General features: G+C 43.6%; 7 non-coding genes across 7 annotated transcripts; all 7 read left to right on the forward strand.

Annotated features, from left to right (window-relative positions):
* Positions 1–13,503: 13,503 nt before the first annotated feature.
* On the forward strand, positions 13,504–13,576 carry trnav-cac (transfer RNA valine (anticodon CAC)). The gene has a single exon. It is a non-coding gene; the product is annotated as a tRNA-Val (tRNA).
* A 541-nt stretch (positions 13,577–14,117) lies between these two features.
* trnav-aac (transfer RNA valine (anticodon AAC)) lies at positions 14,118–14,190 on the forward strand. Its single transcript has one exon. It is a non-coding gene; the product is annotated as a tRNA-Val (tRNA).
* Positions 14,191–28,039: 13,849 nt separating this feature from the next.
* Positions 28,040–28,113, forward strand: trnav-cac (transfer RNA valine (anticodon CAC)). The gene has a single exon. It is a non-coding gene; the product is annotated as a tRNA-Val (tRNA).
* A 1,572-nt stretch (positions 28,114–29,685) lies between these two features.
* trnav-cac (transfer RNA valine (anticodon CAC)) lies at positions 29,686–29,758 on the forward strand. The gene has a single exon. It is a non-coding gene; the product is annotated as a tRNA-Val (tRNA).
* Positions 29,759–46,905: 17,147 nt separating this feature from the next.
* trnav-cac (transfer RNA valine (anticodon CAC)) lies at positions 46,906–46,978 on the forward strand. The gene has a single exon. It is a non-coding gene; the product is annotated as a tRNA-Val (tRNA).
* Positions 46,979–64,855: 17,877 nt separating this feature from the next.
* On the forward strand, positions 64,856–64,928 carry trnav-cac (transfer RNA valine (anticodon CAC)). Its single transcript has one exon. It is a non-coding gene; the product is annotated as a tRNA-Val (tRNA).
* An 871-nt stretch (positions 64,929–65,799) lies between these two features.
* Positions 65,800–65,872, forward strand: trnav-aac (transfer RNA valine (anticodon AAC)). Its single transcript has one exon. It is a non-coding gene; the product is annotated as a tRNA-Val (tRNA).
* Positions 65,873–72,089: the final 6,217 nt, after the last annotated feature.

Genomic DNA, 72,089 nt, shown 5'->3' on the forward strand with positions numbered 1-72,089 from the left:
TGTTACAAAATCAAAGACTTGTGTTAGTGGGGCAAAACCTGCTGATAGAGAGCCAAAACACCCTTATTAATACCCTTACTAACGAATTGTACCGTATTTAATGTTTTAATAGACACAAAACGCCTTACTATTGTGGGTTGTTGGAAAAATAAAAAATAAATTAAAAAATGTCCTGACTTGGTAAAAGAACTCACAAACTAAAGGATTATGAACAAGCTAGGGCCCCAAAAAGACCTTCCCGAGAGAACATCCCCGGCCCTGTTGTGAACTCCTCTGATGTCCCAATGAACCTGGAACTATTACAAATGATAAATGATTTAAATAACCCCCAATTACCACCGATAGAATGTGAATTAACAGACTTACCGGTGAACCCCGACCTGTTACAGATGGTCAATGATCTAAATAACCACCTCCCACCGGTAGCGCTTATAGAGGTTCACCCCCTAGTTCACCCCGATTTGTTTGAAATGGTGGAGGCTTTGGAGGAGCTACCCCTACCAAATTCTGCCCCTATTATAAATGATTTGAGACAATTAGAACACAGGATGGCGGCAGAAGCAGCCATCACTATAGAGGAGGGTCTTGACATTAACCGGTTGGATATCTTTGAAGGACTTTTACAGGCTTTAAATGAGCCTACTCAAAAAGGGGGTTTTGTAGATGTCAGCAGTGGGGGTGTTCGGAATGTGGAGGGTTCTGAGACTGATAAGGCTGTGGAGGACATGCTCTGTGAGAATGTAGGGGGTGAAGGCTTTGTTCAAAATGATGATGTGTCCAAGAGTACCTGTGATCCCGTGATTATAGATAGACCGGCCTATAACAATTTTGAAATGATTCAGCGTTTTAATTTTGCAGAACTTTTAAATTGTGACAATTATGCAGAAATATTTGTCAACATACACGAGGCCTTGCAGAAAATGCTTGAACAGGTTGCTGAAAGGGTCAGACCTCGAGATGTTGTACAGTTAGAACTCAGAGGGGATGATTTGTTTAGCAACCTATCTGTAATGCTGAGTGGAGATAATTTAGACGTCTGGCTAAAATCGAAGCGTTATTGCAAAGTAACGCAGCCATCATAGCTGATGAAAGTCTGTCTCTGGTAATGAATGTGGTTCGTAACCCTGAGGGTGGGGCGCTTAGAAGACTGTCGAAATGCTTGAAGAACGACATAATTAGGACCAAGCTCAGGCAATTAGTGGTGAGTTCCAGTGGGGACAATAAGCTCTGTTTTGCTTACAGTTTAATAAAACTACTCACCCCCGACATGCCTGAACCCCAAGCTCTGCAAGAGGCTTTAATGCTTCATCAGAGGGCCGGCTTAAACTCTCAACAGATGGTTGCCTTTTCAGACATCACCAAGTTTGAGGAGTTGTTGTCTTTAAAAATTGTTGTGTGGTACCGTTGTGAGGTAAAGGAAGTATTTGTGAAATTTCAGACACATCCTGAAACCCATACACAGACACTGTTTCTCTTCCTAAGTGATAGTCATTACTTTGGAATAAAGAGTTTGACGGCTTTTTTGGGTTGTTCGTATGTTTGTCATTGTTGTTATAAGGCCTTCAATGATAAGCTTAAGCACCGCTGTGACGGTTACTGTAACGTCTGATTCAATCCGCAATGTTGTAAGGGTTTGGCCCCTACCATCCGATGAAAAGATTGCTTAAGGATTTGTCTCTCTGCGTTCTGTTTTTCCGAGCATAAGGTACAGAGGGCCGCTTCTGAGGGGGTTAAAAAACTGAGTTATTGTGATCAAACTAAATATTGCCCGCAGTGTTGCCTCCAGTACCGTTTTCATGAGGTTAAACCACACAAATGTCTGGAGCCGAGATGCAGGATCTGTAATGCTGATTTAACCCCGGGGTCCGAACACCAGTGCTTTATTCAGCCGGTTAAAAAGGAGCCGCCGCACAATTATAATTAATTATATACACTGTATTGACATGTTGGATCGTGAGTGGTCAGCTAGCGGTGAGAGTTGTGTCAGGGATTTCTTTACGCGGTATCGCGGTCCAAAATACCTCAATTACACATTTATTGCCCACAATGCTAAGGGTTATGATTCTTACATTTTGATGAAGTATCTGGTGGAAAATGGGGTGACCCCAAAAATAATAGCTCAGGGTAGCAAGATCATGTGTTTCACCGACGAAGCTTTCAACTAACGTTACATAGACTCGTTAAATTTCCTCCCCATGAAATTGAGCGCTTTGCCTAAGGCTCTGGGTTTTGAGGCTCAGAAGAAAGGTTGGTTCTGCCATTTTTTTAATACTAAGGACACTCAAAATTATCGAGGGTCCTACCCGCCCGCCTCTTATTATGGGGTTGTTACTATGATGTCTCATGAGAGGGAGGAATTCTTTAAATGGTACAATACGGTTAAGGGAGGTGTTTTTGATTTCCGAGAAGAGATGGCCGCTTATTGTAAAAATGATGTGGTGATCCTTAAAGAAGCCTGTGTGCGTTTCTGCGCCGAGGTTATCAACACATCGGGTCTCGACCCTTTGCAAAGTGTGACCATAGCGTCTCTCTGCATGAAAATGTATCGGTCCAATTTCTTGCAGAAAAACACTATAGCGGTCACCACTTCTGACAACTATCGTGCTAGACAAAAGAACTTTTCGACTGTCTCCATACAGTGGCTGGAATACCTGAGTGCCCGGGATAACATCTTCATCAGACATGCTTTAAATCAAGGGGAAGTCAAAATGGGGCCTTACTACTTAGACGGTTTTAGCGACGTGTTCGGGCGGCGTACCGCTTATGAGTTTGCTGGTTGTATTTACCATGGCTGTCCTCAGTGCTTCGACCCAAACACCTTTAACCCCGTAACACAAAAACTCTGCGGTGATATGTACTATGATTTCCAGGAACGAATTGAAACTTTAAAAAACACCTATGGTTTGAACGTGCTGGTGATTTGGGAACACGAGTGGACGACCCTGAAGCAACAGGATGCGGGGGTACAACGGTTTATGGAAACCTTGGACTTTCCTGAACGTCTAGAGCCCCGGGATGCGTTATTTGGGGGTCGTACCAACGCCCTCTGTTTACATTATGAGGTAAAGGAGGGTGAGAGAGTAGATTACTATGATTTCACCAGTCTGTACCCTTATGTCAACAAGACCAAAATGTACCCGGTGGGGCGTCCAACCATTGTTTATCGTGACTTTCTCGAAATCGGACATTACTTTGGTTTGATCAAAGTCACCATGTACCCTCCTCGCGAGCTGTTCTTACACGTGTTGCCTTACAGTTGTTCGGGAAAATTGATGTTCCCTCTGTGTAGAACGTGTGTGGAAACTGAAAATCAAACTACCTCTTGTCTGCACAGTGATGAAGAGAGAGCGCTGACGGGTGTCTGGTGTAGCATTGAGCTTGACAAGGCGGTGGAGAAAGGTTACAGAGTCGGTAAGGTGTATGAGGTTTGGCATTTTTCTGAAAAACCTGATACTCTTTTTGCTGATTACATTATGACCCATCTGAAAGGGAAACAGGAGGCATCGGGCTATCCCTCATGGTGTGTTGACTCCGCGGCCAAAGAGCGATAAGTTCAGCAATATTTTGAAAAGGAAGGGATCCGTCTAGAGCCGGGGAACATAACTGTAAACCCCGCCAAGAGACAAATGTCCAAACTGATTTTAAACAGTCTGTGGGGTAAGTTTGGGGAAAGAAATTACCGTCTAAACACAACCTTGATTAAAACCCCTAAACAGTTTATAGAATTTATGTTTACCAAACAACATGCAGTATCACACTTTCAATTCTTAAATGACCACGTGGCACAGGTCCAGTGGAGGGCCCCTAAAGATTTCCCCACCAAACAGGGGAACGTTAATGTTTTCATAGCGGTTTTTACCACGGCTTACGCCCAGCTTGAACTGTACAACTTAATGGATCAGTTGCAGGAACGCACGCTCTATCAAGATACTGACTCTGTAATCTTTGTCACCAGGCCAGGGGATTGGGTCCCTCCCCTCGGGGACTACCTTGGGGAGTTAACGAGTGAACTAGATCCTCAGGACCACATAGTGGAGTTTGTTTCAGGGGGTCCTAAGACTTACGCATACAGAACGGCTGCGGGTAAGACCTGTATGAAAGTTAAGGGTTTCACTCTGAACCACTGTAACATCAAGCTCATTAACATCAAGTCTCTGACGACCCTGGTAGAAAGTTTTTTAACCGAGAAAGACGTGCCTCCTCGTGAGATTATTACAGCCGGAAATCAGATCTATCGCAATAAAAAGGGGTACACGTTGTAAAATAGATCACTAAACAAATGGTTCAGGGTGGTGTACAATAAAAGAGTGTTGAAGACTGATTATACCACTCTGCCTTATGGATATTAGCGGTGGTTTTGATAACAGACTTCAACACCCTTTCTCCTGTATTATAGCCGGTCCCTCCAATTCGGGGAAGAGCTATCTTATAAAGAACATCATAGAAGATGTGGACGCAACCGTGTCCCAAGCTCTTGACAACATAGTGTGGTGTTACTCTTGCTGGCAACCTCTCTACGATGATTTGGCTTCGAAAAAAAATAATCTGAAATTTGTGCAAGGTCTCCCCGCCTCGTTGTGTGACGATGACTTGTTCCCGCCCGGTCAAACTAATCTAGTGATCCTTGATGACCTGATGGAGCAGGCCGGTGACAACAGTGAAGTGGAAAAAGCTTTCACAAAGTACACTCATCATAGGAATTTAAGTATTATTTATTTAGTTCAAAATCTATTTTTTCAAGGTAAAAAAAGCCGCACTATTAATTTAAATGCCAATGATATAATTCTTTTTAAAAACCCCAGAGATAAACTACAGGTCACCGTCGTGGCTCGTCAAATGTACCCTAACCAGACCAAGTTCTTTTTGGAGGCATTTGAGGATGCCACCAAAAAACCCTACGGGTACTTGATTGCGGACTTAAAAGCACAAACCCCAGAAGACTTTCGCCTCAGAACAGGTTTGTGCCCGCCCGATTGGCCGGCAGTGTATGTGCTAAAGAAAAGGAAATAAATAAGAATGTCTGTTCGGATTAAAAGAAATCTGCCGCTTTTGCAAATGTTATTTGAGGGGAGCCCGCGCCATAGGAAAGCTGTGCTGGCAGGGGCCCCCTCGGATTTGATCGAGACCCTGTGTGAAATAGCTTTTAACATCTTACGCGGTAATATACCCCTAACCCCTTCTCAACATTCTAAACTCAAAAAACAAAAAGCGGTTATCAAGATCATCGCTAATAAGAAGTATTCTATTAAAAGAAAAAGAAAGAAGATTAATCAAACCGGGGGTTTTATAGTACCGCTGTTGAGCATAGCCGTGCCTTTCCTAACCAGTCTTCTAGCTTCCAGAGTGGGTTAATAATGGAATATCCTCAGAAAATGTTTTTGATCCCTCAGGAGCAGCTTGAGAAACTGAGAAAAAATGTTTTCGGGCCAGAGCCCATTAGACAAACGGCCGAAAACAACCTGAACTCTGAAATGAAAGCTATACAGGCCAGGGCCGATTTAAATCAGTATTCCAAAGCCCAGTTGTATACCAACACTTTACAGCGCTACCTCCGTCTGGTTAGACAGGGTGAAAAAGATCAAAACATTTTAACTTTAACCATGGCCTCTCAAGAAAATGGTTCTGGGGCTGATGCGGGAGGTACGGTTGATAAAGATGTTGCGGTGACCGAACCTGTTGAGAGTTCAGAGGGAGGTGTTGTAACGGATGTTTTGAGAAACATGCCGGCCAGAAGCAAAAGACATGCAGAATATATCCTGCACAAAATGGTTCAGAAACCGCGGGTAACGGCTTGGAATGAACAGGGTGAATTTGTTTTTAAAGGACAACTGATCAAAGGTTCACACATGTTTGATTTGTTGAAGAGTGTCACTAGCACTAATAAGGTACCCGATAGTCGCCGACCTGTAGGCTGGAATGCTTTCCTACAGGCGATGGCCTGTCTGAACATGCCCCAATCCACAGTTCCTAACCAGGAAACGCGACAAAAAATCCGTCTGTGTAAAGAGGTGGAGCCTGATCTGACTCCGATATCTCATTACTCTGACCGTGCTGAGCGACCATCCTCAGGATCTATCCATCGTTGGGAAGCTTTTTAATCTCATGTTTTTATTTGTCTCCCCTGTAAATAATGACCCGACAAACAATTTTTTTTTTTATTTATTTATTTTTCAAATGTTGTACATTTATTTATAACATAACCCCTGCTTTGTATAAGAATTGTATTGAATAAAAACAAAAACTAATGATTCAAAGGCTGTTTTCATTATTTTTTCACCTTAACACGCATGACATCTTTTAAAATCCTCACAAGAACACCCCATCTGTATACATGGCTGGCCAGGGTCGTAAGTCATTGTGTTATAAGGGGGGGTCCACAGTGTCCTGACAAACTCTGCCACTTTTTTATCATTTTGGCCTAAATCCTCACTGTACAAGGCCATAATATCGGGGTATGACCTTCCATTAGATCTATGATATAAGAAAAACACACAGTGTTGACCACAAGTGAAGGTCTGAAGACTTTGTACTTGACGACCGCTGTAAATGGTTTCTTGACAGTTGTTGAGCAGAAAGTTATTGATCTTCCGAGGGAAAGGTCGGAAATCCGGGGGGTTTGCATAGGAATCAAAAAATTCACCACGGTGGTCCTCCCTTAGATAAATAGCCAGCCAATGTTCTCCGGGCATGTTTTTAGGGTATGTGTTGATTATGTACATTGCAGGTAAATTCTTGATCTTAAATTTAGGCAGCTGATCGCAGGCGTAGACTCCTTGAAACAGTTTCCGTGAGCCGGCCAGGGCATTCATGATGTGGTTGAGCTCTCTGGTGTTCATTTTAATAATAATCATACCGAACGTTTCTCCTCCGATTCACCTCAATAATGTTGTCAAACACAGCATACACGACCATATTTACAGTGCGTGGTAGAGGCTGCTTGAAACGCATCTCCAAACGCATATTGCCCGTCTTCATCAGTGAAAAATGTTGTCCACACTCTTCGTCAGGGGTCAGGTTGAAACCGTACAAGGTGTAACCGCTGCAGTATTCCCGGCGATCGATCAGTAGAGTTTGATCCTTGAGATGGCGACCCGTGGCCAGTACTAGACTGTAATATTCACGAACCGCATTGCCGTTTTCAAAGTCAGCTTGAAAAGGTCTGGATGGAACCTGCACACCATCGACGTACAACGCTATAAATTCCGCATTATAATCTTTAAAGTTAAAGGGGTTCTTGTTGTAAACCCCGGTAAATGCATCATTATCCACGAGGCCTATAATAACCTGTTTTGGGAGCTGTCCTAGAAACAGATTCTCCTGGTCCATCACCCGTGTCCCTGCGGGGATTCTGTGGACTTTCATATAGACTCTTTCGATCGGGTACTCGGCGTTTGCCGTCATTAACGCCTGCGCGTGTCCTAGTTTAACCGCCGGGGAGACGGACACTTTTTTCACAAACAGCGAGGCCGATAATATGGTCAGTTTATATTTTTCAGTATCAGGGGTCATCAGACAAAAAGCACTTTTACTACGGATCATTTTAATTTTAATGTCTACCCCGTTGAGCATGAGTTTTTCTTGGAAAAATATGTCTGCATGGATATGCCCCATTAGCTCAAAGGTCCTCCCTTCTGTTGAAGAGGCCGTTCTTTTTTGCAAACCCTTATTGAGTCCCTCTGGATCCTTGTCGTCCATAGCTTCCGGGATGTCTTTGAAGAAAAGGCCGGGGCTGAACTGTTTGCTTAGGGTCTCCTCACTATAATTAAGGATACACTCCATCATGGCTCTATAGGGGTAAGTATTGCTGCTTTGACTAATGAGCCGATCTCCCAGGGTCACATCCACCTGTGAAAACATGGTGGCCACCGGGTAATTGAAGACCCCAGCGTTGGCCGTCTTCTCGATTGCATCGCCATCCTCATCAGTCACTTTACAGTTCATTAAAATAAATGTGTTATTCAAATCAATATAATCCTCGCCATTGCCAGCTATAAAAAAACTCTTGAGGGGCCGTGTCTGAAATTGCAGAAAGAGGGGGAATCTCTACATATATGCTCTTATCTATACTCGTTTGAGTGTATGGAACTGTAAACAGATCCAGTTCTGATTTGACGCATTCTTCCGATAGACTGTGGACAAAAGACATGTTTAAAAGATGTATCCTGAGGCTCTATTTTTCTTTCTTTGAGACTTTCTTTTTGCAGGTTTTTTCTTGTGCTGCTTCCTTCTCCGAGTGTTTCCACGATATGTTGGAGAATGAGAGATTCTTCGTTTTTTGTTAGCCACGGATCTTCGTCGCCCCCTGGTGGACACATGCTGATTCTTCTTTTACCCCCCTCCTCGCCATTACCATGAGACCCGAACCCTCCTGATGCTCATGGCTAGCTGCCCGGTTCATAACATTGGTGAACACGTCACTAACAATATTTTTAGCCGCTGATTTCAAGTGGGGTCTGGCTATAGCAAAGCCTCTCTTAAGCAGGGGTACGGCCATTCTAAAGAGACCACGAAAGAGTCCTCCTAGACCGGCGCCATACATTGTGGGGGCTCCTACAATACCGGGCAAGCCGTTCCCGTCTTGCATCTTGTAATAATCCACATAGGCGCTAGGATCTACATAACCCCTCGAGGTAGCCATTTTAATAATGTACACACTGTTTCAGGGGTCTAAAATGTAGTTTGACATTAACTTTACCGAAGCGGAAGGGTACGTTGATATTCTGATCCGATTTTACTTCGATCGTGATGTTGTCAAAGTGGATCTTTGAGACTGCTACGTAGTGTGGTTTGTCATAAGTAATTGTGACCATGTCATTGCTTTTACCTTTAATAAGTACATTTCTCAAAAGGGGGACATAACTATCCCCAACCCTCTGGTGGGTTATGATATCCGTATACACATAAAGAGTGTAAAAGCCGCCCCACCACTTCTGAGAACCTGCTCTCTGTGTCAGAATAGAACCCTAATATACGCCCCAGTTGGCCGCTGGTTTGAATGCTAATACCTGGTTTTGACACCTTGTACACTCTGTTTTTAATAGGGTTGTAATATAGCTTGATGTTGGGGGTGCCTTCTGAGAACTGTTTATGAATCTCATCTAATATTTTATCCACATTGTCATAATAACCTCCTTGTATCGTGAATGTCCATTGATTTTAACATCATCAAAAATGGCGAAGGTGGCATCCTTATCTTGTAAAACAGCCCAAGTGTAAGGATACTGTATTTCCGCCAACCCCACTTCCCACGACCCCCTTAGATCTATAGATTTTCCAAATTGTACCGTGTAACTGGATATTTCATTTTTAGGGTATATATCGAGAGAGGCGTTACTGGGTAGAGTCACGTAGAAGCCTCCTGATTCCATCTTGAGTACCGAAAGTAATGCCCCCATCACACCCGCGGGCACGTTGTTATAAGGATTGAATATCGCAAACCTGTTGTTCCGGGACCCAACTATTGAACTTTTCAGGCCGTCCAAGCCATTTCACCAACACATATTTTTTCCGGTTCTGGGTTTTTTCAGCTAATATCTTTTCAACTCTGTATACACTGTCTTTACCCACAATCATTTTTTGTAACTCGGCTTCGTAAAACGTTCCTTCTATATCCTCCCCGTCATAGTCTTTTAACCGGTACACGGGGGGGTCTCTAGCCAACTGTTCGGTAACTGTAAAATATTCGTCAGAAAATGTTTGTTCATAACCTTTGGCAAAAGTACTCCATAGCTTTGAAACGCGAACCACATCACCGATGTTGAACTTATAAGTAGTTTTTCCCTTCTTAATAAACGGTCCGTATAATTCTATATAGACCTTAAAAGAATTACTTTGATCAACATCTATAGGCTTCATTTTAATACTGGTGTGATACCCTTGGTTGTAAGCATCGATAAAATCCTGAACTTTATCAAAATACTTGAACGTGTTGACCGCTGTAAAATATCTCCAGATTTTGGTCTTTATGGTGCGGTTAAACCTCTCCACTACCGATGCCTTAAGCTCATTACCGGTGGTGAAATGATATATTTTGTGTCTCTTCAGTAGATTCTGAAATTCTCTGTTGAGAAACTCTTTTCCTTTATCAGTCTGCAGTTTTTTAGGACATCGACCCTGGGACAATATATCCTCAAAGGCCCTTGTCACCGCCCGACCTGTTTTATTATGTAGAATGCGAGCCCAGGCATATTTTGATAACACATCGATACACATCAACATCAATTTGTGACCATTATTATGTTTTGATAAATTTGACATATCGACTAGATCCATTTGCCATTGTGAGTCTATGTCAGTTGCATATACGCGGTTTCTTTTAAAGTTAATCCTGAGAGGTTTATGTAAGGTATAGGCGTCTTGTTCCCGTAACCATTCTGAAACAACCACATCATTAACCTTCACTCCGGCCTCAGCGAATCCTCTTTGAAAACCCTTCTTACCCGCCAAACCCCCAATCTTGGCTGGGTTGTAGTATAGTTCCTGCATTTGGGGAGCTTGCCGAGTCATTCTGTCAAATAACCACACAGACCCACACTATGCGCAAAGTTTTTATACAAGGTTTTTTATTCAACTTCAGGAGAGCAGATACCCCTTTTTACACATTTGAGAAAAGTATAACATACACAACAATTTTTTCTACGGTCCAGACAAAAAGAAATCAGATGATTGGTTACTTGATCTATATCAACAAATATACCTGTTTCTTTATCTTGTAGGCACACACCTCAGTTACATATGTAAATAAAACAACAATATGACCTATTTTAAAAGTAAACAGAGGTGTATTAAACATGCTCAGCAAAAGGTCATACAGATGTTGATGAAATGGCCTAATATCATTCTTGGCCCCCTTGAGCGCTTCATCCCAGTGTTCGTACCCTCCGGTCTTTGTTACAGCAGCCATTCACTTTTCCAGGTTTGAAAGTTGATCCTCATCGATGGTTAAATCTGTAGAGAAAAGGCTCGCTATGGCTACTTTTCTGTCAAGCACATGGTGTAATAGCGCTCTCAGGTTAGCTGCATGGTTAGCTGTTGATGACAGAACCAGTTGCAGAAGCAGTCCAGAACATTCCCCATGTTCAAAGTCCCTTAGTTCAGGTCAGAGTCTGAATCAGTGGCGTAGATGTCGAATTCTTCGTCGCTGCCCCCAGCTTTAACTTCTTTACGGAAGAAATAAGCTTTTAGCTTGCCAGCGGTTTTTCTACTCAGCTCATCCAGGTCATTGAGCAGCTGCCCAAGTTTCTCTGTTATAAACGGCTCCTTTTTCAGCTCCAGCAAAATCTCATCTATGATTTTCTGGACTTGTCCCGCAGTGACATGTATGTGGGAGTAAGACAGCGCCTTGATTAGTGCCGGTTTCAGCCACGGTTTGTTCAGTCTTCTGTAAAACACGTTGAAATAGAACAGGAAATAGTAACGGTCTGGTTCAAACAAACAACTGTGTCTCAACTGACTGGGGTGATTCACTTCACACCCCCGACAGACTTCTTTCAGAGCTCGGTCGATGAGAGCACTCAGAATATACACCAGGGTGCTTTTAACTACTCTGCTTACTTGGTCACATACCCCGGGCATAAATCCTGCGTATTCATCACGCCCCCGGGACAGTCCGATGCTCATTGGGTCGCCTGGTGGTTTGTGGGGTGTTTCTACATCCATTGGACTGACCCCCTCCTGAGACGCACAGACGGTAGACAGTTCGGCAAAATCGAGGCCCTCCATGAGCTCCAGAGGCTGGGGATCCCCGAGACTCATTTGGACATCTATCGCACCGCATGTTGTTTCGTCCTGAGGGACCGGGGTCTGAGGTCTTGGAGGGTAACCGCAGTCAGAGGGTTCCGGAGTATATACAAAATCTGGGGAATAGAACCAGGGGTGATCCCGGGTTTGATGAGGCCTGTAGAGCCTGTCGACGTCCGCAGCTTTCGGGTAAGACATTCTCTTTAATTTTAAACCATGAATGAATTGTTGCGCCTTTTATCCTATCTCTTCACTACGTCACGACACACCGCCCTCTTAGAAGAGAGTAGCCCCTGAGCCGTCAGACGGCGTCAAACATAATTTCAGTAACCTGTTTTTCTGGATCCTCCACACCCCCTTCAATAGGGTTTGTAATCAGGGTACTGCTAAACAAAACCTTACGATCTGTAGTTAGAGATAGACTCTTCACCACTCTACCATAGTTCTGCAAGCTTTCCCATTCACCACCTTTCAAAACCCTGAGTCGGAGACTCCATTTTGCATTCTCTTGGACCCTCTTGCAAGCCTTCTAGAGTCTTATCCACAAGCCCCAGATCTCTCCAGGCCATCACCTTCAACCAGTCCTCATAAGAGTATTCAATTACCGTCTCAAAAGATTCCAACGTACCCTCCTTCTCTCCCAAAGCAAAAAGCTCCACTCCAACATAGCTGGGATCCCTTTTAAAGCGGTAACCCCGTCGAGCCCCCCAGAACAACACCCAGGAGCGTTCAATCTTTAAATTGGTGAGTACAGGAACCCTTGCCCGGGATTGTTTCTTGCGGGGTTTCATGTTGATGTCGCTGGACATGTTGAAGAAGCGGGATGTTTCTGATGCTGAGAATTAAAGAGGTATTGCCTAAAAGCAGCGCGGGTTCTTAAATAGAGAGGAGAGTTTCGGGGCATTACCTTCAGAGGGGTGGGGGTATTTATGGGTGGCCTTGTTGTTCAGGGTTTTATGGGTGTACACTTTCTGACGGATATGACGTAGGAATAATTAAGGAAATAACTCTACCTAAAATCACGCCCCCCAATTACGACGTAGGAATATTAATAAGCTTAGGGCATACATCATAACAAAATAGGCCGCGCCCAAAAAACCCTACTATCTACTCTTATGTAGTTGAAGGCGCAGTATAGCTCTGATAGTCTGGTGGTGACGGAAGACCACCAGCCGTTTGAACAAGCCATTCAGCATCACCTTGTTGGGCTAAGTGCAGGCACTGTCAGAGCGCAGGGCGACCTGCCTTTGAAAGAGTTTCCTAAGTGTCCCGAAATCGGTGCACTGAGAGCGTCCGTCCGTCGACAGGTTGAAATTGTAAACGCGGGTGTAGCCACTTTTAATTAAAATCTGATGATGATGATGATGATGATGCTGTTCTTGCTGTTGTTCTTGTTGTTCTTGTTGTCGTCGTGGTCGCTGTCATTATTATTGTTAAAGTAAAGCAGTAGATAGATTTGTTGCTACCGTAAGGTGTAGAAGGCACAATAGCTCTGTGATTGTCTGATGGTGGCACAAGACGAGCAGCAGCTGTTTGAACAAGCCATTGAGCATCACCTTGTTGGGGTAAGTGTAAGTCTTGTCATAGCTCAGGGCGTTCTTCCTTTGAAAGAGTTTCCAAAGTGTCCTGATGTGCCTTTGAGCAATGCAAAATAGGTCAGTGAAAATAGAAACCATTATCTCACAGGCTGGCCCACGGGAAACGCCTGTGCGTGTTTTACCAGCCTGCTTCGATGGAAGCCATTCGAAACGCCAGGACGGGTTGGTTTCCGTAGTGTAGTGGCTATCACGTTCGCCTCACACGCGAAAGGTCCCCGGTTCGAAACCGGGCGGAAACAACCCGCGGTGCACGCGTGCCAGTACCGTGTTACCCGTCCTCATCTCCCTGCCCCAAGGCCGGCCGTCGTTTTCTCTTCCTCGGAGTGGCAAGAAATCCTGACCTTGAGAACAATCGATCGCAGAAGGGTAGCTTTGCGAGGCGCTGGAACTGACACTTTTAAAATCGATACATCTTGTTACTGTTACAATACGACCGTAGCAGGATCGGCGACATTGCTGTTACTCTTATGTAGTTGAAGGCGCAGTATAGCTCTGATAGTCTGGTGGTGACGGAAGACCACCAGCCGTTTGAACAAGCCATTCAGCATCACCTTGTTGGGCTAAGTGCAGGCACTGTCAGAGCGCAGGGCGTCCTGCCTTTGAAAGAGTTTCCGAAGTGTCCTGATGTGCCCTTTAGCAATGCCAAACAGGTCTGTGAAAATGGCATCCTTTCGCGGCACTTCAGACGCCATCTCACAGTCTAGCCGACCTGAAATTCCTGAGCCCGTTTTACCAGCAGGCTTCAACGATAACCGTTTGAAGCAAGACGCCACGTTGTCAGTTTCCGTAGTGTAGCGGTTATCACGTTCGCCTAACGCGCGAAAGGTCCCCGGTTCGAAACCGGGCGGAAATAGCCTGCTGTGGGCCGGCCCTTTTCGTCCTGCTTGCCCTCGTGGTTCCCCGGAGGCGGTGGGTGGCTTTTCTTCATTGGAGTGCCCGAAATCGGTGCACTCAGAGCGTCCGTCTGTAGACAGGTTGAAATTGTAAACACTGGTGTAGCCACTTTTAATTAAAATCTGATGATGTTGTTGTTGTTGTTCTTGTTGTTGTTCTTGTTGTCATCGTGGTCGCCGTCATTATTATTGTTAAAGTAAAGCAGTAGTTAGATTTGTTGCTACCGTAAGGTGTAGAAGACAACAGTAGGTATGGCGTGTGGTATCAAAACATTCAGAATACTTTTAACGTATATAATTTATAAGCTTTGTAAAATAAACCCAAATATCTCTTTTGCGGGGATAAACGCTGTTCTGAGTAGTTTGTGACTTGTTTAATACCAAACAAAGCATCGCTATAAAAAAAAAAAAAAAAATCACTGTAAAAGCGCTAGTTATTTTTGATCTTTATGCTTATTTTCTAGGCTCAGGTTGTTTTTTAGCGCTTATAAAGGCCTGAAATATTCTTAGTGGTTGTTGACTATAGGTCTTGATGCTTAAAAATGTTTTTTTGAGAGACCAAAAGGTTCTAATAAAAGTTTAGAGTAGAGAGGAGAGAGATCGTCTCCATCTTGGTTTCTATGTGAAATTTGATGCAGTGTCATCTTATTGGTTGGTTTTGATATGTTAATTGGTAACAGGGCGGCACAAAGGCCAGACCAGAACAATGCCTTACAAGCAGATCCGGCATGTGGCCATCAGTATAAGTATGAAGGTCTGGTCTTCAGCTCGACAGACTCATGCTGACCTTTCGATTTAAGACTAAAGATCAACAATGTCCGGAAACAACATCAGCGATTCGATTTAAACGAGTTTTTAGGCAAGTCTTCAGATTCTTTTCATTGACTCAGAGCGTGTTGTGTGCATGTATTGTAAATAAGGCTATAACATCTGTTTTAAGTTCTGTAAAATTATTTTTCAGCCAGTCAACAGGAGTTAATTCCCAACGCTGAGGAGATCATCTGGAACAACGACGGTAAGATTTTTGTGTTTGCGCTCATGGGTTCTTATGCATGGGTGTGTGTGGTTTTGAAGCGGCTCATTAGAGTTATGAAAACGTTTTAATATATATTAATGCCGGTCTCTTTAATTACACAGAAACTATCGAAAGGCCTGTGATTAATGTCTCCGAGGATCGACCAAGAGAAGTGGTTGTCCCTAGACAGGCTGTCTGCCGACCGGGTAAGAACTAAACCCCTGTTTGTTTGTATAACGTTTCTGTAAGATGTTTGAGTCCAGTTTTGTTAATTTTAAAAAATTATCCTGTCTAACAGTATTAAGAAACGTGGTTCGAGACAACGAAAGGCCTTCCACATCGAGGGCTTGTTTCGTTTTACCTTCGAGAACCGTAACCTTTCAAGAATCTGAAAGGCCGTCAGCCCCGGTATCTGATAGCTGTGAGTATATATCTGCAGCCTGTAAGAGGTTAAAGCTTTTTATAAAGCGGTGTGGTTAAAGGTTAAACATGTCTCTTACCTTCACAGCGGTGCAAAAAGCTAAACCAGCCGAAAAACATAAGAAACGATTATTCTGTGGAGGTAAGTAAGATCTTTCAAACTTTAATGTTTTTAAAAGGGCTTTGTTTGCCCGTTGAGGGCTAATATTTAAGCGATGGGTGACCGTTTCCTGTAGGGCGGGGGGTTCTGGGAAAGATCTTTAGAAGTCCGGACAGGTCTATGCTTGTTTCTGGGGAACGTGTTTAGAAATGACCGATTGCCGTACCGTCTGGTTAGGAAGTAAAGCCGTCCGAAAGGGTTTAGTAAGTTGTTTGGCTTATCTCCCGCTATTATACTTCTGTTTTAAAGTGGTTGTAGGAAAAGGCTTGAAGGTGTTCATTGTATTTAATATTTAAACAGATCGTGAAAACGTTTGTGAAACAGGAAGTCCCGAGATCAGGAAGCGTTTACACTTGGAAGGTTCGTTTAAAAATGAAATGTTGTTGTGTGTGTGTGTGTTTTATTAACAATATTACAGTTTTTAAAGAAACATTTAAGAAACAGTTTATTTACAGCGGCTTCTCTGTTTTAAATTTATTATCAAGTCCTAATAAATATATTGTCTGTAAATAATAAGGCGTTGTAGTGAATGTCTAAGGCTATTTTCAAAGGTCTAAAAAAGCTAAAGGTTTTGAATGTCCTGGACATGTTGTTTTAAGTTTGATTTCTGTCGCCGTTTAAAGATGTAAATGTAATGTATATTTTTATTCTTCCCAAGACTCTTGGGATAGTCATTCTGTGAATGAGCTATTGAGGACAATTACCCCGTCTAAGTGGGATCAAACATCTTTCCCGGTGAGATCACCGAGAGGATCCCCCACGGTGGTCTTGGAGACCCCCCAACATCTACTCAGGCCACAGCCTTCTGGGGGTAATTCAACACCCCAGATTCAGCCCGCCGCATTGTCGGGCGGAACAAATACAGGCATCCAACAACCTCAGGGGTCGCCGTCAGTCAGGGCTGACACACCACCCAACGACGGCCTAGTTTCAACATCGTCCCCCCAGACCCGTTTCTTGGCTACCGAAACGCGGAACAGTAACCCCGCGCTTGGCCAGGGTGTCACCGCAAAGGCCTTCTTGGTCTCCGTCCATGAGTATACACTCGCTCCTTGCCTCCTTCGACCGAGATTTACCGGAGCGACCATCCTTTGAAGCTGAGCCAGGCCACCAGCCCCCGGAGCTACTTCCTGAAGGTCGGCATGAGTTGCTACATACTTTGTTACAAAATCAAAGACTTGTGTTAGTGGGGCAAAACCTGGTGATAGAGAGCCAAAACACCCTTATTAATACCCTTACTAACGAATTGTACCGTATTTAATGTTTTAATAGACACAAAACGCCTTACTATTGTGGGTTGTTGGAAAAATAAAAAATAAATTAAAAAATGTCCTGACTTGGTAAAAGAACTCACAAACTAAAGGATTATGAACAAGCTAGGGCCCCAAAAAGACCTTCCCGAGAGAACATCCCCGGCCCTGTTGTGAACTCCTCTGATGTCCCAATGAACCTGGAACTATTACAAATGATAAATGATTTAAATAACCCCCAATTACCACCGATAGAATGTGAATTAACAGACTTACCGGTGAACCCCGACCTGTTACAGATGGTCAATGATCTAAATAACCACCTCCCACCGGTAGCGCTTATAGAGGTTCACCCCCTAGTTCACCCCGATTTGTTTGAAATGGTGGAGTCTTTGGAGGAGCTACCCCGACCAAATTCTGCCCCTATTATAAATGATTTGAAACAATTAGAACACAGGATGGCGGCAGAAGCAGCCATCACTATAGAGGAGGGTCTTGACATTAACCGGTTGGATATCTTTGAAGGACTTTTACAGGCTTTCAATGAGCCTCCTCAAAAAGGGGGTTTTGTAGATGTCAGCAGTGGGGGTGTTCGGAATGTGGAGGGTTCTGAGACTGATAAGGCTGTGGAGGACATGCTCTGTGAGAATGTAGGGGGTGAAGGCTTTGTTCAAAATGATGATGTGTCCAAGAGTACCAGTGATCCCGTGATTATAGATAGACCGGCCTATAACAATTTTGAAATGATTCAGCGTTTTAATTTTGCAGAACTTTTAAATTGTGACAATTATGCAGAAATATTTGTCAACATACACGAGGCCTTGCAGAAAATGCTTGAACAGGTTGCTGAAAGGGTCAGACCTCGAGATGTTGTACAGTTAGAACTCAGAGGGGATGATTTGTTTAGCAACCTATCTGTAATGCTGAGTGGAGATAATTTAGATGTCTGGCTAAAATCGAAGCGTTATTGCAAAGAAACGCAGCCATCTTAGCTGATGAAAGTCTGTCTCTGGTAATGAATGTGGTTCGTAACCCTGAGGGTGGGGCGCTTAGAAGACTGTCGAAATGCTTGAAGAACGACATAATTAGGACCAAGCTCAGGCAATTAGTGGTGAGTTCCAGTGGGGACAATAAGCTCTGTTTTGCTTACAGTTTAATAAAACTACTCACCCCCGACATGCCTGAACCCCAAGCTCTGCAAGAGGCTTTAATGCTTCATCAGAGGGCCGGCTTAAACTCTCAACAGATGGTTGCCTTTTCAGACATCACCAAGTTGCAGGAACATAACTGTAAACCCCGCCAAGAGACAAATGTCCAAACTGATTTTAAACAGTCTGTGGGGTAAGTTTGGGGAAAGAAATTACCGTCTAAACACAACCTTGATTAAAACCCCTGAACAGTTTATAGAATTTATGTTTTCCAAACAACATGCAGTATCACACTTTCAATTCTTAAATGACCACGTGGCACAGGTCCAGTGGAGGGCCCCTAAAGATTTCCCCACCAAACAGGGGAACGTTAATGTTTTCATAGCGGTTTTTACCACGGCTTACGCCCGGCTTGAACTGTACAACTTAATGGATCAGTTGCAGGAACGCACGCTCTATCATGATACTGACTCTGTAATCTTTGTCACCAGGCCAGGGGATTGGGTCCCTCCCCTCGGGGACTACCTTGGGGAGTTAACGAGCGAACTAGATCCTCAGGACCACATAGTGGAGTTTGTTTCAGGGGGTCCTAAGACGCATACAGAACGGCTGCGGGTAAGACCTGTATGAAAGTTAAGGGTTTCACTCTGAACCATTGTAACAACAAGCTCATTAACATCAAGTCTCTGAAGACCCTGGTAGAAAGTTTTGTAACCGAGAAAGACGCGCCTCCTCGTGAGATTATTACAGCCGGAAATCAGATCTATCGCAATAAAAAGGGGTACACGTTGGAAAATAGATCACTAAACAAACGGTTCAGGGTGGTGTACAATAAAAGAGTGTTGAAGACTGATTATACCACTCTGCCTTATGGATATTAGCGGTGGTTTTGATAACAGACTTCAACACCCTTTCTCCTGTATTATAGCCGGTCCCTCCAATTCGGGGAAGAGCTATCTTATAAAGAACATCATAGAAGATGTGGACGCAACCGTGTCCCAAGCTCTTGACAACATAGTGTGGTGTTACTCTTGCTGGCAACCTCTCTACGATGATTTGGCTTCGAAAAAAAATAATCTGAAATTTGTGCAAGGTCTCCCCGCCTCGTTGTGTGACGATGACTTGTTCCCGCCCGGTCAAACTAATCTAGTGATCCTTGATGACCTGATGGAGCAGGCCGGTGACAACAGTGAAGTGGAAAAAGCTTTCACAAAGTACACTCATCATAGGAATTTAAGTATTCTTTATTTAGTTCAAAATCTATTTTTTCAAGGTAAAAAAAGCCGCACTATTAATTTAAATGCCAATTATATAATTCTTTTTAAAAACCCCAGAGATAAACTACAAGTCACCGTCTTGGCTCGTCAAATGTACCCTAACCAGACCAAGTTCTTTTTGGAGGCATTTGAGGATGCCACCAAAAAACCCTACGGGTACTTGATTGCAGACTTAAAAGCACAAACCCCAGAAGACTTTCGCCTCAGAACAGGTTTGTGCCCGCCCGATTGGCCGGCAGTGTATGTGCTAAAGAAAAGGAAATAAATAAGAATGTCTGTTCGGATTAAAAGAAATCTGCCACTTTTGCAAATGTTATTTGAGGGGAGCCCGCGCCATAGGAAAGCTGTGCTGGCAGGGGCCCCCTCGGATTTGATCGAGACCCTGTGTGAAATAGCTTTTAACATCTTACGCGGTAATATACCCCTAACCCCTTCTCAACATTCTAAACTCAAAAAACAAAAAGCGGTTATCAAGATCATCACTAATAAGAAGTATTCTATTAAAAGAAAAAGAAAGAAGATTAATCAAACCGGGGGTTTTATAGGACCGCTGTTGAGCATAGCCGTGCCTTTCCTAACCAGTCTTCTAGCTTCCAGAGTGGGTTAATAATGGAATATGCTCAGAAAATGTTTTTGATCCCTCAGGAGCAGCTTGAGAAACTGAGAAAAAATGTTGTCGGGCCAGAGCCCATTAGACAAACGGCCGAAAACAACCTGGACTCTGAAATGAATGCTATACAGGCCAGGGCCGATTTAAATCAGTATTCCAAAGCCCAGTTGTATACCAACACGTTACAGCGCTACCTCCGTCTGGCTAGACAGGGTGAAAAAGATCAAAACATTTTAACTTTAACCATGGCCTCTCAAGAAAATGGTTCTGGGGCTGATGCGGGGGGTACGGTTGATAAAGATGTTGCGGTGACCGAACCTGTTGAGAGTTCAGAGGGAGATGTTGTAACGGATGTTTTGAGAAACATGCCGGCCAGAAGCAAAAGACATGCACAATATATCCTGCACAAAATGGTTCAGAAACCGCGGGTAACGGCTTGGAATGAACAGGGTGAATTTGTTTTTAAAGGACAACTGATCAAAGGTTCACACGTTTGATTTGTTGAAGAGTGTCACTAGCACTAATAAGGTACCCGATAGTCGCCGACCTGTAGGCTGGAATGCTTTCCTACAGGCGATGGCCTGTCTGAACATGCCCCAATCCACAGTTCCTAACCAGGAAACGCGACAAAAAATCCATCTGTGTAAAGAGGTGGAGCCTGATCTGACTCCGATATCTCATTACTCTGACCGTGCTGAGCGACCATCCTCAGGATCTATCCATCGTTGGGAAGCTTATTAATCTCATGTTTTTATTTGTCTCCCCTGTAAATAATGACCCGACAAACAATTTTTTATTTTATTTTTTTTATTTTCAAATGTTGTACATTTATTTATAACATAACCCGTGCTTTGTATTAGAATTGTTTTGAATAAAAACAAAACTAATGATTCAAAGGCTGTTTTCATTATTTTTTCACCTTAACACGCATGACATCTTTTAAAATCCTCACAAGAACACCCCATCTGTATACATGGCTGTCTAGGGTCGTAAGTCATTGTGTTATAAGGGGGGGTCCACAGTGTACTGACAAACTCTGCCACTTTTTTATCATTTTGGTCTAAATCCTCACTGTACAAGGCCATAATATCGGGGTATGACCTTCCTTTAGATCTATGATATAAGAAAAACACACAGTGTTGACCACAAGTGAAGGTCTGAAGACTTTGTACTTGACGACCGCTGTAAATGGTTTCTTGACAGTTGTTGAGCAGAAAGTTATTGATCTTCCGAGGGAAAGGTCTGAAATCCGGGGGGTTTGCATAGGAATCAAAAAATTCACCACGGTGGTCCTCCCTTAGATAAATAGCCAGCCAATGTTCTCCGGGCATATTTTTAGGGTGTGTGTTGATTATGTACATTGCAGGTAAATTCTTGATCTTAAATTTAGGCAGCTGATCGCAGGCGTAGACTCCTTGAAACAGTTTCCGTGAGCCGGCCAGGGCATTCATGATGTGGTTGAGCTCTCTGGTGTTCATTTTAATAATAATCATACATAACGTTTCTCCTCTGATTCACCTCAATAATGTTGTCAAACACAGCATACACGACCATATTTACAGTGCGTGGTAGAGGCTGCTTGAAACGCATCTCCAAACGCATATTGCCCGTCTTCATCAGTGAAAAATGTTGTCCACACTCTTCATCAGGGGTCAGGTTGAAACCGTACAGGGTGTAACCGCTGCAGTATTCCCGGCGATCGATCAGCAGAGTTTGATCCTTGAGATGGCGACCCGTAGCCAGTACTAGACTGTAATATTCACGAACCGCATTGCCGTTTTCAAAGTCAGGTTGAAAAGGTCTGGATGGAACCTGCACACCATCGACGTACAACGCTATAAATTCCGCGTTATAATGTTTAAAGTTAAAGGGGTTCTTGTTGTAAACCCCGGTAAATGCATCATTATCCACGAGACCTATAATAACCTGTTTTGGGAGCTGTCCTAGAAACAGATTTTCCTGGTTCATCACCCGTGTCCCTGCGGGGATACTGTGGACTTTCATGTAGACTCTTTCGATCGGGTACTTGGCGTTTGCCGTCATTAACGCCTGCGTGTGTCCTAGTTTAACCGCCGGGGAGACGGACACTTTTTTCACAAACTGCGAGGCCGATAATATGGTCAGTATATATTTTTCAGTATCAGGTGTCATCAGACAAAAAGCACTTTTACTACGGATCATTTTAATTTTAATGTCTACCCCGTTGAGCATGAGTTTTTCTTGGAAAAATATGTCTGCATGGATATGCCCCATTAGCTCAAAGGTCCTCCCTTCTGTTGAAGAGGCCGTTCTTTTTTGCAAACCCTTATTGAGTCCCTCTGGATCCTTGTCGTCCATAGCTTCCGGGATGTCTTTGAAGAAAAGGCCGGGGCTGAACTGTTTGCTCAGGGTCTCCTCACTATAATTAAGGATACACTCCATCATGGCTCTATAGGGGTAAGTATTGCTGCTTTGACTAATGAGCCGATCTCCCAGGGTCACATCCACCTGTGAAAACATGGTGGCCACCGGGTAATTGATGACCCCAGCGTTGGCCGTCTTCTCGATTGCATCGCCATCCTCATCAGTCACTTTACAGTTCATTAAAATAAATGTGTTATTCAAATCAATATAATCCTCGCCATTGCCAGCTATAAAAAACTCCAGAGGGGCCGTGTCTGAAATTTCCACGATATGTTGGAGAATGAGAGATTCTTCGATTTTTGTTAGCCACGGATCTTCGTCGCCCCCTGGTGGACACATGCTGATTCTTCTTTTACCCCCCTCCTCGCCATTACCATGAGACCCGAACCCTCCTGATGCTCATGGCTAGCTGCCCGGTTCATAACATTGGTGAACACGTCACTAACAATATTTTTAGCCGCTGATTTCAAGTGGGGTCTGGCTATAGCAAAGCCTCTCTTAAGCAGGGGTACGGCCATTCTAAAGAGACCACGAAAGAGTCCTCCTAGACCGGCGCCATACATTGTGGGGGCTCCTACAATACCGGGCAAGCCGTTCCCGGCTTGCATCTTGTAATAATCCACATAGGCGCTAGGATCTACATAACCCCTCGAGGTAGCCATTTTAATAATGTACACACTGTTTCAGGGGTCTAAAATGTAGTTTGACATTAACTTTACCGAAGCGGAAGGGTACGTTGATATTCTGATCCGATTTTACTTCGATCGTGATGTTGTCAAAGTGGATCTTTGAGACTGCTACGTAGTGTGGTTTGTCATAAGTAATTGTGACCATGTCATTGCTTTTACCTTTAATAAGTACATTTCTCAAAAGGGTGACATAACTATCCCCAACCCTCTGGTGGGTTATGATATCCGTATACACATAAAGAGTGTAAAAGCCGCCCCACCACTTCTGAGAACCTGCTCTCTGTGTCAGAATAGAACCCTAATATACGCCCCAGTTGGCCGCTGGTTTGAATGCTAATACCTGGTTTTGACACCTTGTACACTCTGTTTTTAATAGGGTTGTAATATAGCTTGATGTTGGGGGTGCCTTCTGAGAACTGTTTATGAATCTCATCTAATATTTTATCCACATTGTCATAATAACCTCCTTGTATCGTGAATGTCCATTGATTTTAACATCATCAAAAATGGCGAAGGTGGCATCCTTATCTTGTAAAACAGCCCAAGTGTAAGGATACTGTATTTCCGCCAACCCCACTTCCCACGACCCCCTTAGATCTATAGATTTTCCAAATTGTACCGTGTAACTGGATATTTCATTTTTAGGGTATATATCGAGAGAGGCGTTACTGGGTAGAGTCACGTAGAAGCCTCCTGATTCCATCTTGAGTACCGAAAGTAATGCCCCCATCACACCCGCGGGCATGTTGTTATAAGGATTGAATATCGCAAACCTGTTGTTCCGGGACCCAACTATTGAACTTTTCAGGCCGTCCAAGCCATTTCACCAACACATATTTTTTCCGGTTCTGGGTCTTTTCAGCTAATATCTTTTCAACTCTGTATACACTGTCTTTACCCACAATCATTTTTTGTAACTCGGCTTCGTAAAACGTTCCTTCTATATCCTCCCCGTCATAGTCTTTTAACCGGTACACGGGGGGGTCTCTAGCCAACTGTTCGGTAACTGTAAAATATTCGTCAGAAAATGTTTGTTCATAACCTTTGGCAAAAGTACTCCTTAGCTTTGAAACGCGAACCACATCACCGATGTTGAACTTATAAGTAGTTTTTCCCTTCTTAATAAACGGTCCGTATAATTCTATATAGACCTTAAAAGAATTACTTTGATCAACATCTATAGGCTTCATTTTAATACTGGTGTGATACCCTTGGTTGTAAGCATCGATAAAATCCTGAACTTTATCAAAATACTTGAACGTGTTGACCGCTGTAAAATATCTCCAGATTTTGGTCTTTATGGTGCGGTTAAACCTCTCCACTACCGATGCCTTAAGCTCATTACCGGTGGTGAAATGATATATTTTGTGTCTCTTCAGTAGATTCTGAAATTCTCTGTTGAGAAACTCTTTTCCTTTATCAGTCTGCAGTTTTTTAGGACATCGACCCTGGGACAATATATCCTCAAAGGCCCTTGTCACCGCCCGACCTGTTTTATTATGTAGAATGCGAGCCCAGGCATATTTTGATAACACATCGATACACATCAACATCAATTTGTGACCATTATTATGTTTTGATAAATTTGACATATCGACTAGATCCATTTGCCATTGTGAGTCTATGTCAGTTGCATATACGCGGTTTCTTTTAAAGTTAATCCTGAGAGGTTTATGTAAGGTATAGGCGTCTTGTTCCCGTAACCATTCTGAAACAACCACATCATTAACCTTCACTCCGGCCTCAGCGAATCCTCTTTGAAAACCCTTCTTACCCGCCAAACCCCCAATCTTGGCTGGGTTGTAGTATAGTTCCTGCATTTGGGGAGCTTGCCGAGTCATTCTGTCAAATAACCACACAGACCCACACTATGCGCAAAGTTTTTATACAAGGTTTTTTATTCAACTTCAGGAGAGCAGATACCCCTTTTTACACATTTGAGAAAAGTATAACATACACAACAATTTTTTCTACGGTCCAGACAAAAAGAAATCAGATGATTGGTTACTTGATCTATATCAACAAATATACCTGTTTCTTTATCTTGTAGGCACACACCTCAGTTACATATGTAAATAAAAAACCAATATGACCTATTTTAAAAGTAAACAGAGGTGTATTAAACATGCTCAGTAAAAGGTCATTCAGATGTTGATGAAATGGCCTAATATCATTCTTGGCCCCCTTGAGCGCTTCATCCCAGTGTTCGTACCCTCCGGTCTTTGTTACAGCAGCCATTAACTTTTCCAGGTTTGAAAGTTGATCCTCATCGATGGTTAAATCTGTAGAGAAAAGGCTCGCTATGGCTACTTTTCTGTCAAGCACATGGTGTAATAGCGCTCTCAGGTTAGCTGCATGGTTAGCTGTTGATGACAGAACCAGTTGCAGAAGCAGTCCAGAACATTCCCCATGTTCAAAGTCCCTTAGTTCAGGTCAGAGTCTGAATCAGTGGCGTAGATGTCGAATTCTTCGTCGCTGCCCCCAGCTTTAACTTCTTTACGGAAGAAATAAGCTTTTAGCTTGCCAGCGGTTTTTCTACTCGGCTCATCCAGGTCATTGAGCAGCTGCCCAAGTTTCTCTGTTATAAACGGCTCCTTTTTCAGCTCCAGCAAAATCTCATCTATGATTTTCTGGACTTGTCCCGCAGTGACATGTATGTGGGAGTAAGACAGCGCCTTGATTAGTGCCGGTTTCAGCCACGGTTTGTTCAGTCTTCTGTAAAACACGTTGAAATAGAACAGGAAATAGTAACGGTCTGGTTCAAACAAACAACTGTGTCTCAACTGACTGGGGTGATTCACTTCACACCCCCGACAGACTTCTTTCAGAGCTCGGTCGATGAGAGCACTCAGAATATACACCAGGGTGCTTTTAACTACTCTGCTTACTTGGTCACATACCCCGGGCATAAATCCTGCGTATTCATCACGCCCCCGGGACAGTCCGATGCTCATTGGGTCGCCTGGTGGTTTGTGGGGTGTTTCTACATCCATTGGACTGACCCCCTCCTGAGACGCACAGACGGTAGACAGTTCGGCAAAATCGAGGCCCTCCATGAGCTCCAGAGGCTGGGGATCCCCGAGACTCATTTGGACATCTATCGCACCGCATGTTGTTTCGTCCTGAGGGACCGGGGTCTGAGGTCTTGGAGGGTAACCGCAGTCAGAGGGTTCCGGAGTATATACAAAATCTGGGGAATAGAACCAGGGGTGATCCCGGGTTTGATGAGGCCTGTAGAGCCTGTCGACGTCCGCAGCTTTCGGGTAAGACATTCTCTTTAATTTTAAACCATGAATGAATTGTTGCGCCTTTTATCCTATCTCTTCACTACGTCACGACACACCGCCCTCTTAGAAGAGAGTAGCCCCTGAGCCGTCAGACGGCGTCAAACATAATTTCAGTAACCTGTTTTTCTGGATCCTCCACACCCCCTTCAATAGGGTTTGTAATCAGGGTACTGCTAAACAAAACCTTACGATCTGTAGTTAGAGATAGACTCTTCACCACTCTACCATAGTTCTGCAAGCTTTCCCATTCACCACCTTTCAAAACCCTGAGTCGGAGACTCCATTTTGCATTCTCTTGGACCCTCTTGCAAGCCTTCTAGAGTCTTATCCACAAGCCCCAGATCTCTCCAGGCCATCACCTTCAACCAGTCCTCATAAGAGTATTCAATTACCGTCTCAAAAGATTCCAACGTACCCTCCTTCTCTCCCAAAGCAAAAAGCTCCACTCCAACATAGCTGGGATCCCTTTTAAAGCGGTAACCCCGTCGAGCCCCCCAGAACAACACCCAGGAGCGTTCAATCTTTAAATTGGTGAGTACAGGAACCCTTGCCCGGGATTGTTTCTTGCGGGGTTTCATGTTGATGTCGCTGGACATGTTGAAGAAGCGGGATGTTTCTGATGCTGAGAATTAAAGAGGTATTGCCTAAAAGCAGCGCGGGTTCTTAAATAGAGAGGAGAGTTTCGGGGCATTACCTTCAGAGGGGTGGGGGTATTTATGGGTGGCCTTGTTGTTCAGGGTTTTATGGGTGTACACTTTCTGACGGATATGACGTAGGAATAATTAAGGAAATAACTCTACCTAAAATCACGCCCCCCAATTACGACGTAGGAATATTAATAAGCTTAGGGCATACATCATAACAAAATAGGCCGCGCCCAAAAAACCCTACAATCTACTCTTATGTAGTTGAAGGCGCAGTATAGCTCTGATAGTCTGGTGGTGACGGAAGACCACCAGCCGTTTGAACAAGCCATTCAGCATCACCTTGTTGGGCTAAGTGCAGGCACTGTCAGAGCGCAGGGCGACCTGCCTTTGAAAGAGTTTCCTAAGTGTCCCGAAATCGGTGCACTCAGAGCGTCCGTCCGTCGACAGGTTGAAATTGTAAACGCGGGTGTAGCCACTTTTAATTAAAATCTGATGATGATGATGATGATGATGCTGTTCTTGCTGTTGTTCTTGTTGTTCTTGTTGTCGTCGTGGTCGCTGTCATTATTATTGTTAAAGTAAAGCAGTAGATAGATTTGTTGCTACCGTAAGGTGTAGAAGGCACAATAGCTCTGTGATTGTCTGATGGTGGCACAAGACAAGCAGCAGCTGTTTGAACAAGCCATTGAGCATCACCTTGTTGGGGTAATTGTAAGTCTTGTCACAGCTCAGGGCGTTCTTCCTTTGAAAGAGTTTCCAAAGTGTCCTGATGTGCCCTTGAGCAATGCAAAATAGGTCAGTGAAAATAGAAACCTTTATCTCACAGGCTGGCCCACGGGAAACGCCTGTGTGCGTTTTACCAGCCGGCTTCGATAGGAGTTATTCGAAACACCAGGACGGGTCGTTTTCCGTAGTGTAGTGGCTATCACGTTCGCCTCACACGCGAAAGGTCCCCGGTTCGAAACCGGGCGGAAACAACCCGTGGTGCACGCGTGCCAGTGCCGTGTTACCCGTCCCCCATCTCTCTGCCCCAAGGGTGGCTGTAGTTTTCTCTTCCTCGGAGTGGCAAGAAATCCTGACCTTGAGAACAAACGATGTAAGAAGGGTAGCTTTGCGAGGCGCTGCAACTGACACTTTTAAAATCGATACATGTTGTTGCTGTTACAATACGACCGTAGCAGGATCGGCGACATTGCTGTTACTCTTATGTAGTTGAAGGCGCAAAATAGCTCTGATAGTCTGGTGGTGACGGAAGACCACCAGCCGTTTGAACAAGCCATTCAGCATCACCTTGTTGGGCTAAGTGCAGGCACTGTCTGATCGCAGGGCGTCCTGCCTTTGAAAGAGTTTCCGAAGTATCCCGAAATCGGTGCACTCAGAGCGTCCGTCCGTCGACAGGATGAAATTGTAAACGCTGGTGTAGCCACTTTTAATTAAAATCTGATGATGATGATGATGATGATGTTGTTGTTCTTGTTGATGTTGTTGTTCTTGTTGTTGTTCTTGTTGTCGTCGTGGTCGCCGTCATTATTATTGTTAAAGTAAAGCAGTAGTTAGATTTGTTGCTACCGTAAGGTGTAGAAGGCACAATAGCTCTGATAGTCTGGTGGTGAAGGAAGACCACCAGCCGTTTGAACATGCCATTCAGCATCACCTTGTTGGGCTAAGTGCAGGCACTGTCAGAGCGCAGGGCGTCCTGCCTTTGAAAGAGTTTCCAAAGTGTCCTGATGTGCCCTTGAGCAATGCAAAATAGGTCAGTGAAAATAGAAACCTTTATCTCACAGGCTGGCCCACGGGAAACGCTTGTGCGCGTTTTACCAGCCTGCTTCGATGGGAGCCATTCGAAACGCCAGGACGGGTCGGTTTTACCAGCAGTCTCCAACGGTAACCGTTCTAAGCAAGAGGTGACGGTGTCAGTTTCCGAAGTGTAGCGGTTATCACGTTCTCCTAACGCACGAAAGGTCCCCGGTTTGAAACCGGGCGGAAAGAGCCTGCTGTGGGCCGGCCCTTTTCGTCCTGCTTGCCCTCGTGGTTCCCCGGAGGCGGTAGGTGGCTTTTCTTCATTGGAGTTTCCGAAATTGGTGGACTCAGAGCGTCCGTCCGTCGACAGGTTGAAATTGTAAACGCTGGTGTAGCCACTTTTAATTAAAATCTGATGATGATGTTATTGTTCTTGTTGTTGTTGTTGTTGTTCTTGTTTTTCTTTTTGTCGTCGAGGTCGCCGTCATTATTATTGTTAAAGTAAAGCTACCGTAAGGTGTAGAAGGCACAATAGCTCTGTGATTGTCTGATGGTGGCACAAGATGAGCAGCAGCTGTTTGAACAAGCCAGTGAGCATCACCTTGTTGGGGTAAGTCTAAGTCTTGTCATAGCTCAGGGCGTTCTTCCTTTGAAAGAGTTTCCAAAGTGTCCTGATGTGTCCTTGAGCAATGCAAAATAGGTCAGTGAAAATAGAAACCTTTATCTCACAGGCTGGCCCACGGGAAACGCCTGTGCGCGTTTTACCAGCCGGCTTCGATGGGAGCCATTCGAAACACCAGGACAGGTCGGTTTCCGTAGTGTAGTGGCTATCACGTTCGCCTCACACGCGACAGGTCCCTGGTTCGAAACCGGGCGGAAACAACCCGCGGTGCACGCGTGCTAGTGCTTTGTTATCTGTCCCTGTAACGCGGCCGGCCATCGTTTTCTCTTCCTCGGAGTGTCAAGAAATCCTGACCTTGAGAACAAACGATCACAGAAGGGTAGCTTTGCGAGGCGCTGGAACTGACAGTTTTAAAATCGATACATGTTGTTGCTGTTACAATACGACCGTAGCAGGATCGGCGACATTGCTGTTACTCTTATGAGTAGATAGTAGGGTTTTATGGGCGCGGCCTATTTTGTTATGACGTATGCCCTAAGCTTATTAATATTCCTACGTCATAATTGGGGGGCGTGATTTTAGGTAGAGTTATTTCCTTAATTATTCCTACGTCATATCCGTCAGAAAGTGTACACCCATAAAACCCTGAACAACAAGGCCGCCCATAACCTGTTGTTCTTGTTGTTCTTGTTGGTCAACTGTAGAGTGTGAATGGGTCGGCTCTTCCTGTAGTGTTTGGGGGTCTTTTTAAAATATACATGTAATGGTTTAGTAAATCTAAACCGTTATAAGATCAACAAGTTCTGTTGTCTGTAATGGTCCCAGGTCTTAACAATGCCAGTTTTGAATAGTGCGTTTATCATATTCACACTGTCTCTGTGTGTCTCTCTCTCTCTCTCGCCCAATCATTTTATAAGATCAACAAGTTCTGTTGTCTGTTATGATCCCAGGTCCTAACAATGCCTGTTTTGCATAGGGTACTTATGTTATCCACACTGTATCTGGCTCTGTCTCTCCCCTCAAATTTAATTAAAAATAAAATTAAAAAAGAGGGTGTGTGTGTGGGTGTTTGTGTGTATAGGTTAATTGTTTAAAAAAAAAAAAAAAAAAAGCTGTGGTTATATTTTATCTCTCACATAATGTGTTCAGTCGTTTTACTTAAATACATTCTAGGGTCTTAAAGCTCATAAGAGTTAGACTTAAGATAAGGATATGCTTTTAAGGTATTTTAGCAGTCTCAATCCCTGATGATAAGGAATCGTTTAAAAAATAAAAACAACTGATCACTCAATGCTAAATAGATCACAACACTCAAGGCTAAATCACTCACACCATGGGTGGCGGGGGTGGGCTCAGACAACAGTACGTATGGCATGTGGTATCAAAACATTCAGAATACTTTTAACCTACATAATTTATAAGCTTTGTAAAATAAACCCAAATATCTCTTTTGCGGGGATAAACGCTGTTCTGAGTAGTTTGTGACTTGTATAATACAAAACAAAGCATCGCTATTAAAAAAAAAAAAAAATCACTGTAAAAGCGCTAGTTATTTTAGATCTTTATAGTTATTTTCTTCGCTCAGGTTGTTTTTTAGCGCTTATAAAGGCCTGAAATATTCTTAGTGGTTTGTTGACTATAGGTCATGATGCTTAAAAATATTTTTTTGAGAGACCTAAAGGTTCTAATAAAAGTTTAGAGTAGAGAGGAAGAGATCGTCTCCATCTTGGTTTCTATTTGAAATTTGATGCAGTGTCATTTTATTGGTTGGTTTTGATATGTTAATTGGTAACAGGGCGGCACAAAGGCCAGACCAGAACAATGCCTTACAAGCAGATCCGGCATGTGGCCATCAGTATAAGTATGAAGGTCTGGTCTTCAGCTCGACAGACTCATACTGACCTTTCGATTTAAGACTAAAGATCAACAATGTCCGGAAACAACATCAGCGACTTCGATTTAAACGAGTTTTTAGGCAAGTCTTCAGATTCTTTTCATTGACTCAGAGCGTGTTGTGTGCATGTATTGTAAATAAGGCTATAACATCTGTTTTAAGTTCTGTAAAATTATTTTTCAGCCAGTCAACAGGAGTTAATTCCCAACGCTGAGGAGATCATCTGGAACAACGACGGTAAGATTTTTGTGTTTAAGCTCATGGGTTCTTATGTATGGGTGTGTGTGGTTTTGAAGCGGCTCATTAGAGTTATGAAAACGTTTTAATATATATTAATGCCGGTCTCTTTAATTACACAGAAACTATCGAAAGGCCTGTGATTAATGTCTCGACCAAGAGAAGTAGTTGTCCCTAGACAGGCTGTCTGCCGACCGGGTAAGAACTAAACCCCTGTTTGTTTGTATAACGTTTCTGTAAGATGTTTGAGTCCAGTTTTGTTAATTTTAAAAAAATTATCCTGTCTAACAGTATTAAGAAACGTGGTTCGAGACAACGAAAGGCCTTCTACATCGAGGGCTTGTTTCGTTTTACCTTCGAGAACCGTAACCTTTCAAGAATCTGAAAGGCCGTCAGCCCCGGTATCTGATAGCTGTGAGTATATGTCTGCAGCCTGTAAGAGGTAAAAGCTTTTTATAAAGCGGTGTGGTTAAAGGTTAAACATGTCTCTTACCTTCACAGCGGTGCAAAAAGCTAAACCAGCCGAAAAACATAAGAAACGATTATTCTGTGGAGGTAAGTAAGATCTTTCAAACTTTAATGTTTTTAAAAGGGCTTTGTTTGCCCGTTGAGGGCTAATATTTAAGCGATGGGTGACCGTTTCCTGTAGGGCGGGGGGTTCTGGGAAAGATCTTTAGAAGTCCGGACAGGTCTATGCTTGTTTCTGGGGAACGTGTTTAGAAATGACCGATTGCCGTACCGTCTGGTTAGGAAGTAAAGCCGTCCGAAAGGGTTTAGTAAGTTGTTTGGCTTATCTCCCGCTATTATACTTCTGTTTTAAAGTGGTTGTAGGAAAAGGCTTGAAGGTGTTCATTGTATTTAATATTTAAACAGATTGTGAAAACGTTTGTGAAACAGGAAGTCCCGGGATCAGGAAGCGTTTACACTTGGAAGGTTCGTTTAAAAATGAAATGTTGTTGTGTGTGTGTGTGTTTTATTAACAATATTACAGTTTTTAAAGAAACATTTAAGAAACAGTTTATTTACAGCGGCTTCTCTGTTTTACATTTATTATCAAGTCCTAATAAATATATTGTCTGTAAATAATAAGGCGTTGTAGTGAATGTCTAAGGCTATTTTCAAAGGTCTAAAAAAGCTAAAGGTTTTGAATGTCCTGGACATGTTGTTTTAAGTTTGATTTCTGTCGCCGTTTAAAGATGTAAATGTAATGTATATTTTTATTCTTCCCAAGACTCTTGGGATAGTCATTCTGTGGATGAGCTATTGAGGACAATTACCCCGTCTAAGTGGGATCAAACATCTTCCCCGGTGAGATCACCGAGAGGATCCCCCACGGTGGTCTTGGAGACCCCCCAACATCTACTCAGGCCACAGCCTTCTGGGGGTAATTCAACACCCCAGATTTAGCCCGCCGCATTGTCGGGCGGAACAAATACAGGCATCCAACAACCTCAGGGGTCGCCGTCAGTCAGGGCTGACACACCACCCAACGACGGCCTGGTTTCAACATCGTCCCCCCAGACCCGTTTCTTGGCTACAGAAACGCGGAACAGTACCCCGCGCTTGGCCAGGGTGTTACCGCAAAGGCCTTCTTGGTCTCCGTCCATGAGTATACGCTCGCTCCCTGCCTCCTTCGACCGAGATTTACCGGAGCGACCATCCTTTGAAGCTGAGCCAGGCCACCAGCCCCCGGAGCTACTTCCTGAAGGTCGGCATGAGTTGCTACATACTTTGTTACAAAATCAAAGACTTGTGTTAGTGGGGCAAAACCTGGTGATAGAGAGCCAAAACACCCTTATTAATACCCTTACTAACGAATTGTACCGTATTTAATGTTTTAATTGACACAAAACGCCTTACTATTGTGGGTTGTTGGAAAAATAAAAAATAAATTAAAAAATGTCCTGACTTGGTAAAAGAACTCACAAACTAAAGGATTATGAACAAGCTAGGGCCCCAAAAAGACCTTCCCGAGAGAACATCCCCGGCCCTGTTGTGAACTCCTCTGATGTCCCAATGAACCTGGAACTATTACAAATGATAAATGATTTAAATAACCCCCAATTACCACTGATAGAATGTGAATTAACAGACTTACCGGTGAACCCCGACCTGTTACAGATGGTCAATGATCTAAATAACCACCTCCCACCGGTAGCGCTTATAGAGGTTCACCCCCTAGTTCACCCCGATTTGTTTGAAATGGTGGAGGCTTTGGAGGAGCTACCCCGACCAAATTCTGCCCCTATTATAAATGATTTGAGACAATTAGAACACAGGATGGCGGCAGAAGCAGCCATCACTATAGAGGAGGGTCTTGACATTAACCGGTTGGATATCTTTGAAGGACTTTTACAGGCTTTAAATGAGCCTCCTCAAAAAGGGGGTTTTGTAGATGTCAGCAGTGGGGGTGTTCGGAATGTGGAGGGTTCTGAGACTGATAAGGCTGTGGAGGACATGCTCTGTGAGAATGTAGGGGGTGAAGGCTTTGTTCAAAATGATGATGTGTCCAAGAGTACCAGTGATCCCGTGATTATAGATAGACCGGCCTATAACAATTTTGAAATGATTCAGCGTTTTAATTTTGCAGAACTTTTAAATTGTGACAATTATGCAGAAATATTTGTCAACATACACGAGGCCTTGCAGAAAATGCTTGAACAGGTTGCTGAAAGGGTCAGACCTCGAGATGTTGTACAGTTAGAACTCAGAGGGGATGATTTGTTTAGCAACCTATCTGTAATGCTGAGTGGAGATAATTTAGATGTCTGGCTAAAATCGAAGCGTTATTGCAAAGTAACGCAGCCATCTTAGCTGATGAAAGTCTGTCTCTGGTAATGAATGTGGTTCGTAACCCTGAGGGTGGGGCGCTTAGAAGACTGTCGAAATGCTTGAAGAACGACATAATTAGGACCAAGCTCAGGCAATTAGTGGTGAGTTCCAGTGGGGACAATAAGCTCTGTTTTGCTTACAGTTTAATAAAACTACTCACCCCCGACATGCCTGAACCCCAAGCTCTGCAAGAGGCTTTAATGCTTCATCAGAGGGCCGGCTTAAACTCTCAACAGATGGTTGCCTTTTCAGACATCACCAAGTTTGAGGAGTTGTTGTCTTTAAAAATTGTTTTGTGGTACCGTTGTGAGGTAAAGGAAGTATTTGTGAAATTTCAGATACATCCTGAAACCCATACACAGACACTGTTTCTCTTCCTAAGTGATAGTCATTACTTTGGAATAAAGAGTTTGACGGCTTTTTTGGGTTGTTCGTATGTTTGTCATTGGTGTTATAAGGCCTTCAATGATAAGCTTAAGCACCGCTGTGACGGTTACTGTAACGTCTGTTTCAATCCGCAATGTCGTAAGGGTTTGGCCCCTACCATCCGATGTAAAGATTGCTTAAGGATTTGTCTCTCAGCGTTCTGTTTTTCCGAGCATAAGGTACAGAGGGCCGCTGCTGAGGGGGTTAAAAAACGGAGTTATTGTGATCAAACTAAATATTGCCCGCAGTGTTGCCTCCAGTACCGTTTTCATGAGGTTAAACCACACAAATGTCTGGAGCCGAGATGCAGGATCTGTAATGCTGATTTAACCCCGGGGTCCGAACACCAGTGCTTTATTCAGCCGGTTAAAAAGGAGCCGCCGCACAACCGGTATGTCTTTTTTGCTTTTGAATGCCGGCAAGAAAACGGGGTCCACGTTGCTAATTATATACACTGTATTGACATGTTGGATCGTGAGTGGTCAGCTAGCGGTGAGAGTTGTGTCAGGGATTTCTTTACGCGGTATCGCGGTCCAAAATACCTCAATTACACATTTATTGCCCACAATGCTAAGGGTTATGATTCTTACATTTTGATGAAGTATCTGGTGGAAAATGGGGTGACCCCAAAAATAATAGCTCAGGGTAGCAAGATCATGTGTTTCACCGACGAAGCTTTCAACTAACGTTACATAGACTCGTTAAATTTCCTCCCCATGAAATTGAGCGCTTTGCCTAAGGCTCTGGGTTTTGAGGCTCAGAAGAAAGGTTGGTTCTGCCATTTTTTTAATACTAAGGACACTCAAAATTATCGAGGGTCCTACCCGCCCGCCTCTTATTATGGGGTTGATACTATGATGTCTCATGAGAGGGAGGAATTCTTTAAATGGTACAATACGGTTAAGGGAGGTGTTTTTGATTTCCGAGAAGAGATGGCCGCTTATTGTAAAAATGATGTGGTGATCCTTAAAGAATCCTGTGTGCGTTTCCGCGCCGAGGTTATCAACACATCGGGTCTCGACCCTTTGCAAAGTGTGACCATAGCGTCTCTCTGCATGAAAATGTATCGGTCCAATTTCTTGCAGAAAAACACTATAGCGGTCACCACTTCTGACAACTATCGTGCTAGACAAAAGAACTTTTCGACTGTCTCCATACAGTGGCTGGAATACCTGAGTGCCCGGGATAACATCTTCATCAGACATGCTTTAAATCAAGGGGAAGTCAAAATGGGGCCTTATGACTTAGACGGTTTTAGCGACGTGTCCGGGCGGCGTACCGCTTATGAGTTTGCAGGTTGTATTTACCATGGCTGTCCTCAGTGCTTCGACCCAAACACCTTTAACCCCGTAACACAAAAACTCTGCGGTGATATGTACTATGATTTCCAGGAACGAATTGAAACTTTAAAAAACACCTATGGTTTGAACGTGCTGGTGATTTGGAAACACGAGTGGACGACCCTGAAGCAACAGGAAGCGGGGGTACAACGGTTTATGGAAACCTTGGACTTTCCTGAACGTCTAGAGCCCCGGGATGCGTTATTTGGGGGTCGTACCAACGCCCTCTGTTTACATTATGAGGTAAAGGAGGGTGAGAGAGTAGATTACTATGATTTCACCAGTCTGTACCCTTATGTCAACAAGACCAAAATGTACCCGGTGGGGTGTCCAACCATTGTTTATCGTGACTTTCTCGAAATCGGACATTACTTTGGTTTGATCAAAGTCACCATGTACCCTCCTCGCGAGCTGTTCTTACCCGTGTTGCCTTACAGGTGTTCGGGAAAATTGATGTTCCCTCTGTGTAGAACGTGTGTGGAAACTGAAAATCAAACTACCTCTTGTCTGCACAGTGATGAAGAGAGAGCGCTGACGGGTGTCTGGTGTAGCATTGAGCTTGACAAGGCGGTGGAGAAAGGTTACAGTTGGTAAGGTGAATGAGGTTTGGCATTTTTCTGAAAAATCTGATACTCTTTTTGCTGATTACATTATGACCCATCTGAAAGGGAAACAGGAGGCATCGGGCTATCCCTCATGGTGTGTTGACTCCGCGGCCAAAGAGCGATACGTTCAGCAATATTTTGAAAAGGAAGGGATCCGTCTAGAGCCGGGGAACATAACTGTAAACCCCGCCAAGAGACAAATGTCCAAACTGATTTTAAACAGTCTGTGGGGTAAGTTTGTGGAAAGAAATTACCGTCTAAACACAACCTTGATTAAAACCCCTGAACTGTTCATAGAATTTATGTTTTCCAAACAACATGCAGTATCACACTTTCAATTCTTAAATGACCACGTGGCACAGGTCCAGTGGAGGGCCCCTAAAGATTTCCCCACCAAACAGGGGAACGTTAATGTTTTCATAGCGGTTTTTACCACGGCTTACGCCCGGCTTGAACTGAACAACTTAATGGATCAGTTGCAGGAACGCACGCTCTATCATGATACTGACTCTGTAATCTTTGTCACCAGGCCAGGGGATTGGGTCCCTCCCCTCGGGGACTACCTTGGGGAGTTAACGAGCGAACTAGATCCTCAGGACCACATAGTGGAGTTTGTTTCAGGGGGTCCTAAGACTTACGCATACAGAACGGCTGCGGGTAAGACCTGTATGAAAGTTAAGGGTTTCACTCTGAACCATTGTAACAACAAGCTCATTAACATCAAGTCTCTGACGACCCTGGTAGAAAGTTATGTAACGAGAAAGACGCGCCTCCTCGTGAGATTATTACAGCCGGAAATCAGATCTATCGCAATAAAAAGGGGTACACGTTGGAAAATAGATCACTAAACAAACGGTTCAGAGTGGTGTACAATAAAAGAGTGTTGAAGACTGATTATACCACTCTGCCTTATGGATATTAGCGGTGGTTTTGATAACAGACTTCAACACCCTTTCTCCTGTATTATAGCCGGTCCCTCCAATTCGGGGCAGAGCTATCTTATAAAGAACATCATAGAAGATGTGGACGCAACCGTGTCCCAAGCTCTTGACAACATAGTGTGGTGTTACTCTTGCTGGCAACCTCTCTACGATGATTTGGCTTCGAAAAAAAATAATCTGAAATTTGTGCAAGGTCTCCCCGCCTCGTTGTGTGGTGATGACTTGTTCCCGCCCGGTCAAACTAACCTAGTGATCCTTGATGACCTGATGGAGCAGGCCGGTGACAACAGTGAAGTGGAAAAAGCTTTCACAAAGTACACTCATCATAGGAATTAAAGTATTATTTATTTAGTTCAAAATCTATTTTTTCAAGGTAAAAAAAGCCGCACTATTAATTTATATGCCAATTATATAATTCTTTTTAAAAACCCCAGAGATAAACTACAGGTCACCGTCTTGGCTCGTCTAATGTACCCTAACCAGACCAAGTTCTCTTTGGAGGCATTTGAGGATGCCACCAAAAAACCCTACGGGTACTTGATTGCGGACTTAAAAGCACAAACCCCAGAAGACTTTCGCCTCAGAACAGGTTTGTGCCCGCCCGATTGGCCGGCAGTGTATGTGCTAAAGAAAAGGAAATAAATAAGAATGTCTGTTCGGATTGAAAGAAATCTGCCGCTTTTGCAAATGTTATTTGAGAGGAGCCCGCGCCATAGGAAAGCTGTGCTGGCAGGGGCCCCCTCGGATTTGATCGAGACCCTGTGTGAAATAGCTTTTAACATCTTACGCGGTAATATACCCCTAACCCCTTCTCAACATTCTAAACTCAAAAAACAAAAAGCGGTTATCAAGATCATCGCTAATAAGAAGTATTCTATTAAAAGAAAAAGAAAGAAGATTAATCAAACCGGGGGTTTTATAGGACCGCTGTTGAGCATAGCCGTGCCTTTCCTAACCAGTCTTCTAGCTTCCAGAGTGGGTTAATAATGGAATATGCTCAGAAAATGTTTTTGATCCCTCAGGAGCAGCTTGAGAAACTGAGAAAAAATGTTGTCGGGCCAGAGCCCATTAGACAAACGGCCGAAAACAACCTGGACTCTGAAATGAAAGCTATACAGGCCAGGGCCGATTTAAATCAGTATTCCAAAGCCCAGTTGTATACCAACACGTTACAGCGCTACCTCCGTCTGGTTAGACAGGGTGAAAAAGATCAAAACATTTTAACTTTAACCATGGCCTCTCAAGAAAATGGTTCTGGGGCTGATGCGGGGGGTACGGTTGATAAAGATGTTGCGGTGACCGAACCTGTTGAGAGTTCAGAGGGAGATGTTGTAACGGATGTTTTGAGAAACATGCCGGCCAGAAGCAAAAGACATGCAGAATATATCCTGCACAAAATGGTTCAGAAACCGCGGGTAACGGCTTGGAATGAACAGGGTGAATTTGTTTTTAAAGGACAACTGATCAAAGGTTCACACATGTTTGATTTGTTGAAGAGTGTCACTAGCACTAATAAGGTACCCGATAGTCGCCGACCTGTAGGCTGGAATGCTTTCCTACAGGCGATGGCCTGTCTGAACATGCCCCAATCAACAGTTCCTAACCAGGAAACGCTACAAAAAATCCGTCTGTGTAAAGAGGTGGAGCCTGATCTGACTCCGATATCTCATTACTCTGACCGTGCTGAGCGACCATCCTCAGGATCTATCCATCGTTGGGAAGCTTATTAATCTCATGTTTTTATTTGTCTCCCCTGTAAATAATGACCCGACAAACATTTTTTTATTTTTATTTTTTATTTTTCAAATGTTGTACATTTATTTATACCATAACCCCTGCTTTGTATAAGAATTGTGTTGAATAAAAACAAAACTAATGATTCAAAGGCTGTTTTCATTATTTTTTCACCTTAACACGCATGACATCTTTTAAAATCCTCACAAGAACACCCCATCTGTATACACGGCTGGCTAGGGTCGTAAGTCATTGTGTTATAAGGGGGGATCCACAGTGTCCTGACAAACTCTGCCACTTTTTTATCATTTTGGCCTAAATCCTCACTGTACAAGGCCATAATATCGGGGTATGACCTTCCTTTAGATCTATGATATAAGAAAAACACACAGTGTTGACCACAAGTGAAGGTCTGAAGACTTTGTACTTGACGACCGCTGTAAATGGTTTCTTGACAGTTGTTGAGCAGAAAGTTATTGATCTTCCGAGGGAAAGGTCTGAAATCCGGGGGGTTTGCATAGGAATCAAAAAATTCACCACGGTGGTCCTCCCTTAGATAAATAGCCAGCCAATGTTCTCCGGGCATATTTTTAGGGTGTGTGTTGATTATGTACATTGCAGGTAAATTCTTGACCTTAAATTTAGTCAGCTGATCGCAGGCGTAGACTCCTTGAAACAGTTTCCGTGAGCTGGCCAGGGCATTCATGATGTGGTTGAGCTCTCTGGTGTTCATTTTAATAATAATCATACATAACGTTTCTCCTCTGATTCACCTCAATAATGTTGTCAAACACTGCATACACGACCATATTAACAGTGCGTGGTAGAGGCTGCTTGAAACGCATCTCCAAACGCATATTGCCCGTCTTCATCAGTGAAAAATGTTGCCCACACTCTTCGTCAGGGGTCAGGTTGAAACCGTACAGGGTGTAACCGCTGCAGTATTCCCGGCGATCGATCAGCAGAGTTTGATCCTTGAGATGGCGACCCGTAGCCAGTACTAGACTGTCATATTCACGAACCGCATTGCCGATTTCAAAGTCAGGTTGAAAAGGTCTGGATGGAACCTGCACACCATCGACGTACAACACTATAAATTCCGCGTTATAATGTTTAAAGTTAAAGGGGTTCTTGTTGTAAACCCCGGTAAATGCATCATTATCCTCGAGACCTATAATAACCTGTTTTGGGAGCTGTCCAAGAAACAGATTTTCCTGGTTCATCACCCGTGTCCCTGCGGGGATACTGTGGACTTTCATATAGACTCTTTCGATCGGGTACTCGGCGTTTTCCGTCATTAACGCCTGCGCGTGTCCTAGTTTAACCGCCGGGAAGACGGACACTTTTTTCACAAACAGCGAGGCCGATAATATGGTCAGTTTATATTTTTCCGTATCAGGGGTCATCAGACAAAAAGCACTTTTACTACGGATCATTTTAATTTTAATGTCTACCCCGTTGAGCATGAGTTTTTCTTGGAAAAATATGTCTGCATGGATATGCCCCATTAGCTCAAAGGTCCTCCCTTCTGTTGAAGAGGCCGTTCTTTTTTGCAAACCCTTATTGAGTCCCTCTGGATCCTTATCGTCCATAGCTACCGGGATGTCTTTGAAGAAAAGGCCGGGGCTGAACTGTTTGCTTAGGGTCTCCTCACTATAATTAAGGATACACTCCATCATGGCTCTATAGGGGTAAGTATTGCTGCTTTGACTAATGAGCCGATCTCCAAGGGTCACATCCACCTGTGAAAACATGGTGGCCACCGGGTAATTGATGACCCCAGCGTTGGCCGTCTTCTCGATTGCATCGCCATCCTCATCAGTCACTTTACAGTTCATTAAAATAAATGTGTTATTCAAATCAATATAATCCTCGCCATTGCCAGCTATAAAAAACTCCAGAGGGGCCGTGTCTGAAATTGCAGAAAGAGGGGGAATCTCTACATATATGATCTTATCTATACTCGTTTGAGTGTATGGAACTGTAAACAGATCCAGTTCTGATTTGACGCATTCTTCCGATAGACTGTGGACAAAAGACATGTTTAAAAGATGTATCCTGAGGCTCTATTTTTCTTTCTTTGAGACTTTCTTTTTGCAGGTTTTTTCTTGTGCTGCTTCCTTCTCCGAGTGTATCCACGATATGTTGGAGAATGAGAGATTCTTCGTTTTTTGTTAGCCACGAATCTTCGTCGCCCTGGTGGACACATGCTGTTTCTTCTTTTACCCCCCCTCCTCGCCATTACCATGAGACCCGAACCCTCCTGATGCTCATGGCTAGCTGCCCGGTTCATAACATTGGTGAACACGTCACTAACAATATTTTTAGCCGCTGATTTCAAGTGGGGTCTGGCTATAGCAAAGCCTCTCTTAAGCAGGGGTACGGCCATTCTAAAGAGACCACGAAAGAGTCCCCCTAGACCGGCGCCATACATTGTGGGGGCTCCTACAAAACCGGGCAAGCCGTTCCCGGCTTGCATCTTGTAATAATCCACATAGGCGCTAGGATCTACATAACCCCTCGAGGTAGCCATTTTAATAATGTACACACTGTTTCAGGGGTCGAAAATGTAGTTTGACATTAACTTTACCGAAGCGGAAGGGTACGTTGATATTCTGATCCGATTTTACTTCGATCGTGATGTTGTCAAAGTGGGTCTTTGAGACTGGTACGTAGTGTGGTTTGTCATAAGTAATTGTGACCATGTCATTGCTTTTACCTTTAATAAGTACATTTCTCAAAAGGGGGACATAACTATCCCCGACCCTCTGGTGGGTTATGATATCCGTATACACATAAAGAGTATAAAAGCCGCCCCACCACTTCTGAGAACCTGCTCTCTGTGTCAGAATAGAACCCTAATATACGCCCCAGTTGGCCGCTGGTTTGAATGCTAATACCTGGTTTTGACACCTTGTACACTCTGTTTTTAATAGGGTTGTAATATAGCTTGATGTTGGGGGTGCCTTCTGAGAACTGTTTATGCATCTCATCTAATATTTTATCCACATTGTCATAATAACCTCCTTGTATCGTGAATGTCCATTGACTCTTTTTAACATCATCAAAAATGGCGAAGGTGGCATCCTTATCTTGTAAAACAGCCCAAGTGTAAGGATACTGTATTTCCGCCAACCCCACTTCCCACGACACCCTTAGATCTATAGATTTTCCAAATTGTACCGTGTAACTGGATATTTCATTTTTAGGGTATATATCGAGAGAGGCGTTACTGGGTAGAGTCACGTAGAAGCCTCCTGATTCCATCTTGAGAATCGAAAGTAATGCCCCCAACACACCCGCGGGCATGTTGTTATAAGGATTGAATATCGCAAACCTGTTGTTCCGGGACCCAACTATTGAACTTTTCAGGCCATCCAAGCCATTTCATCAACACATATTTTTTCCGGTTCTGGGTTTTTTCATCTAATATCTTTTCAACTCTGTATACACTGTCTTTACCCACAATAATTTTTTGTAACTTGGCTTCGTAAAACGTTCCTTCTATATCCTCCCCGTCATAGTCTTTTAACCGGTACACGGGGGGGTCTCTAGCCAACTGTTCGGTAACTGTAAAATATTCGTCAGAAAATGTTTGTTCATAACCTTTGGCAAAAGTACTCCTTAGCTTTGAAACGCGAACCACATCACCGATGTTGAACTTATAAGTAGTTTTTCCCTTCTTAATAAATGGTCCGTATAATTTTTTATAGACCTTAAAAGAATTACTTTGATCAACATCTATAGGCTTCATTTTAATACTGGTGTGATACCCTTGGTTGTAAGCATTGATAAAATCTTGAACTTTATCAAAATACTTGAACGTGTTGACCGCTGTAAAATATCTCCACATTTTGGTCTTCATGGTGCGGTTAAACATCTCCACTACCGATGCCTTAAGCTCATTACCGGTGGTGAAATGATGTATTTTGTGTCTCTTCAGTAGATTCTGAAATTCTCTGGTGAGAAACTCTTTTCCTTTATCAGTCTGCAGTTTTTTAGGACATCGACCCTGGGACAATATATCCTCAAAGGCCCTTGTCACCGCCCGACCTGTTTTATTATGTAGAATGCGAGCCCAGGCATATTTTGATAACACATCGATACACATCAACATCAATTTGTGACCATTGTTATGTTTTGATAAATTTGACATATCGACTAGATCCATTTGCCATTGTGAGTCTATGTCAGTTGCATATACGCAGTTTCTTTTAAAGTTAATCCTGAGAGGTTTATGTAAGGTATAGGCGTCTTGTTCCCGTAACCATTCTGAAACAACCACATCATTAACCTTCACTCCGGCCTCAGCGAGTCCTCTTTGAAAACCCTTCTTACCCGCCAAACCCCCAATCTTGGCTGGGTTGTAGTATAGTTCCTGCATTTGGGGAGCTTGCCGAGTCATTCTGTCAAATAACCACACAGACCCACACTATGCGCAAAGTTTTTATACAAGGTTTTTTATTCAACTTCAGGAGAGCAGATACCCCTTTTTAGACATTTGAGAAAAGTATAACATACACAACAATTTTTTCTACGGTCCAGACAAAAAGAAATCAGATGATTGGTTACTTGATCTATATCAACAAATATACCTGTTTCTTTATCTTGTAGGCACACACCTCAGTTACATATGTAAATAAAACAACAATATGACCTATTTTAAAAGTAAACAGAGGTGTATTAAACATGCTCAGTAAAAGGTCATACAGATGTTGATGAAATGGCCTAATATCATTCTTGGCCCCCTTGAGCGCTTCATCCCAGTGTTCGTACCCCCCGGTCTTTGTTACAGCAGCCATTAACTTTTCCAGGTTTGAAAGTTGATCCTCATCGATGGTTAAATCTGTAGAGAAAAGGCTCGCGTTGGCTACTTTTCTGTCAAGCACATGGTGTAATAGCGCTCTCAGGTTAGCTGCAGAGTGTTGATGACAGAACCAGTTGCAGAAGCAGTCCAGAACATTCCCCATGTTCAAAGTCCCTTAGTTCAGGTCAGAGTCTGAATCAGTGGCGTAGATGTCGAATTCTTCGTCGCTGCCCCCAGCTTTAACTTCTTTACGGAAGAAATAAGCTTTTAGCTTGCCAGCGGTTTTTCTACTCGGCTCATCCAGGTCATTGAGCAGCTGCCCAAGTTTCTCTATTATAAACGGCTCCTTTTTCAGCTCCAGCAAAATCTCATCTATGATTTTCTGGACTTGTCCCGCAGTGACATGTATGTGGGAGTAAGACAGCGCCTTGATTAGTGCCGGTTTCAGCCACGGTTTGTTCAGTCTTCTGTAAAACACGTTGAAATAGAACAGGAAATAGTAACGGTCTGGTTCAAACAAACAACTGTGTCTCAACTGACTGGGGTGATTCACTTCACACCCCCGACAGACTTCTTTCAGAGCTTGGTCGATGAGAGCACTCAGAATATACACCAGGGTGCTTTTAACCACTCTGCTTACTTGGTCACATACCCCGGGCATAAATCCTGCGTCTTCATCACGCCCCCGGGACAGTCCGATGCTCATTGGGTCGCCTGGTGGTTTGTGGGGTGTTTCTCCATCCATTGGACTGACCCCCTGCTGAGACGCACAGACGGTAGACAATTCGGCAAAATCGAGGCCCTCCATGAGCTCCAGAGGCTGGGGATCCCCGAGACTCATTTGGACATCCATCGCACCGCATGTTGTTTCGTCCTGAGGGACCGGGGTCTGAGGTCTTGGAGAGTAACCGCAGTCAAAGGGTTCCAGAGTGTATACAAAATCTGGGGAATAGAACCAGGGGTGATCCCGGGTTTGAAGAGGCCTGTAGAGCCTGTCGACGTCCGCAGCTTTCAGGTAAGACATTCTCTTTAATTTTCAACCATGATTGAATTGTTGCGCCTTTTATCCTATCTCTTCACTACGTCACGACACACCGCCCTCTTAGAAGAGAGTAGCCCCTGAGCCGTCAGACCCCCCTCCAAAACCCCACACGTCGTCTGTTTTATCATCGTCGTCGTCATTCAAGGGGGATATATAATCCATAATCCAGCATTTTCTCCTTCTAACCAAATCCAGTTGCGAACATTTGGTCAAGATGTCAAAACCATCATTTATACAGTTTATGACCTCTTTCAAGAACGGCCAGTCCACGGCGTCAAACATAATTTCAGTAACCTGTTTTTCTGGATCCTCCACACCCCCTTCAATAGGGTTTGTAATCAGGGTACTGCTAAACAAAACCTTACGATCTGTAGTTAGAGATAGACTCTTCACCACTCTACCGTAGTTCTGCAAGCTTTCCCATTCACACCTTTCAAAACCCTGAGTCGGAGACTCCATTTCGCATTCTCTTGGACCCTCTTGCAAGCCTTCTAGAGTCTTATCCACAAGCCCCAGATCTCTCCAGGCCATCACCTTCAACCAGTCCTCATAAGAGTATTCAATTACCGTCTCAAAAGGTTCCAACGTACCCTCCTTCTCTCCCAAAGCAAAAAGCTCCACTCCAACATAGCTGGGATACCTTTTAAAGCGGTAACCCCGTCGAGCCCCCCAGAACAACACCCAGGAGCGTTCAATCTTCAAAATGGTGAGTACAGGAACCCTTGCCCGGGATTGTTTCTTGCGGGGTTTCATGTTGATGTCGCTGGACATGTTGAAGAAGCGGGATGTTTCTGATGCTGAGAATTAAAGAGGTATTGCCTAAAAGCAGCGCGGGTTCTTAAATAGAGAGGAGAGTTTCGGGGCGTTGCCTTCAGAGGGGTGGGGGTATTTATGGGTGGCCTTGATGTTCAGGGTTTTATGGGTGTACACTTTCTGACGGATATGACGTAGGAATAATTAAGGAAATAACTCTACCTAAAATCACGCCCCCCAATTATGACGTAGGAATATTAATAAGCTTAGGGCATACGTCATAACAAATAGGCCGCGCCCAAAAAACCCTACTATCTACTCTTATGTAGTTGAAGGCGCAGTATAGCTCTGATAGTCTGGTGGTCTTTTAATTAAAATCTGATGATGATGATGATGATGATGATATTGTTGTTGTTGTTGTTGTTGTTGTTCTTGTTGTCGTCGTAGTCGCCGTCATTATTATTGTTAAAGTAAAGCAGTAGTTAGATTTGTTGCTACCGTAAGGTGTAGAAGGCACAATAGCTCTGTGATTGTCTGATGGTGGCACAAGACGAGCAGCAACTGTTTGAACAAGCCATTGAGCATCACCTTGTTGGGAAAAGTGTAAGTCTTGTCATAGCTCAGGGCGTTCTTCCTTTGAAAGAGTTTCCAAAGTGTCCTGATGTGCCCTTGAGCAATGCAAAATAGGTCAGTGAAAATAGAAACCTTTATCTCACAGGCTGGCCCACGGGAAACGCCTGTGTGCGTTTTACCAGCCGGCTTCGATGGGAGCCATTCGAAACTCCAGGACGGGTCGGTTTCCGTAGTGTAGTGGCTATCACGTTCGCCTCACACGCGAAAGGTCCCCGGTTCGAAACCGGGCGGAAACAACCCGCGGTGCATGCGTGCCAGTGCTGTGTTACCCGTCCCCATCTCTCTGCCCCGAGGCTGGCCGTCGTTTTCTCTTGCTCGGAGTGGCAAGAAATCCTGACCTTGAGAACAAACGATCGCAGAAGGGTAGCTTTGCGAGGCGCTGGAACTGACACTTTTAAAATCGATACATGTTGTTGCTGTTACAATACGACCGTAGCAGGATCGGCGACATTGCTGTTACTCTTATGTAGTTGAAGGCGCAGTATAGCTCTGATAGTCTGGTGGTGACGGAAGACCACCAGCCGTTTGAACAAGCCATTCAGCATCACCTTGTTGGGCTAAGTGCAGGCACTGTCTGAGCGCAGGGCGTCCTGCCTTTGAAAGAGTTATCGAAGTGTCCCGAAATCGGTGCACTCAGAGCGTCCGTCCGTCGACAGGTTGAAATTGTTAACGCTCGTGTAGCCACTTTTAATTAAAATCTAATGATAATGATGATGATGATGATGATGTTGTTGTTCTTGTTGATGTTGTTGTTGTTCTTGTTGTTCTTGTTGTCGTCGTAGTCGCCGTCATTATTATTGTTAAAGTAAAGCAGTAGTTAGATTTGTTGCTACCGTAAGGTGTAGAAGGCACAATAGCTCTGTGATTGTCTGATGGTGGCACAAGACGAGCAGCAGCTGTTTGAACAAGCCATTGAGCATCACCTTGTTGGGGTAAGTGTAAGTCTTGTCATAGCTCAGGACGTTCTTCCTTTGAAAGAGTTTCCAAAGTGTCCTGATGTGCCCTTGAGCAATGCAAAATAGGTCAGTGAAAATAGAAACCTTTATCTCACAGGCTGGCCCACGGGAAACGCCTGTGCACGTTTTACCTGCCGGCTTCGATGGGAGCCATTCGAAACACCAGGACGGGTTGGTTTCTGTAGTTTAGTGGCTATCAAGTTTGCCTCACACGCGAAAGGTCCCTGGTTTGAAACCGGGCGGAAACAACCCGCGGTGCACGCGTGCCAGTGCCGTGTTACCTGTCCCCATCTCTCTGCCCCAAGGCTGGATGTCGTTTTCTCTTCCTCGGAGTGGCAAGAAATCCTGACCTTGAGAACAAACGATCACAGAAGGGTAGCTTTGCGAGGCGCAGGAACTGACACTTTTAAAATCGATACATGTTGTTGCTGTTACAATACGACCGTAGCAGGATCGGCGACATTGCTGTTACTCTTATGAGTAGATAGTAGGGTTTTTTGGGCGCGGCCTATTTTGTTATGACGTATGCCCTAAGCTTATTAATATTCCTACGTCATAATTGGGGGGCGTGATTTTAGGTAGAGTTATATCCTTAATTATTCCTACGTCATATCCGTCAGAAAGTGTACACCCATAAAACCCTGAACAACAAGGCCGCCCATAACCTGTTGTTCTTGTTGTTCTTGTTGGTCAACTGTAGAGTGTGAATGGGTCGGCTCTTCCTGTAGTGGTTGGGGGTCTTTTTTAAATATACATGTAATGGTTTAGTAAATCTAAACCGTTATAAGATCAACAAGTTCTGTTGTCTGTAATGGTCCCAGGTCTTAACAATGCCAGTTTTGAATAGTGCGTTTATCATATTCACACTGTCTCTGTCTGTCTCTCTCTCTATCTCGCCCAATCATTTTATAAGATTAACAAGTTCTGTTGTCTGTTATGATCCCAGGTCCTATCAATGCCTGTTTTGCATAGGGTATTTATGTTATCCACACTGTATCTGGCTCTGTCTCTCCCCTCAAATTTAATTAAAAATAAAATTAAAAAAGAGGGTGTGTGTGTGGGTGTTTGTGTGTATAGGTTAATTGTTTTTGTAAAAAAAAAAAAAAAAAGCTGTGGTTATATTTTATCTCTCACATAATGTGTTCAGTCGTTTTACTTAAATACATTCTAGGGTCTTAAAGCTCATAAGAGTTAGACTTAAGATAAGGATATGCTTTTAAGGTATTTTAGCAGTCTCAATCCCTGATGATAAGGAATCGTTTAAAAAATAAAAACAACTGATCACTCAATGCTAAATAGATCACAACACTCAAGGCTAAATCACTCACACCATGGGGGGCGGGGGTGGGCTCAGACAACAGTAGGTATGGCGTGTGGTATCAAAACATTCAGAATACTTTTAACCTATATAATTCATAAGCTTTGTAAAGTAAACCCAAATATCTCTTTTGCGGGGATAAACTCTGTTCTGAGTAGTTTGTGACTTGTTTAATACCAAACAAAGCATCGCTATTAAAAAAAAAAAAAAAAAATCACTGTAAAAGCGCTAGTTATTTTAGATCTTTATGGTTATTTTCTTGGCTCAGGTTGTTTTTTAGCGCTTATAAAGGCCTAAAATATTCTTAGTGGTTGTTGACTATAGGTCTTGATGCTTAAAAATGTTTTTTTGAGAGACCAAAAGGTTCTAATAAAAGTTTAGAGTAGAGAGGAGAGAGATCGTCTCCATCTTGGTTTCTATTTGAAATTTGATGCAGTGTCATTTTATTGGTTGGTTTTGATATGTTAATTGGTAACAGGGCGGCACAAAGGCCAGACCAGAACAATGCCTTACAAGAAGATCCGGCATGTGGACATCAGTATAAGTATGAAGGTCTGGTCTTCAGCTCGACAGACTCATACTGACCTTTCGATTTAAGACTAAAGATCAACAGTGTCCGGAAACAACATCTGCGACTTCGATTTAAACGAGTTTTTTGGTAAGTCTTCAGATTATTTTCACTGACTCAGAGCGTGTTGTGTGCATGTATTGTAAATAAGGCTATAACATCTGTTTTAAGTTCTGTAAAATTATTTTTCAGCCAGTCAACAGGAGTTAATTCCCAACGCTGAGGAGATCATCTGGAACAACAACGGTAAGATTTTTGTGTTTGCGCTCATGGGTTCTTATGTATGGGTGTGTGTGGTTTTGAAGCGGCTCATTAGAGTTATGAAAACGTTTTAATACATATTAATGCCGGTCTCTTTAATTACACAGAAACTATCGAAAGGCCTGTGATTAATGTCTCCGAGGATCGACCAAGAGAAGTGGTTGTCCCTAGACAGGCTGTCTGCCGACCGGGTAAGAACTAAACCCCTGTTTGTTTGTATAACGTTTCTGTAAGATGTTTGAGTCCAGTTTTGTTAATTTTAAAAAATTATCCTGTCTAACAGTATTAAGAAACGTGGTTCGAGACAACGAAAGGCCTTCCACATCAAGGGCTTGTTTCGTTTTACCTTCGAGAACCGTAACCTTTCAAGAATCTGAAAGGCCGTCAGCCCCGGTATCTGATAGCTGTGAGTATATATCTGCAGCCTGTAAGAGGTTAAAGCTTTTTATAAAGCGGTGTGGTTAAAGGTTAAACATGTCTCTTACCTTCACAGCGGTGCAAAAAGCTAAACCAGCCGAAAAACTTAAGAAACGATTATTCTGTGGAGGTAAGTAAGATCTTTCAAACTTTAATGTTTTTAAAAGGGCTTTGTTTGCCCGTTGAGGGCTAATATTTAAGCGATGGGTGCCCGTTTCCTGTAGGGCGGGGGGTTCTGGGAAAGATCTTTAGAAGTCCGGACAGGTCTAGGCTTGTTTCTGGGGAACGTGTTTAGAAATGACCGATTGCCGTACCGTCTGGTTAGGAAGTAAAGCCGTCCGAAAGGGTTTAGTAAGTTGTTTGGCTTATCTCCCGCTATTATACTTCTGTTTTAAAGTGGTTGTAGGAAAAGGCTTGAAGGTGTTCATTGTATTTAATATTTAAACAGATCGTGAAAACGTTTGTGAAACAGGAAGTCCCGGGATCAGGAAGTGTTTACACTTGGAAGGTTCGTTTAAAAATGAAATGTTGTTGTGTGTGTGTGTGTTTTATTAACAATATTACAGTTTTTAAAGAAACATTTAAGAAACAGTTTATTTACAGTGGCTTCTCTGTTTTACATTTATTATCAAGTCCTAATAAATATATTGTCTGTAAATAATAAGGCGTTGTAGTGAATGTCTAAGGCTATTTTCAAAGGTCTAAAAAAGCTAAAGGTTTTGAATGTCCTGGACATGTTGTTTTAAGTTTGATTTCTGTCGCCGTTTAAAGATGTAAATGTAATGTATATTTTTATTCTTCCCAAGACTCTTGGGATAGTCATTCTGTGGATGAGCTATTGAGGACAATTACCCCGTCTAAGTGGGATCAAACATCTTCCCCGGTGAGATCACCGAGAGGATCCCCCACGGTGGTCTTGGAGACCCCCCAACATCTACTCAGGCCACAGCCTTCTGGGGGTAATTCAACACCCCAGATTCAGCCCGCCGCATTGTCGGGCGGAACAAATACAGGCATCCAACAACCTCAGGGGTCGCCGTCAGTCAGGGCGGTCACACCACCCAACGACGGCCTGGTTTCAACATCGTCCCCCCAGACCCGTTTCTTGGCTACAGAAACGCGGAACAGTACCCCGCGCTTGGCCAGGGTGTCACCGCAAAGGCCTTCTTGGTCTCCGTCCATGAGTATACGCTCGCTCCCTGCCTCCTTCGACCGAGATTTACCGGAGCGACCATCCTTTGAAGCTGAGCCAGGCCACCAGCCCCCGGAGCTACTTCCTGAAAGTCGCCATGAGTTGCTACATACTTTGTTACAAAATCAAAGACTTGTGTTAGTGGGGCAAAACCTGGTGATAGAGAGCCAAAACACCCTTATTAATACCCTTACTAACGAATTGTACCGTATTTAATGTTTTAATAGACACAAAACGCCTTACTATTGTGGGTTGTTGGAAAAATAAAAAATAAATTAAAAAATGTCCTGACTTGGTAAAAGAACTCACAAACTAAAGGATTATGAACAAGCTAGGGCCCCAAAAAGACCTTCCCGAGAGAACATCCCCGGCCCTGTTGTGAACTCCTCTGATGTCCCAATGAACCTGGAACTATTACAAATGATAAATGATTTAAATAACCCCCAATTACCACCGATAGAATGTGAATTAACAGACTTACCGGTGAACCCCGACCTGTTACAGATGGTCAATGATCTAAATAACCACCTCCCACCGGTAGCGCTTATAGAGGTTCACCCCCTAGTTCACCCCGATTTGTTTGAAATGGTGGAGGCTTTGGAGGAGCTACCCCAACCAAATTCTGCCCCTTTTATAAATGATTTGAGACAATTAGAACACAGGATGGCGGCAGAAGCAGCCATCACTATAGAGGAGGGTCTTGGATATCTTTGAAGGACTTTTACAGGCTTTAAATGAGCCTCCTCAAAAAGGGGGTTTTGTAGATGTCAGCAGTGGGGGTGTTCGGAATGTGGAGGGTTCTGAGACTGATAAGGCTGTGGAGGACATGCTCTGTGAGAATGTAGGGGGTGAAGGCTTTGTTCAAAATGATGATGTGTCCAAGAGTACCAGTGATCCCGTGATTATAGATAGACCGGCCTATAACAATTTTGAAATGATTCAGCGTTTTAATTTTGCAGAACTTTTAAATTGTGACAATTATGCAGAAATATTTGTCAACATACACGAGGCCTTGCAGAAAATGCTTGAACAGGTTGCTGAAAGGGTCAGACCTCGAGATGTTGTACAGTTAGAACTCAGAGGGGATGATTTGTTTAGCAACCTATCTGTAATGCTGAGTGGAGATAATTTAGACGTCTGGCTAAAATCGAAGCGTTATTGCAAAGTAACGCAGCCATCATAGCTGATGAAAGTCTGTCTCTGGTAATGAATGTGGTTCGTAACCCTGAGGGTGGGGCGCTTAGAAGACTGTCGAAATGCTTGAAGAACGACATAATTAGGACCAAGCTCAGGCAATTAGTGGTGAGTTCCAGTGGGGACAATAAGCTCTGTTTTGCTTACAGTTTAATAAAACTACTCACCCCCGACATGCCTGAACCCCAAGCTCTGCAAGAAGCTTTAATGCTTCATCAGAGGGCCGGCTTAAACTCTCAACAGATGGTTGCCTTTTCAGACATCACCAAGTTTGAGGAGTTGTTGTCTTTAAAAATTGTTGTGTGGTACCGTTGTGAGGTAAAGGAAGTATTTGTGAAATTTCAGACACATCCTGAAACCCATACACAGACACTGTTTCTCTTCCTAAGTGATAGTCATTACTTTGGAATAAAGAGTTTGACGGCTTTTTTGGGTTGTTCGTATGTTTGTCATTGGTGTTATAAGGCCTTCAATGATAAGCTTAAGCACCGCTGTGACGGTTACTGTAACGTCTGTTTCAATCCGCAATGTCGTAAGGGTTTGGCCCCTACCATCCGATGTAAAGATTGCTTAAGGATTTGTCTCTCAGCGTTCTGTTTTTCCGAGCATAAGGTACAGAGGGCCGCTGCTGAGGGGGTTAAAAAACGGAGTTATTGTGATCAAACTAAATATTGCCCGCAGTGTTGCCTCCAGTACCGTTTTCATGAGGTTAAACCACACAAATGTCTGGAGCCGAGATGCAGGATCTGTAATGCTGATTTAACCCCGGGGTCCGAACACCAGTGCTTTATTCAGCCGGTTAAAAAGGAGCCGCCGCACAACCGGTATGTCTTTTTTGCTTTTGAATGCCGGCAAGAAAACGGGGTCCACGTTGCTAATTATATACTCTGTATTGACATGTTGGATCGTGAGTGGTCAGCTAGCGGTGAGAGTTGTGTCAGGGATTTCTTTACGCGGTATCGCGGTCCAAAATACCTCAATTACACATTTATTGCCCACAATGCTAAGGGTTATGATTCTTACATTTTGATGAAGTATCTGGTGGAAAATGGGGTGACCCCAAAAATAATAGCTCAGGGTAGCAAGATCATGTGTTTCACCGACGAAGCTTTCAACTAACGTTACATAGACTCGTTAAATTTCCTCCCCATGAAATTGAGCGCTTTGCCTAAGGCTCTGGGTTTTGAGGCTCAGAAGAAAGGTTGGTTCTGCCATTTTTTTAATACTATGGACACTCAAAATTATCGAGGGTCCTACCTGCCCGCCACTTATTATGGGGTTGATACTATGATGTCTCATGAGAGGGAGGAATTCTTTAAATGGTACAATACGGTTAAGGGAGGTGTTTTTGATGACCGAGAAGAGATGGCTGCTTATTGTAAAAATGATGTGGTGATCCTTAAAGAAGCCTGTGTGCGTTTCCGCGCCGAGGTTATCAACACATCGGGTCTCGACCCTTTGCAAAGTGTGACCATAGCGTCTCTCTGCATGAAAATGTATCGGTCCAATTTCTTGCAGAAAAACACTATAGCGGTCACCACTTCTGACAACTATCGTGCTAGACAAAAGAACTTTTCGACTGTCTCCATACAGTGGCTGGAATACCTGAGTGCCCGGGATAACATCTTCATCAGACATGCTTTAAATCAAGGGGAAGTCAAAATGGGGCCTTACTACTTAGACGGTTTTAGCGACGTGTCCGGGCGGCGTACCGCTTATGAGTTTGCAGGTTGTATTTACCATGGCTGTCCTCAGTGCTTCGACCCAAACACCTTTAACCCCGTAACACAAAAACTCTGCAGTGATATGTACTATAATTTCCAGGAACGAATTGAAACTTTAAAACACACCTATGGTTTGAACGTGCTGGTGATTTGGGAACACGAGTGGACGACCCTGAAGCAACAGGATGCGGGGGTACAACGGTTTATGGAAACCTTGGACTTTTCTGAACGTCTTGAGCCCCGGGATGCGTTATTTGGGGGTCGTACCAACGCCCTCTGTTTACATTATGAGGTAAAGGAGGGTGAGAGAGTAGATTACTATGATTTCACCAGTCTGTACCCTTATGTCAACAAGACCAAAATGTACCCGGTGGGGCGTCCAACCATTGTTTATCGTGACTTTCTCGAAATCGGACATTACTTTGGTTTGATCAAAGTCACCATGTACCCTCCTCGCGAGCTGTTCTTACCCGTGTTGCCTTACAGGTGTTCGGGAAAATTGATGTTCCCTCTGTGTAGAACGTGTGTGGAAACTGAAAATCAAACTACCTCTTGTCTGCACAGTGATGAAGAGAGAGCGCTGACGGGTGTCTGGTGTAGCATTGAGCTTGACAAGGCGGTGGAGAAAGGTTACAGAGTCGGTAAGGTGTATGAGGTTTGGCATTTTTCTGAAAAATCTGATACTCTTTTTGCTGATTACATTATGACCCATCTGAAAGGGAAACAGGAGGCATCGGGCTATCCCTCATGGTGTGTTGACTCCGCGGCCAAAGAGCGATACGTTTAGCAATATTTTGAAAAGGAAGGGATCCGTCTAGAGCTGGGGAACATAACTGTAAACCCCGCCAAGAGACAAATGTCCAAACTGATTTTAAACAGTCTGTGGGGTAAGTTTGGGGAAAGAAATTACCGTCTAAACACAACCTTGATTAAAACCCCTGAACAGTTTATAGAATTTATGTTTTCCAAACAACATGCAGTATCACACTTTCAATTCTTAAATGACCACGTGGCACAGGTCCAGTGGAGGGCCCCTAAAGATTTCCCCACCAAACAGGGGAACGTTAATGTTTTCATAGCGGTTTTTACCACGGCTTACGCCCGGCTTGAACTGTACAACTTAATGGATCAGTTGCAGGAACGCACGCTCTATCATGATACTGACTCTGTAATCTTTGTCACCAGGCCAGGGGATTGGGTCCCTCCCCTCGGGGACTACCTTGGGGAGTTAACGAGCGAACTAGATCCTCAGGACCACATAGTGGAGTTTGTTTCAGGGGGTCCTAAGACTTACGCATACAGAACGGCTGCGGGTAAGACCTGTATGAAAGTTAAGGGTTTCACTCTGAACCATTGTAACAACAAGCTCATTAACATCAAGTCTCTGACGACCCTGGTAGAAAGTTTTGTAACCGAGAAAGACGCGCCTCCTCGTGAGATTATTACAGCCGGAAATCAGATCTATCGCAATAAAAAGGGGTACACGTTGGAAAATAGATCACTAAACAAACGGTTCAGGGTGGTGTACAATAAAAGAGTGTTGAAGACTGATTATACCACTCTGCCTTATGGATATTAGCGGTGGTTTTGAAAACAGACTTCAACACCCTTTCTCCTGTATTATAGCCGGTCCCTCCAATTCGGGGAAGAGCTATCTTATAAAGAACATCATAGAAGATGTGGACGCAACCGTGTCCCAAGCTCTTGACAACATAGTGTGGTGTTTCTCTTGCTGGCAACCTCTCTACGATGATTTGGCTTCGAAAAAAAATAATCTGAAATTTGTGCAAGGTCTCCCCGCCTCGTTGTGTGACGATGACTTGTTCCCGCCCGGTAATACTAACCTAGTGATCCTTGATGACCTGATGGAGCAGGCCGGTGACAACAGTGAAGTGGAAAAAGCTTTCACAAAGTACACTCATCATAGGAATTTAAGTATTATTTATTTAGTTCAAAATCTATTTTTTCAAGGTAAAAAAAGCCGCACTATTAATTTATATGCCAATTATATAATTCTTTTTAAAAACCCCAGAGATAAACTACAGGTCACCGTCTTGGCTCGTCAAATGTACCCTAACCAGACCAAGTTCTTTTTGGAGGCATTTGAGGATGCCACCAAAAAACCCTACGGGTACTTGATTGCGGAATTAAATGCACAAACCCCAGAAGACTTTCCCCTAAGAACAGGTTTGTGCCCGCACGATTGGCCGGCAGTCTATGTGCTAAAGAAAAGGAAATAAATAAGAATGTCTGTTCGGATTAAAAGAAATCTGCCGCTTTTGCAAATGTTATTTGAGAGGAGCCCGCGCCATAGGAAAGCTGTGCTGGCAGGGGCCCCCTCGGATTTGATCGAGACCCTGTGTGAAATAGCTTTTAACATCTTACGCGGTAATATACCCCTAACCCCTTCTCAACATTCTAAACTCAAAAAACAAAAAGCGGTTATCAAGATCATCGCTAATAAGAAGTATTCTATTAAAAGAAAAAGAAAGAAGATTAATCAAACCGGGGGTTTTATAGGACCGCTGTTGAGCATAGCCGTGCCTTTCCTAACCAGTCTTCTAGCTTCCAGAGTGGGTTAATAATGGAATATGCTCAGAAAATGTTTTTGATCCCTCAGGAGCAGCTTGAGAAACTGAGAAAAAATGTTGTCGGGCCAGAGCCCATTAGACAAACGGCCGAAAACAACCTGGACTCTGAAATGAAAGCTATACAGGCCAGGGCCGATTTAAATCAGTATTCCAAAGCCCAGTTGTATACCAACACGTTACAGCGCTACCTCCGTCTGGTTAGACAGGGTGAAAAAGATCAAAACATTTTAACTTTAACCATGGCCTCTCAAGAAAATGGTTCTGGGGCTGATGCGGGGGGAACGGTTGATAAAGATGTTGCGGTGATCAAAGGTTCACACATGTTTGATTTGTTGAAGAGTGTCACTAGCACTAATAAGGTACCCGATAGTCGCCGACCTGTAGGCTGGAATGCTTTCCTACAGGCGATGGCCTGTCTGAACATGCCCCAATCAACAGTTCCTAACCAGGAAACGCGACAAAAAATCCGTCTGTGTAAAGAGGTGGAGCCTGATCTGACTCCGATATCTCATTATTCTGACCATGCTGAGCGACCATCCTCAGGATCTATCCATTGTTGGGAAGCTTATTAATCTCATGTTTTTATTTGTCTCCCCTGTAAATAATGACCCGACAAACAATTTTTTATTTTTATTTTTTATTTTTCAAATGTTGTACATTTATTTATACCATAACCCCTGCTTTGTATAAGAATTGTGTTGAATAAAAACAAAACTAATGATTCAAAGGCTGTTTTCATTATTTTTTCACCTTAACACGCATGACATCTTTTAAAATCCTCACAAGAACACCCCATCTGTATACACGGCTGGCTAGGGTCGTAAGTCATTGTGTTATAAGGGGGGGTCCACAGTGTCCTGACAAACTCTGCCACTTTTTTATCATTTTGGCCTAAATCCTCACTGTACAAGGCCATAATATCGGGGTATGACCTTCCTTTAGATCTATGATATAAGAAAAACACACAGTGTTGACCACAAGTGAAGGTCTGAAGACTTTGTACTTGACGACCGCTGTAAATGGTTTCTTGACAGTTGTTGAGCAGAAAGTTATTGATCTTCCGAGGGAAAGGTCTGAAATCCGGGGGGTTTGCATAGGAATCAAAAAATTCACCACGGTGGTCCTCCCTTAGATAAATAGCCAGCCAATGTTCTCCGGGCATATTTTTAGGGTGTGTGTTGATTATGTACATTGCAGGTAAATTCTTGATCTTAAATTTAGGCAGCTGATCGCAGGTGTAGACTCCTTGAAACAGTTTCCGTGAGCTGGCCAGGGCATTCATGATGTGGTTGAGCTCTCTGGTGTTCATTTTAATAATAATCATACATAACGTTTCTCCTCTGATTCACCTCAATAATGTTGTCAAACACTGCATACACGACCATATTTACAGTGCGTGGTAGAGGCTGCTTGAAACGCATCTCCAAACGCATATTGCCCGTCTTCATCTGTGAAAAATGTTGTCCACACTCTTCGTCAGGGGTCAGGTTGAAACCGTACAGGGTGTAACCGCTGCAGTATTCCCGGCGATCGATCAGCCGGGAGTTTGATCCTTGAGATGGCGACCCGTAGCCAGTACTAGACTGTCATATTCACGAACCGCATTGCCGTTTTCAAAGTCAGGTTGAAAAGGTCTGGATGGAACCTGCACACCATCGACGTACAACGCTATAAATTCCGCGTTATAATGTTTAAAGTTAAAGGGGTTCTTGTTGTAAACCCCGGTAAATGCATCATTATCTTCGAGACCTATAATAACCTGTTTTGGGAGCTGTCCTAGAAACAGATTTTCCTGGTTCATCACCCGTGTCCCTGCGGGGATACTGTGGACTTTCATATAGACTCTTTCGATCGGGTACTTGGTGTTTGCCGTCATTAACGCCTGCGCGTGTCCTAGTTTAACCGCCGGGGAGACGGACACTTTTTTCACAAACAGCGAGGCCGATAATATGGTCAGTTTATATTTTTCAGTATCAGGGGTCATCAGACAAAAAGCACTTTTACTACGGATCATTTTAATTTTAATGTCTACCCCGTTGAGCATGAGTTTTTCTTGGAAAAATATGTCTGCATGGATATGCCCCATTAGCTCAAAGGTCCTCCCTTCTGTTGAAAAGGCCGTTCTTTTTTGCAAACCCTTATTGAGTCCCTCTGGATCCTTGTCGTCCATAGCTTCCGGGATGTCTTTGAAGAAAAGGCCGGGGCTGAACTGTTTGCTTAGGGTCTCCTCACTATAATTAAGTATACACTCCATCATGGCTCTATAGGGGTAAGTATTGCTGCTTTGACTAATGAGCCGATCTCCCAGGGTCACATCCACCTGTGAAAACATGGTGGCCACCGGGTAATTGATGACCCCAGCGTTGGTCGTCTTCTCGATTGCATCGCCATCCTCATCAGTCACTTTACAGTTCATTAAAATAAATGTGTTATTCAAATCAATATAATCCTCGCCATTGCCAGCTATAAAAAACTCCAGAGGGGCCGTGTCTGAAATTGCAGAAAGAGGGGGAATCTCTACATATATGATCTTATCTATACTCGTTTGAGTGTATGGAACTGTAAACAGATCCAGTTCTGATTTGACGCATTCTTCCGATAGACTCTTCCGATGGACAAAAGACATGTTTAAAAGATGTATCCTGAGGCTCTATTTTTCTTTCTTTGAGACTTTCTTTTTGCAGGTTTTTTCTTGTGCTGCTTCCTTCTCCGAGTGTTTCCACGATATGTTGGAGAATGAGAGATTCTTCGTTTTTTGTTAGCCACGGATCTTTGTCGCCCCCTGGTGGACACATGCTGTTTCTTCTTTTACCCCCCCCTCCTCGCCATTACCATGAGACCCGAACCCTCCTGATGCTCATGGCTAGCTGGCCGGTTCATAACATTGGTGAACACGTCACTAACAATATTTTTAGCCGCTGATTTCAAGTGGGGTCTGGCTATAGCAAAGCCTCTCTTAAGCAGGGGTATGGCCATTCTAAAGAGACCACGAAAGAGTCCTCCTAGACCGGCGCCATACATTGTGGGGGCTCCTACAATACCGGGCAAGCCGTTCCATCTTGCATCTTGTAATAATCCACATAGGCGCTAGGATCTACATAACCCCTCGAGGTAGCCATTTTAATAATGTACAAACTGTTTCAGGGGTCGAAAATGTAGTTTGACATTAACTTTACTGAAGCGGAAGGGTACGTTGATATTCTGATCCGATTTTACTTCGATCGTGATGTTGTCAAAGTGGGTATTTGAGACTGGTACGTAGTGTGGTTTGTCATAAGTAATTGTGACCATGTCATTGCTTTTACCTTTAATAAGTACATTTCTCAAAAGGGGGACATAACTATCCCCGACCCTCTGGTGGGTTATGATATCCGTATACACATAAAGAGTGTAAAAGCCGCCCCACCACTTCTGAGAACCTGCTCTCTGTGTCAGAATAGAACCCAAATATACGCCCCAGTTGGCCGCTGGTTTGAATGCTAATACCTGGTTTTGACACCTTGTACACTCTGTTTTTAATAGGGTTGTAATATAGCTTGATGTTGGGGGTGCCTTCTGAGAACTGTTTATGCATCTCATCTAATATTTTATCCACATTGTCATAATAACCTCCTTGTATCGTGAATGTCCATTGACTCTTTTTAACATCATCAAAAATGGCGAAGGTGGCATCCTTATCTTGTAAAACAGCCCAAGTGTAAGGATACTGTATTTCCGCCAACCCCACTTCCCACGACCCCCTTAGATCTATAGATTTTCCAAATTGTACCGTGTAACTGGATATTTCATTTTTAGGATATATATCGAGAGAGGCATTACTGGGTAGAGTCACGTAGAAGCCTCCTGATTCCATCTTGAGAATCGAAAGTAATGCCCCCAACACACCCGCGGGCATGTTGTTATAAGGATTGAATATCGCAAACCTGTTGTTCCGGGACCCAACTATTGAACTTTTCAGACCATCCAAGCCATTTCATCAACACATATTTTTTCCGGTTCTGGGTTTTTTCAGCTAATATCTTTTCAACTCTGTATACACTGTCTTTACCCACAATAATTTTTTGTAACTCGGCTTCGTAAAACGTTCCTTCTATATCCTCCCTGTCATAGTCTTTTAACCGGTACACGGGGGGGTCTCTAGCCAACTGTTCGGTAACTGTAAAATATTCGTCAGAAAATGTTTGTTCATAACCTTTGGCAAAAGTACTCCTTAGCTTTGAAACGCGAACCACATCACCGATGTTGAACTAATAAGTAGTTTTTCCCTTCTTAATAAATGGTCGGTATAATTTTTTATAGACCTTAAAAGAATTACTTTGATCAACATCTAAAGGCTTCATTTTAATACTGGTGTGATACCCTTGGTTGTAAGCATCGATAAAATCCTGAACTTTATCAAAATACTTGAACGTGTTGACCGCTGTAAAATATCTCCACATTTTGGTCTTTATGGTGCGGTTAAACCTCTCCACTACCGATGCCCTAAGCTCATTACCGGTGGTGAAATGATGTATTTTGTGTCTCTTCAGTAGATTCTGAAATTCTCTGTTGAGAAACTCTTTTCCTTTATCAGTCTGCAGTTTTTTAGGACATCGACCCTGGGACAATATATCCTCAAAGGCCCTTGTCACCGCCCGACCTGTTTTATTATGTAGAATGCGAGCCCAGGCATATTTTGATAACACATCGATACACATCAACATCAATTTGTGACCATTGTTATGTTTTGATAAATTTGACATATCGACTAGATCCATTTGCCATTGTGAATCTATGTCAGTTGCATATACGCGGTTTCTTTTAAAGTTAATCCTGAGAGGTTTATGTAAGGTATAGGCGTCTTGTTCCCGTAACCATTCTGAAACAACCACATCATTAACCTTCACTCCGGCCTCAGCGAGTCCTCTTTGAAAACCCTTCTTACCCGCCAAACCCCCAATCTTGGCTGGGTTGTAGTATAGTTCCTGCATTTGGGGAGCTTGCCGAGTCATTCTGTCAAATAACCACACAGACCCACACTATGCGCAAAGTTTTTATACAAGGTTTTTTATTCAACTTCAGGAGAGCAGATACCCCTTTTTAGACATTTGAGAAAAGTATAACATACACAACAATTTTTTCTACGGTCCAGACAAAAAGAAATCAGATGATTGGTTACTTGATCTATATCAACAAATATACCTGTTTCTTTATCTTGTAGGCACACACCTCAGTTACATATGTAAATAAAACAACAATATGACCTATTTTAAAAGTAAACAGAGGTGTATTAAACATGCTCAGTAAAAGGTCATACAGATGTTGATGAAATGGCCTAATATCATTCTTGGCCCCCTTGAGCCCTTCATCCCAGTGTTCGTACCCCCCGGTCTTTGTTACAGCAGCCATTCACTTTTCCAGGTTTGAAAGTTGATCCTCATCGATGGTTAAATCTGTAGAGAAAAGGCTCGCGTTGGCTACTTTTCTGTCAAGCACATGGTGTAATAGCGCTCTCAGGTTAGCTGCTGAGTGTTGATGACAGAACCAGTTGCAGAAGCAGTCCAGAACATTCCCCATGTTCAAAGTCCCTTAGTTCAGGTCAGAGTCTGAATCAGTGGCGTAGATGTCGAATTCTTCGTCGCTGCCCCCAGCTTTAACTTCTTTACGGAAGAAATAAGCTTTTAGCTTGCCAGCGGTTTTTCTACTCGGCTCATCCAGGTCATTGAGCAGCTGCCCAAGTTTCTCTATTATAAACGGCTCCTTTTTCAGCTCCAGCAAAATCTCATCTATGATTTTCTGGACTTGTCCCACAGTGACATGTATGTGGGAGTAAGAGAGCGCCTTGATTAGTGCCGGTTTCAGCCACGGTTTGTTCAGTCTTCTGTAAAACACGTTGAAATAGAACAGGAAATAGTAACGGTCTGGTTCAAACAAACAACTGTGTCTCAACTGACTGGGGTGATTCACTTCACACCCCCGACAGACTTCTTTCAGAGCTCGGTCGATGAGAGCACTCAGAATATACACCAGGGTGCTTTTAACCACTCTGCTTACTTGGTCACATACCCCGGGCAAGAATCCTGCGTCTTCATCACGCCCCCGGGACAGTCCGATGCTCATTGGGTCGCCTGGTGGTTTGTGGGGTGTTTCTCCATCCATTGGACTGACCCCCTCCTGAGACGCACAGACGGTAGACAATTCGGCAAAATCGAGGCCCTCCATGAGCTCCAGAGGCTGGGGATCCCCGAGACTCATTTGGACATCCATCGCACCGCATGTTGTTTCGTCCTGAGGGACCGGGGTCTGAGGTCTTGGAGAGTAACCACAGTCAAAGGGTTCCAGAGTGTATACAAAATCTGGGGAATAGAACCAGGGGTGATCCCGGGTTTGAAGAGGCCTGTAGAGCCTGTCGACGTCCGCAGCTTTCGGGTAAGACATTCTCTTTAATTTTAAACCATGAATGAATTGTTGCACCTTTTATCCTATCTCTTCACTACGTCACGACACACCGCCCTCTTAGAAGAGAGTAGCCCCTGAGCCGTCAGACCCCCCTCCAAAACCCCACACGTCGTCTGTCGTAGTTCTGCAAGCTTTCCCATTCACACCTTTCAAAACCCTGAGTCGGAGACTCCATTTCGCATTCTCTTGGACCCTCTTGCAAGCCTTCTAGAGTCTTATCCACAAGCCCCAGATCTCTCCAGGCCATCACCTTCAACCAGTCCTCATAAGAGTATTCAATTACCGTCTCAAAAGGTTCCAACGTACCCTCCTTCTCTCCCAAAGCAAGAAGCTCCACTCCAACATAGCTGGGATCCCTTTTAAAGCGGTTACCCCGTCGAGCCCCCCAGAACAACACCCAGGAGCGTTCAATCTTCAAATTGGTGAGTACAGGAACCCTTGCCCGGGATTGTTTCTTGCGGGGTTTCATGTTGATGTCGCTGGACATGTTGAAGAAGCGGGATGTTTCAGAAGCTGAGAATTAAAGAGGTATTGCCTAAAAGAAGCGCGGGTTCTTAAATAGAGAGGAGAGTTTCGGGGCATTGCCTTCAGAGGGGTGGGGGTATTTATGGGTGGCCTTGTTGTTCAGGGTTTTATGGGTGCACACTTTCTGACGGATATGACGTAGGAATAATTAAGGAAATAACTCTACCTAAAATCACGCCCCCCAATTATGACGTAGGAATATTAATAAGCTTAGGGCATACGTCATAACAAAATAGGCCGCGCCCAAAAACCCCTACTATCTACTCTTATGTAGTTGAAGGCGCAGTATAGCTCTGATAGTCTGGTGGTGACGGAGGACCTCCAGCCGTTTGAACAAGCCATTCAGCATCACCTTGTTGGGCTAAGTGCAGGCACTGTCAGAGCGCAGGGCGACCTGCCTTTGATAGAGTTTCCTAAGTGTCCCGAAATTGGTGCACTCAGAGCGTCCGTCCGTCGACAGGTTGAAATTGTAAACGCTGGTGTAGCCACTTTTAATTGAAATATGATGATGATGATGATGATGTTGTTGTTCTTGTTCTTGTTGTTGTTGTTGTTCTTGTTTTTCTTGTTGTCGTCGTGGTCGCCGTCATTATTATTGTTAAAGTAAAGCAGTAGTTAGATTTGTTGCTACCGTAAGGTGTAGAAGGCACAATAGCTTTGTGATTGTCTGATGGTGGCACAAGACGAGCAGCAGCTGTTTGAACAAGCCATTGAGCATCACCTTGTTGGGGTAAGTGTAAGTCTTGTCATAGCTCAGGGCGTTCTTCCTTTGAAAGAGTTTCCAAAGTGTCCTGATGTGCCCTTGAGCAATGCAAAATAGGTCAGTGAAAATAGAAACCTTTATCTCACATGCTGGCCCACGGGAAACCCCTGTGCGCGTTTTACCAGCCGGCTTCGATGGGAGCCATTTGAAACACCAGGACGGGTCGGTTTCCGTAGTGTAGTGGCTATCACGTTCGCCTCACACGCGAAAGGTCCCTGGTTCGAAACCGGGCGGAAACAACCCGCGGTGCACGCGTGCCAGTGCCGTGTTACCCGTCGCCATCTCTCTGCCCCAAGGCCGGCCGTCCTTTTCTCTTCCTCGGCGTGGCAAGAAATCCTGACCTTGAGAACAAACGATCGCAGAAGGGTAGCTTTGCGAGGCACTGGAACTGACACTTTTAAAATCGATACATGTTGTTGCGTTACAATACGACCGTAGCAGGATCGGCGACATTGCTGTTACTCTTATGTAGTTGAAGGCGCAGTATAGCTCTGATAGTCTGGTGGTGACGGAAGACCACCAGCCGTTTGAACAAGCCATTCAGCATCACCTTGTAGGGCTAAACGCAGGCACTGTCAGAGCGCAGGTCGTCCTGCCTTTGAAAGAGTTTCCGAAGTGTCCCGAAATCCGTGCACTCAGAGCGTTCGTCCATCGACAGGTTGAAATTGTAAACGCTGGTGTAGCCACTTTTAATTAAAATCTGATGATGATGATGTTGTTGTTGTTATTCTTGTTGTCGTCGTAGTCGCCGTCATTATTAATGTTAAAGTAAAGCAGTAGTTAGATTTGTTGCTACCGTAAGGTGTAGAAGGCACAATAGCTCTGATAGTCTGGTGGTGAAGGAAGACCACCAGACGTTTGAACAAGCCATTCAGCATCACCTTGTTGGGTTAAGTGCAGGCACTGTCAGAGCGCAGGGCGTCCTGCCTTTAAAAGAGTTTCCGAAGTGTCCTGATGTGCCCTTTAGCAATGCCAAACAGGTCAGTGAAAATGGCATCCTTTCGCCGCACTTCAGACGCCATCTCACAGCCTAGCCGACCTGAAACACCTGAGCCCGTTTTACCAGCAGGCTTTAACGGTAACCATTTGAAGCAAGAGGCAGCGGTGTCAGTTTCCGTAGTGTAGCGGTTATCACGTTCGCCTAACGCGCGAAAGGTCCCCGGTTCGAAACCGGGTGGAAACAGCCTACTGTGGGCTGGCCCTTTTCGTCATTCTTGCCCTCGTGGTTCCCCGGAGGCGGTGGGTGTCTTTTCTTCATTGGAGTGCCCGCAATCGATGCACTCAGAGCGTCCGTCCGTCGACAGGTTGAAATTGTAAACGCTGGTGTAGGCACTTTTAATTAAAATCTGATGATGATGATGATGATGATGTTGTTGTTGTTGTTGTTCTTGTTGTTGTTGTTCTTGTTGTCATCGTGGTCGCCGTCATTATTATTGTTAAAGTAAAGCAGTAGTTAGATTTGTTGCTACCGTAAGGTGTAGAAGACAACAGTTGGTATGGCGTGTGATATCAAAACATTCAGAATACTTTTAACCTATATAATTTATAAGCTTTGTAAAATAAACCCAAATATATCTTTTGCGGGGATAAACGCTGTTCTGAGTAGTTTGTGACTTGTTTAATACCAAACAAAGCATCGCTATAAAAAAAAAAAAAAATCACTGTAAAAGCGCTAGTTATTTTTGATCTTTATAGTTATTTTCTAGGCTCAGGTTGTTTTTTAGTGCTTATAAAGGCCTGAAATATTCTTAGTGGTTGTTGACTATAGGTCTTGATGTTTAAAAATGTTTTTTTGAGAGACCAAAAGGTTCTAATAAAAGTTTAGAGTAGAGAGGAGAGAGATCGTCTCCATCTTGGTTTCTATTTGAAATTTGATGCAGTGTCATTTTATTGGTTGGTTTTGATATGTTAATTGGTAACAGGGCGGCACAAAGGCCAGACCAGAACAATGCCTTACAAGCAGATCCGGCATGTGGCCATCAGTATAAGTATGAGGGTCTGGTCTTCAGCTCGACAGACTCATACTGACCTTTCGATTTAAGACTAAAGATCAACAATGTCCGGAAACAACATCAGCGATTCGATTTAAACGAGTTTTTAGGCAAGTCTTCAGATTCTTTTCATTGACTCAGAGCGTGTTGTGTGCATGTATTGTAAATAAGGCTATAACATCTGTTTTAAGTTCTGTAAAATAATTTTTCAGCCAGTCAACAGGAGTTAATTCCCAACGCTGAGGAGATCATCTGGAACAACGACGGTAAGATTTTTGTGTTTGCGCTCATGGGTTCTTATGCATGGGTGTGTGTGGTTTGAAGCGGCTCATTAGAGTTATGAAAACGTTTTAATATATATTAATGCCGGTCTCTTTAATTACACAGAAACTATCGAAAGGCCTGTGATTAATGTCTCCGAGGATCGACCAAGAGAAGTGGTTGTCCCTAGACAGGCTGTCTGCCGACCGGGTAAGAACTAAACCCCTGTTTGTTTGTATAACGTTTCTGTAAGATGTTTGAGTCCAGTTTTGTTAATTTAAAAAAATTATCCTGTCTAACAGTATTAAGAAACGTGGTTCGAGACAACGAAAGGCCTTCCACATCGAGGGCTTGTTTCGTTTTACCTTCGAGAACCGTAACCTTTCAAGAATCTGAAAGGCCGTCAGCCCCGGTATCTGATAGCTGTGAGTATATATCTGCAGCCTGTAAGAGGTTAAAGCTTTTTATAAAGCGGTGTGGTTAAAGGTTAAACATGTCTCTTACCTTCACAGCGGTGCAAAAAGCTAAACCAGCCGAAAAACATAAGAAACGATTATTCTGTGGAGGTAAGTAAGATCTTTCAAACTTTAATGTTTTTAAAAGGGCTTTGTTTGCCCGTTGAGGGCTAATATTTAAGCGATGGGTGACCGTTTCCTGTAGGGCGGGGGGTTCTGGGAAAGATCTTTAGAAGTCCGGACAGGTCTATGCTTGTTTCTGGGGAACGTGTTTAGAAATGACCGATTGCCGTACCGTCTGGTTAGGAAGTAAAGCCGTCCGAAAGGGTTTAGTAAGATGTTTGGCTTATCTCCCGCTATTATACTTCTGTTTTAAAGTGGTTGTAGGAAAAGGCTTGAAGGTGTTCATTGTATTTAATATTTAAACAGATCGTGAAAACGTTTGTGAAACAGGAAGTCCCGGGATCAGGAAGCGTTTACACTTGGAAGGTTCGTTTAAAAATGAAATGTTGTTGTGTGTGTGTGTGTTTTATTAACAATATTACAGTTTTTAAAGAAACATTTAAGAAACAGTTTATTTACAGCGGCTTCTCTGTTTTAAATTTATTATCAAGTCCTAATAAATATATTGTCTGTAAATAATAAGGCGTTGTAGTGAATGTCTAAGGCTATTTTCAAAGGTCTAAAAAAGCTAAAGGTTTTGAATGTCCTGGACATGTTGTTTTAAGTTTGATTTCTGTCGCCGTTTAAAGATGTAAATGTAATGTATATTTTTATTCTTCCCAAGACTCTTGGGATAGTCATTCTGTGAATGAGCTATTGAGGACAATTACCCCGTCTAAGTGGGATCAAACATCTTTCCCGGTGAGATCACCGAGAGGATCCCCCACGGTGGTCTTGGAGACCCCCCAACATCTACTCAGGCCACAGCCTTCTGGGGGTAATTCAACACCCCAGATTCAGCCCGCCGCATTGTCGGGCGGAACAAATACAGGCATCCAACAACCTCAGGGGTCGCCGTCAGTCAGGGCTGACACACCACCCAACGACGGCCTAGTTTCAACATCGTCCCCCCAGACCCGTTTCTTGGCTACCGAAACGCGGAACAGTAACCCCGCGCTTGGCCAGGGTGTCACCGCAAAGGCCTTCTTGGTCTCCGTCCATGAGTATACACTCGCTCCTTGCCTCCTTCGACCGAGATTTACCGGAGCGACCATCCTTTGAAGCTGAGCCAGGCCACCAGCCCCCGGAGCTACTTCCTGAAGGTCGGCATGAGTTGCTACATACTTTGTTACAAAATCAAAGACTTGTGTTAGTGGGGCAAAACCTGGTGATAGAGAGCCAAAACACCCTTATTAATACCCTTACTAACGAATTGTACCGTATTTAATGTTTTAATAGACACAAAACGCCTTACTATTGTGGGTTGTTGGAAAAATAAAAAATAAATTAAAAAATGTCCTGACTTGGTAAAAGAACTCACAAACTAAAGGATTATGAACAAGCTAGGGCCCCAAAAAGACCTTCCCGAGAGAACATCCCCGGCCCTGTTGTGAACTCCTCTGATGTCCCAATGAACCTGGAACTATTACAAATGATAAATGATTTAAATAACCCCCAATTACCACCGATAGAATGTGAATTAACAGACTTACCGGTGAACCCCGACCTGTTACAGATGGTCAATGATCTAAATAACCACCTCCCACCGGTAGCGCTTATAGAGGTTCACCCCCTAGTTCACCCCGATTTGTTTGAAATGGTGGAGTCTTTGGAGGAGCTACCCCGACCAAATTCTGCCCCTATTATAAATGATTTGAAACAATTAGAACACAGGATGGCGGCAGAAGCAGCCATCACTATAGAGGAGGGTCTTGACATTAACCGGTTGGATATCTTTGAAGGACTTTTACAGGCTTTCAATGAGCCTCCTCAAAAAGGGGGTTTTGTAGATGTCAGCAGTGGGGGTGTTCGGAATGTGGAGGGTTCTGAGACTGATAAGGCTGTGGAGGACATGCTCTGTGAGAATGTAGGGGGTGAAGGCTTTGTTCAAAATGATGATGTGTCCAAGAGTACCAGTGATCCCGTGATTATAGATAGACCGGCCTATAACAATTTTGAAATGATTCAGCGTTTTAATTTTGCAGAACTTTTAAATTGTGACAATTATGCAGAAATATTTGTCAACATACACGAGGCCTTGCAGAAAATGCTTGAACAGGTTGCTGAAAGGGTCAGACCTCGAGATGTTGTACAGTTAGAACTCAGAGGGGATGATTTGTTTAGCAACCTATCTGTAATGCTGAGTGGAGATAATTTAGATGTCTGGCTAAAATCGAAGCGTTATTGCAAAGAAACGCAGCCATCTTAGCTGATGAAAGTCTGTCTCTGGTAATGAATGTGGTTCGTAACCCTGAGGGTGGGGCGCTTAGAAGACTGTCGAAATGCTTGAAGAACGACATAATTAGGACCAAGCTCAGGCAATTAGTGGTGAGTTCCAGTGGGGACAATAAGCTCTGTTTTGCTTACAGTTTAATAAAACTACTCACCCCCGACATACCTGAACCCCAAGCTCTGCAAGAGGCTTTAATGCTTCATCAGAGGGCCGGCTTAAACTCTCAACAGATGGTTGCCTTTTCAGACATCACCAAATTGCAGGAACATAACTGTAAACCCCGCCAAGAGACAAATGTCCAAACTGATTTTAAACAGTCTGTGGGGTAAGTTTGGGGAAAGAAATTACCGTCTAAACACAACCTTGATTAAAACCCCTGAACAGTTTATAGAATTTATGTTTTCCAAACAACATGCAGTATCACACTTTCAATTCTTAAATGACCACGTGGCACAGGTCCAGTGGAGGGCCCCTAAAGATTTCCCCACCAAACAGGGGAACGTTAATGTTTTCATAGCGGTTTTTACCACGGCTTACGCCCGGCTTGAACTGTACAACTTAATGGATCAGTTGCAGGAACGCACGCTCTATCATGATACTGACTCTGTAATCTTTGTCACCAGGCCAGGGGATTGGGTCCCTCCCCTCGGGGACTACCTTGGGGAGTTAACGAGCGAACTAGATCCTCAGGACCACATAGTGGAGTTTGTTTCAGGGGGTCCTAAGACGCATACAGAACGGCTGCGGGTAAGACCTGTATGAAAGTTAAGGGTTTCACTCTGAACCATTGTAACAACAAGCTCATTAACATCAAGTCTCTGAAGACCCTGGTAGAAAGTTTTGTAACCGAGAAAGACGCGCCTCCTCGTGAGATTATTACAGCCGGAAATCAGATCTATCGCAATAAAAAGGGGTACACGTTGGAAAATAGATCACTAAACAAACGGTTCAGGGTGGTGTACAATAAAAGAGTGTTGAAGACTGATTATACCACTCTGCCTTATGGATATTAGCGGTGGTTTTGATAACAGACTTCAACACCCTTTCTCCTGTATTATAGCTGGTCCCTCCAATTCGGGGAAGAGCTATCTTATAAAGAACATCATAGAAGATGTGGACGCAACCAAGTCCCAAGCTCTTGACAACATAGTGTGGTGTTACTCTTGCTGGCAACCTCTCTACGATGATTTGGCTTCGAAAAAAAATAATCTGAAATTTGTGCAAGGTCTCCCCGCCTCGTTGTGTGACGATGACTTGTTCCCGCCCGGTCAAACTAATCTAGTGATCCTTGATGACCTGATGGAGCAGGCCGGTGACAACAGTGAAGTGGAAAAAGCTTTCACAAAGTACACTCATCATAGGAATTTAAGTATTCTTTATTTAGTTCAAAATCTATTTTTTCAAGGTAAAAAAAGCCGCACTATTAATTTAAATGCCAATTATATAATTATTTTTAAAAACCCCAGAGATAAACTACAAGTCACCGTCTTGGCTCGTCAAATGTACCCTAACCAGACCAAGTTCTTTTTGGAGGCATTTGAGGATGCCACCAAAAAACCCTACGGGTACTTGATTGCAGACTTAAAAGCACAAACCCCAGAAGACTTTCGCCTCAGAACAGGTTTGTGCCCGCCCGATTGGCCGGCAGTGTATGTGCTAAAGAAAAGGAAATAAATAAGAATGTCTGTTCGGATTAAAAGAAATCTGCCACTTTTGCAAATGTTATTTGAGGGGAGCCCGCGCCATAGGAAAGCTGTGCTGGCAGGGGCCCCCTCGGATTTGATCGAGACCCTGTGTGAAATAGCTTTTAACATCTTACGCGGTAATATACCCCTAACCCCTTCTCAACATTCTAAACTCAAAAAACAAAAAGCGGTTATCAAGATCATCGCTAATAAGAAGTATTCTATTAAAAGAAAAAGAAAGAAGATTAATCAAACCGGGGGTTTTATAGGACCGCTGTTGAGCATAGCCGTGCCTTTCCTAACCAGTCTTCTAGCTTCCAGAGTGGGTTAATAATGGAATATGCTCAGAAAATGTTTTTGATCCCTCAGGAGCAGCTTGAGAAACTGAGAAAAAATGTTGTCGGGCCAGAGCCCATTAGACAAACGGCCGAAAACAACCTGGACTCTGAAATGAATGCTATACAGGCCAGGGCCGATTTAAATCAGTATTCCAAAGCCCAGTTGTATACCAACACGTTACAGCGCTACCTCCGTCTGGTTAGACAGGGTGAAAAAGATCAAAACATTTTAACTTTAACCATGGCCTCTCAAGAAAATGGTTCTGGGGCTGATG

The sequence above is a fragment of the Amia ocellicauda genome (assembly GCF_036373705.1).
Source record: "Amia ocellicauda isolate fAmiCal2 chromosome 11 unlocalized genomic scaffold, fAmiCal2.hap1 SUPER_11_unloc_5, whole genome shotgun sequence".
Taxonomy (NCBI): Eukaryota; Metazoa; Chordata; class Actinopteri; order Amiiformes; family Amiidae; genus Amia; species Amia ocellicauda.